The sequence below is a fragment of the Vombatus ursinus genome, unplaced genomic scaffold (assembly GCF_900497805.2).
Source record: "Vombatus ursinus unplaced genomic scaffold, bare-nosed wombat genome assembly UNPS02008961.1, whole genome shotgun sequence".
Classification (NCBI taxonomy): domain Eukaryota; kingdom Metazoa; phylum Chordata; class Mammalia; order Diprotodontia; family Vombatidae; genus Vombatus; species Vombatus ursinus.
In genome coordinates this window covers 3,508,628-3,577,147 of record NW_020948739.1, presented here as the reverse complement: position 1 = coordinate 3,577,147, position 68,520 = coordinate 3,508,628, and the positions used below count along the sequence as shown (strand labels likewise).

Below are 68,520 nucleotides of genomic sequence, written 5' to 3'. Positions count from 1 at the left end.
TGTGTGTGTGTGTGTGTGTGTGTGTGTGTGTGTGTGTGTGTGTGTGTAACTTTAGTCCAAGGTAGCCTTCCCAGGTAAACCTCATTTTCACACACTAGGACTCTACAACTTTTGGTACACTGCGAAACTAGGCCTCAGAGGTGGCGAAACAGATACAAGTTCAAGATGACTAGCATTACTATACTTTCTCTTCACTGGACTAGGACTCAGAATAGTCCTGAGTCTGCCACTAACTTGATATAAAACCTCAGACAGAGTTATTTAAACTCTCTGGGCCTTATTTCTTCATTTGAAGGAAGAGATTATGCCAAGCCGATGACCCTTAATGAGAATGGTATACCATGCCACAATTTTCATGCATGTAACACCAGAAAATAAGATATGTGATCTGTTCCAATGCCCTTACTCTGTAATGGGGCAGATGACATGCAGTGAGACCGACAAAGTGGAGTATAAAACATTCATACTCTTTCTCTGAATTTGGTGCAGTCCTCTAACTTGTGCTTACTTTAGCAGATCTAAGTTCCCAGAGAGAGACTACCAGCACCACAGTTACATTCAAATTCTTTCAGGATCCAAGAGGTGATTCTTGATGGAACACTTTACCTACAGACCACTCTAGCTTTCCCATTCATTGTGTTTTCTACCTATACAGCCAGCCAGCCACAGCAATAATACTTTTAAGTTTTAAACATAACTGTTTACTCAATAGGTAAAAGAAATACAATTTTGGATACTAATATTAAAGCAAATACACAAACAGTAAAATACATCATGATATACATATAGACCTAGACCACATTCTCTCACCAATGCACTTACTAACTCTGGGCACATACTTATGGGAACCTGGCATGGAAATACGTGAGGAAAGAAAACCCAGGTGTTTAGGGTAACTCTAGCCTGCAGGGCTTACATGATTTTTGTCCTTTCTGGAACATCTACACCACCCACCCAATGGTTTCTTCACTTGCTACTTAGCTGTTCATCTTCATCAGCTGAGCAAATACTCTTCTCTACTCAAACATAACCTTTATCAGCTCTTTCAATGAACCATCACCCTTTAAAGAGTATTTAAGTGTTAGTTCTTCATGAAAATGACTAGCAGTTCTGTCATAAGCCAAGCTTATAATACCGGACTATCTCAGGATTATATGGATCAGCCAGTTCAGTTATTTACTGACCAGGATACTGGGATTTCCAGTGAGATTAGAACTCACAGCATCATAGCTGAGCTTCATTCATTCTTTAAGCTAGCTCACCACCAGGAGGCTCACCACAGCCCCTAGAGAAACCCCTCTGCTTTTCCTTTGCAAGCCAGAGGTAAGCAGAGAGCAAGCTCTCATGAAAAGCTTTGCCTTTCCCAAACTCTAAGAGTGCTAAAGAGCAATCTTTGTCACCGGAACTCTGCTGATAAAATCCTTTCTTTCTATGACTAGTCGGGAATTTGTAGTGGGAATCCCAGCTGATTGCTCCTAGTTGCTGCCTCTCTGGTGCTTCAGTGGAACACCTCTTCAGCCCTCCTGCTCTTTCTTCAAGTTTTCTCCACTCCTGCTGCTGTCTTGAGCGATTCCTCTTGTCCTTCCCAACAGCTTGAATGAGAACTTCTTGACTCTCAGTTACTCACTTTATCATTAAAAGTCACAACCTCCCAAATTTCTGCTATCAAATAAACAGTTCTTTTTCAATTGAAGTTTATAGAATTTCTTATTTTCTTAGTTTTACCTTCCGTAGTTATAAAGCATTCACATGCAAATTGGCAGGCATACCATCATGCTTTGCAACTCCCTAACGTTCCCCACAACATAGTCTTTTTGGTACCCTTGAAACTTTTCTGCAAACTCACATTTTTCTAGTTTTAATAAATAGATTTTCTAACTTTAATAAATACAGGGTCTTTCCTTGCCTCTTTGTAACATTAAACTATTCCCACGTAAGTGAGAAATCATTCTACATTGGACAACTTCTGAGTCCTCACTTCTACACTGCTTTCCAAAACTGTCTAAATCTTGTATTAAAGCTGTGTTTCTTAAAAGAAATTTATTTTTCCGCTCTTAATAAGCATCAAAATGTTCATTGGCATATACCAGATGCTTTGCCTTCCTTTACTTTCATTTTTTTTAATGATTTTTTTTCTTTTGGCTAGACAATGGGGTTAAGTGACTTGCCCAAAGTCACACAGCTAGTAAGTGTCAAGTATCTGAGGCTGGATTTGAACTCAGGTCCTCCTAACTTGAGGGCCAGTGCTCCTTCCTTTACATAAAAACACTTTCTGCCCTTTTCATCATTAACTGCTCTTTAGGAAAAGGGTTGTAAATAGACATATGCTTTATACTAGACAGGCCTGGAAATTTCCCCAGGCCCTCCCCTGTGGGCAGCTGTTTGCTGCTTCATCTGTGTCTTCAGATGCTTTCTTCACTGCAAGTACTGGGGAAATAAAGAAAGAGGAAGGGTAAGGGGCAGAGGAAAGGAAGAGAGGACAGAAATTTTAAGGCCCAGATATAGGGCCCAATGTTGTTGCCAACTTAAAAATTCAATGCACCTCAGTTCCTGAAGGCAAAGGGTACTACGCCATGAGCAAATATATATATATATGTATGTGTGTATATATATATATATATATATATATATATTTGAAAGCCATTGGGTTAGATGATCTCTACAGTTTCTTCTGGTTCTCAAAGTCTATCATTCCATCAACGGGAAAGGACAGATGGTCCATTTTTGCTCTTCTAAAGGAGTTCACAAACTAGAGGAAATAGTTTCTATTTCATTCTTTTTTTTGTTTGGTTGTTTTTGTGGTTACCATTTGCAGTTGGTGGCAGAGAATAGTAGAAAGAGCCCAGAACTTAGAATCAGGCAAGACCTGGGTTCAGATCCTGGCTCTGATATGTGGAATTAGTATGACAAATTGCAAGTCACCTAACCTCTCCCACCTTGTTTCCTCATTTGTAAAATGGGGGAGGGGAGAGATAATGGCTGTTATATTTGCCTCACAGGGATTGTTGTAAGAATCAAATAATATAATGTATACAAAACTGCAATTCAGAAATGATATATAAATATTAGTTAACAGTGTTATTCTCATACTTGGCTTTTTTTCCCCTGTTCCCTGACAGAATTTTTATGCTATAATGTCTTCTTTATTCTTTTTTCCTTGGCTGTTCCTCTAGCATCTGGTTTTAGGTGGAATTTTACAATCCACTTTTCCCCCCTTTCTACAAAAATTTAGCTTCCACTGACTTCAGTTCATGACTACCCACTGCCAAGCATTTATTTATTACAGGTGGCATTGGGAGGGGAAGGAGGTTATTGTGGTGATTTAACTGGGGTATGAAATGTCCTAAGCAAACTTTAAAAAGGGCTGCTTTGCAATCCCACTGCTAGGTCTACATCCCAAAGACATCTAAAAAGGGCGGAGGGAAGACTTGTTTGTATAAAAATATTTATAGCAGCTCTGTTTGTAGTGGCAATGAATTTAAAATCAAAGGGATGCCCATCAATTGGGGAATGACTGAACAAGTTGTGGTACATGAACGTAATGGAATGTATATCTGATTGCTTACATCTCAGGGAGGGGGAGGGCAGTGAGGGAGGGAGGGAATTTGGAACTCAAAACTTTAAATAAAAATGTTTTTAAAAAAAGACCCACCAGAAAAGGGGGGGGGGGGCGGCTTTGGAAAAGACCAGCACATGGTACATTTTTGGGAGCTCTGAGATTGTTTTTATTTCTTATACAATCTGTTTGCTTATTTTCTCACAGGGAGCTCATATGGAAATTGAAGTGATAGCTGTGCAGGGACCACTCACTTGTGTCTGATTATGAAAAGAAGTCTCATCTGTGCTGACAATGTCATTTGGGCTAGGGCCAACATGGTTCTTCATCTTCTTTTAATTTTAGCAGTTTTTGTTGAAAATTCTCAGCTTTAACAAAATGGCATTTCAATGACTAACTTTAGAAGTTGTCCCAAGTTAGGGGTAAAAACAGAATGAAAGTTATCACAACTTTAAATTGGAAAACAGAGAGCCAAACAGAAATAAGAAATCAGCCAGACAGGGAGGAGATGGGGGTGGGGGAGGAGGGGAGGCTGGAACAGTATTTAAATAGCTTCACTCACATACCCTTCCACCTATCCTGAAGGATAAAGAGTTGTCATAGTACCACTCATACAAGGTTTCTTAGCTTTTTTGGGGTCATGGACCCTTTGGCACTCTGGTGATGCCCATGGACCCCTTCTTTGAGTAATGAGCATTGCTTACATTAATAATAAGGAAATACTAAATTAGACTTAGAGATTAGTGAAAATAGAGATATAATTTCTTTCCCTACTCCTTTGCACAGACTTCCTGAAACCTGTCCAGGAAGCCCTTAGGAGTCCATGGACCCCTGTTTAAGAACCACTGCACTAGGAGAACTATGGGATAGTGGAAGGAGCCCAGATTTGAACTGTGTTTGAAGACCAGTTCTGCCATTTACTGTCCATGGGACCTTGGACAAATAATAGTTTCCTCATCTCGAACTTACTGGCTCAGTTTCCTCTTCTGTAAAAGGGATTTAGATTATATGGCCTTTGAGATCCCTTTAAATTCTAAATCAATGAGCTGTAAAATGGGGATAATTCCTATCATTCTTCTATCATAGTGTAGTCATGGGGATCAAGTCATATCACATTTAAATTGCCTTGTGAACTATGACGCTCCTTGAGTCAGCTGTTAGCATTAGAAGCCAGGAAGGAAGTCAGTGCTTTCCTCTGGACAAAAATATAGAATGGTGGCCAAAGTGGAACTCCCAGAGAGGTATACCAAAAGTAGGAGATACTGTCCAAATATCCACTAACCAGTGCTCCCTGTATTCTGAGAGACTTTATTCTTTTTCAGCCTTGTTCATCAGAGAATTTATCTAATGATATTTACATTATGAAGTCTGGGTGTTTAGGGATCAAAATGTGAATTTCATCATATTATATGTCATTTATATCTTATCTTATCACTTATAATCACATCACTTATGGTACCTACCTCTAGTTTAATACAATGCTAAATAAAAAGCAAAGAAAAGTATGAAATGTGGACACATTTCTAAGGAAGTTGGACTTGTATGAATGTCCAACTTTTTTTTGGAACAAAAACTCGCATACATTGAATTGAATCCTATTGGGTTAGGTAATTAAAACTTTGAAGACTTTCTCATAATCATCCTTTTTGACTTCTCTGCAGCCTTTGACACTGTTGATCATCCTCTTCTCCATTAGGTTTTCATGGCCCTGCTGTCTCCTGGTTCTCTTCCTATCTGTCCATTCCTTCTCAGTATCCTTTGCTGGGTCTTCATCTACAAACCCATGTGTATCTCCCAAGGCACTGTCCTAGATACTCTTCTCTTTTCCCTTTATACTATTTTACTTGATCTTATCAGATCCCAGCAGTTTAACTATCCTTTCTATGTAAATGAGGCTCAGATTCCTAATCTCTCTCCCAATTTCTAGTTCTGCATCACCCACTGAATTTTGGACTTCTCAAATTAGATGTCTGTGTCCAAAACATAGTTCATTATCTTTCCTCCCAAACCGTCTCCTCTTTCCAACTTTCTTATTACTATGGAGAGCTCTCCCTACTAGGATGTCACCTTTGACTTCTTACCCCACATATCTAATCCCTGCCTTCACAATATCACGTGTACATATCTGTACATATATGTGTGTATATCTCCTCCTATTCACTCATATATCACCCACCCTAATTCATGCCCTCACTACCTCTTACCTGAATAATTGCAATAATCTTTTAAGTAGTCTTCCTGCCACAGGTCTTTCACACTCAGCTGCCAAAGTGATCTTCCTAAAGTGCAGGTCCTACCTTTCCAATGTTCTTCCACTTTACTCCCCTCCACATAATGTGTGACGCAACAACACTGGCCTCCGTGCTGCTTCTCAAACGTGATTTATCTCCTAGCTTCACGCCACCTACAGTGGGAAATTTTCTCCCTCTGCAGTTCTGCCTCCTTTTTTCTCTGCCTTCTTCAAAACTCAGCTCAAATCCCACTTTTTCTGCAGGAGGCCTTTCCCAGTTCTTCCCACTGCTAAAACTTTCCCTCTGATATTAACTTCCATTTATACTGTATATGTATTATATGTAAGAGAAGGAAACAAACATTTATTAAATGCTGACTGTGCGCCAGGCTCTGTACTAAACACTTCACTCATCTCATTTGATTCTCACAAAAACCCAGGAGGTAGGTGGTATTATTATTTTTCTGTTTTACGGTTGAGGGAACTACAGCAGACAGATGTTAAGTGACTTGCCCAGGGTCACACAGCTAGTAAGTGTCTGAAGCTGGATTTAAATTCAAGTATGTACCTAGTTATTGGCATGTTTTCTCCCCCATTTGTATGTGAGGTCCTTGAGGGGCAGGGACTATGATCTTGATTTTTTTCCCCTTATTTACATGAATGATTGTATGATAAAGTATTTATTAAGCACTTTCTACATGCCAGGCACTGTGTTAAGTACTAGGGATACAAATACAAGCAAATGATGCTGTCCCTACCCTTAAGGAGCTTACATTTTAATGGAGGAATAGGAGGCATAAAGAAGGGGGGTGGAGGTACCTGTGGGATGGTGTGGTTTTAAAATGGCTAGAAAGTGAAATGGAGACCCACTTCTAGACAAAAATAGGCAAAAGCTCACCTATCAAAACCCAGGCTGGTACCGGAGCAAAGTTCATGGTTCAAGTGGTTCAGGAAGACAATGGCTGGAGTACAGGTGGAATAATTTTAAATTTCATATCTAACATTAAAATGGCCACCCCGTAAAAGTCAAACCAGCCCAAAAGGCCAAAAAGTCAGTAAGACTTTTCCCTTCACCCTTCTGCCAACTATCCCCACTTTCCACCTGCTGCTGTCTAGAAGAATCCTGCTGTCCCATCCATCTACTGTCCTCGCCTCATCCCAGGGCTGGTCCATGGTGAAGTCCGATGGTAAAACTGGTGAAGGTGAGACAGGAGCAGAGGATAATGCCTTGTGGACAATTCCTGTCACCCCACTACTCCATCCCAACAACATTGCTCTGCTTCTCTATGACTACAGCTGTTGCTTCCCCAGCCCCCCTTTTCTTTTTGGCCATATTGGATCTTTCCAAAGTACCTTTTCTGCTCTTGGGGAGTTACCATCTGCAAAGGGTTATGTCAACAAGGATGCCTTCTCAAGTCTGTCCTTCAGGGTTAAAGGCAAGGGGCAATTGTGTCCTGAGGCCTTTCCCCATCTCCCATTGGGGGAGAGGTCCTAAACAGGCAGAGTAACAGATGACTGAGACCCCACTAGAACCTATGACTTGGTAAAAGCAAGAACGCTACACTTCTTTTTCCCTTGACCAGATACCAAGTTCATCCCTGGCAAGGGAATTTAAAGATTTCTCCCAACTACCTCTGAAGAGGTCTAGAGGTTTTGGGGTGCTCGAATGGACCCCCAAGATCGCGGCGCTGGACCCTGCCTGAAAGAATTCAACTCAAATCTTCCAGCCAGAGAAAAAGTTTATTAGAGATAAAACATATAGGCCATTCTCTTAAGGAACCTCAACATTAGTAACACCTGTAGGGATGAGCGGGCATAAGACAGTGTCAGCCTTTTGGGCATGAGAAAATCTCAGCCTCTCAATAGAGACAAGATGGACCCTATAGACAGAAAGACTGTGGGAGGGATCTAGGAGTGGCCAAGTAGTTTGGGGTGATGGGAGGAAAGACATGAGATCTGGATGGGAGTGGCAAGTAAGCTGGAGTGAACAGAACTCCTGGGACCTGAACTTCTGCAGCCTAGCTAGGATTAAGGGTGGGAAATGGCCAGGGGCCATAGGGAGGTAAAACAATGGAGGGGAGATTGGGTGTAGCCACAATGAAAGGCCAGTTGATGGGATTATAGCCTCAGGGGAATGCCAGAGATTTGGCCATGTGTGAAAGTCCAGGGTTTTTCCTTTCTGGGGCCCAGATTCCAACCCCATCATTCCCATCTTATATACATTAAAATAACTTTGGGTGGCCAGAAGAAGGTGGGGGGTGGTTGAAAAAAGGGTCTAGGTGAGAATTCCTTGGAAGGTCTGATATTAAATAAACAATGGGAATAGATAATGGAGGGAACTGGAAGGTAGAAGTTTGCTTTCAAAGGGAGATAAAGAGAATAGATAAGGAACCCAAAAGTTTAAGGGTGTTCTTCGTAGACAAAAGGGATCCAGATTCTTTTTAGGGCTAGGGAGGAAAGGTGCATCTGAATAAGATCAAAAGGCAAGGCTATGGCTTTGGAAGGGAGATAAGGGGAGTCTATAAGCAATCTAAAAGTTTAAGGGTTTTCAACAAATGGGAGCCAAATTCCTTTTGGCGAAAAGGGGCAAAGATCTTGGCTTCTGAAACTGAATGATGGGTGTATAACCCTGTCACCTCCCAGACTCAATTAATGTATAAGGCAGCCAAGATGTTGGTATCCTATAGGGAGAGATGCTTAGCTCCCACTTTGAGGAGACAGTAATTGAGGGGGAGTAGATGAACCAGAAGAGTTCCGAGTGTTGTGGTCCTCCTCCCCTTATTTCTCTTGTAGCCATTTCCAATGAGCCAGACCCTGGTTCAAGATCTGGGAAATGAGGATGTTAAACTGGAGAAGAGAAAACTGGCAGGGATCACGATAGCTGTGTTGAAAGATTCAAAGGATTATCTTACAAAAGAGGAATCGGACCTATTCTGCTTGGTCCCGGACAGCAGAATTAGACTAATGGGTGGTTACAAGTTACAGGGAAACAAAATTGCTAAATAAATTCTTTATTTAACCATAACCTCTGTGTAACATGACAGAGAGCAGACTGCCATGAATATAGATGTAAACGTCAGGGAAGAGAATTTATTCATCTAACAGGTAGTTATTAAGCACCTTTCCTGTATAAGGTACTTTGCCAGGTGCTGGGGGGAGGGATATGAAGATATATAGTCCCTGCCTCCAAAGGTTTCTAATCCATCGGTAAGTGAAGAAAATAGAAAACAAATGGTATTGAAAGATAGAAAGATTCTGTGCATAAAAAAAATTATTTAAAAAATATGCCCTACTTAAGCCATGTGGAACAAAACTTAACACTTTAGGCTTGGTTGCTGCCTTACACACACAACGATGTTTACACATAGATTGAGAATTGTTGGCACTTCCTCCATAATATAATATCCTTAAATTCTCCATGAAAAAATGAATTTCACAAATGAGTGGTTCTTAAATGAGTATGTTTAATGTTCAGAGGCTGTAGCCTAAAGTGTTCAACAAGACCAAACTGCTTTTTATCTTTTTAACTGCCTCAATTATATTTTATTGCAACATTTTTTAAAAGTAAGAAAACTCCCTTCTGCTTCATTTGTTACTATTGGAACCATTGTAAATAAACAACTACTCTGTGTATAACTACAGTGCAGAAAAAACCTATGCTTTTTGTTGCCAGGCCAGAAAACGAGGATCATGGATTTAAAGCAGAAAAAGTCCAAAGGGATCATCTAGTCCAATTCCCCTCATTTTACTAATGGGGAAAATCATGGCCCAGATTAAGTGACTGACTTACCGGAGATCACATAGGCATTAAGTGGTAGAGCAAGAATTAAAACCCAGGCCTTCTGGTTCCAAAGCCAGTCTACCACCAGGACACTATGTTATTTCCCAAGACTTCTCCCCAGAACCACTAAAAAATATAACTCAGAAATCCAGATTACCTAAGATTCTTTCCTACTGACCCCAAAGAAGGCAAAAATACACAAAACCTTAGCTTGTAAACCAAGGCTGCCTTCCAGTTTCCTTTCCCACCGCACGTCCCCTTAGTTCTTTGGTCAATGTTGCAGTAAGACATTTGGCCCTTGAGCTCAGTAAAGAGCACTGAGTGATGAGACCCAGTTGCTGTAGCAGCTCTGTTCTGTGACATTTGGATTCAGTCAAAGGGCTCCACTTGAGCACCTAGAGGGTCCTCATTAAGTCACTTAATGGAATGAGGGGTTAGATAGGATATTCTAAAGTCTTTTCTAGCCTTTATTCAGTACATCTTTGGTGGAGTGGTGGGGAGTGGAGGTGAAAGTCTCCAACCACCTCCCGACCTCGTACTACTTAAGAATTTCCTAAGGGAAGCTCATGAGAGACTCTTCCCTTTACCCTCTTTTAAATACTTTGAAGAAAACAGGGTTCTTTAGGGTCAATATATCTAAGAAAAAGCAATTTAATTTCCATTGTTTTTTCCCATATTGATAAAACAGTATATTGTACTTTTTTGGAGGCTACCATTATTTGCGCTTTATTCAAAAGAAAATTCTGAAATGTATCTACATTCTAAGATAAATGAAACAAATTTTTTCAATGCAAAAAATATTTCCCATAAAATGGATTTCTTTACTCATGATACTTTCTAATCTGTAGGCAGGGTCATGTACAGGGATGGCAGGCTTATGAATGTCAACAGCACACTGTGTATTTTACAGAGGGGGAAAAGGAGGGGAAAGGTTATTAGTAAGTTCACACTAATAAATGACTAGGTGCCTTTTACAAGGTATTTAAAAATGGCTTCATAACACCTGGGAACTTGGAGCATTTACAAGGCACAGGAGAAGCTCCCTAGTTGTTAGGTGTTAACAGCTTGTAAGAACTGATTCAAGTCCTTCCCAATAAAGTTAGTGGAGAGTGTTATACTTGGGGAAACTAGAGTTCCCCAATGATAAATCTAAAAGAAAAAAATCGCAGACATTCACAGAACCAAACACTTCCCTTTGACTGGATTAGTTCTGCCTTACAATCAAAGTCTTTTTTTTGCCTTGAGAATGTTAAAAACTAAACGTTCTAACTTTGTATAAACACAGAAAGGGAAGGGTAGGCTGCAAAGTGAGATTAAAGTAGACCTCATCAAGAAAAATGCTCTGGCAGCTTCAGCACAATGGTAGCCAATCTTCCCTTGTATCTAATTCTCAGTGTTTAATTAACTTGCAGTGGTATGCCAATAGAAATGAGTGCAGGGGTGGGGAACCTGTGGCCTCAAAGCCACACGTAGCCCTCTAGGTCCTCAAGTGTGGCCCTTTGAATCCAAACTTCATGAAACAAATCTCGAGGCCACATGTGGCCTTGAGGTTGAAGGTTCCCCACCCCGGTAGGGATTTATTTCCAAGCTGCTGCCTTTTATGAAAGGGAATCCAGAATCCATGTTTTGCCCATCAAACCAAACCACCTGATTATATTTGAGCAGAGCAGGATCCTTGCAATAATGGCTAAAACAGGTTCCTCCAAATGTTATTATTTTTCACAAACAGAAACCCTATCATTGCTACATGCTTCAAAATAAAGTTTAACTGACTGAATCTATGTAACTCCATTTTGGTTTTAACCAGACTGTTCATGGTTTATTTAACTTCCTTTTATTAGCACTAAGTTCTATAAAATACACTAAAAGAATCTTTAAAAGCAGTTTTTAAGTCAGTGCCAAGTACAGAACAGTGCTACAGGAATGTTAAGACTAGCATGACTGTTTTGACTCTTCTGAGATCATTAGCATTGTCCAGGGTATCTTTGCAGTAAAAAATTAATATCAAGTCAGAGTATTCAACTCCACCTCCCTTTCAACAGTTGCCTTCCAGAGCCAAATAGGAAGAAGAGGTTGAAATGCCTTTATTTTTCCCCCAAACTACCCATAGGGACACTGAGCCCAATGTGAGGAGCTACTGGCAGATCAAAGGGCTATTTGGGGCTAACGCTTCCGAGCAAACTGGGGTCTTGACCTAGATGCTTCCAGGTTTGCGTTCGACATCTTCTGCAGATATCTCTCCCTTAGGACATCATCTACTCATGATCCCCCATATAACCAGTTGCAGAGAATTTAATAATGTTATCATAATGGGCAGGCTACTATGAAAAAAAGGAGGTACACAAGGTCTGGAAAACTCAGTTCTAATCCCAGTTTTGCTAATAATTCTTTGGGAAACCTTGAATGAGAAAGACATTTAGAGACATTTAGACATTTGCTCAAGGTACATCTTTTGCAAAATGGAGATAAGAATACTAATGTCCCTTCACAGTATGGAGAACTCTGAAATATTCAGTGGTTCATAAGCCATAAGGAACAGAAATAATTCTGTTTGAGGAAATAATTGGTTGTTTTTTAAAATGCTTTTATGCAAGGCAAAGTGCGGCATGTGTTGAGTTTTGTTATTCACGTGACAATCCATTAAATAAAGGATAAATCTTTTGAAACTCTTAATGAAAAAATGACTTAGGAACTAGTCCTATGATTAAAGAGTAAATCCAGAAAATACCACAAATACCTATCAGCTTTTGGTGTATTTTACCTATAAATGATTGCAATCAACCTTTGTAAACAATGGAATCACCAATCAATTCAAAATATATTTTCAGCAACTGTATGCTTGTATAATGTAAATATATTCTCTGGAAAAGGAGCTCTATTTGTGTTTCAGCTGTGTAATACACATTTTTTAAAATAGATGGAATGGGCCCTACAAGGATCTCAAATATGAATGCTAATGCCTTTTTAAAATTTGTAAAATTTCACCATCACTTCCTGTATTGTTTCAAACTAGACTACTTTATTTCCAGTTTTTTTTAATTGATTGGACATTTGCTAAAGAAATTGTAGCATATGAAGATAACAGAATATTACTTCACTATAAGAAATGACAAATATGAGGAAATGAGAGAAACTTAGAAATACTGGTATGAACTGACTAATTGTGAAATAAACAGAACTATGAGAACAACATGCCCAATGACTAAAGTAATGTAAATGAAAAAAACACCAAAAGCCTGCAGGTATTCAGATTAACTGCAGAGACTAATCTTGGACCTGGAGAACAAATAATTAAAGGCACTTTCTCCTTCTTGGTAGAAAGGTGGAAGACTGTAAGCACAGAATGTTGTCAGGCTAGTTTTTCTTTTTCCATCTTTTTGCTTTTCTTTGTCATTGGCGGGATGGGAAGGGACAGTATTGGGAAATTCCTGTGTTATAAAAGACAAAAGGCATCCATAAAACTTTAAAACTCATTTCGCTGATAATTTTAATAAAGAAATACAGTCACTGGTTCCAAAATATTAAAATTTAAAGTTACAAAAATGCATTTTGTTAATAAGCTATGGCATAATTTCAGCAGTTTTGGCATTAAAAAAAGATTTTCTTAGATTTTACTGTTATTCTACGTAGTCATTTTTAAAAATTACATTTCTAAATAGGTTATTATGGATAGATTGGGATTCTATCATGATGTTGATTTTTTTTTTAATTTACTTTTAAAAGCTGCATAAAATATACAAGTTGAAAATCATATTCTATGTTTCCTTTTCTGGAAGGGTAACTATTCTGGTAACTTATCATCTACTTTAAAAATCAGCATTTTAAAATTTTGGTCATAAACTAGTATTAATCTGTTTAAATAAGAAAAAATAAGCCAATGTCTTTGATCATTTTGTATACCTGTGGATTAAATACTTAAACAGGAGGTTTCAGTAGTTATTGTTTAAATGTAAAAATGAATTTAGAAGAATCTAACTCAAATTTGAAAAGATACAAAATATATTTACATTCCAGACAAAAATGCTTCAAAAACATAATTCTAATTGAATATTAACATAACAAGGCACTCTATGGCAGATAAGTGAAAATGTACATATGCAACTACTTGTCAAAGTTTCTTGGCAACCTTTGAAGAATTTTTGAAAGGTGACTTGTTTGTGGCAAATTTTTTTTAACAATGACAAAAGTTTATAAATTCTTTGTAAAGTTCTGATATTATATTCCCTACCCTCACCCCCAAAAGTCAAAAGATTGTAAAATGACTTTCATTTAAACAGCTGAACAAGATGAAGAGTGTAGAATCTGCATAGACAGCATCTGGATCTTATTTCTTGCTATTTGTTAACTCTGAAATATATTTAAAACAAAATTAAAGATATAACAGAATTTTGGGACACAGGGTATGTCTTTAAAAAGATACAACCAAATGGAATTCCTCTGCTACAAACATGAAATCAGCTTAAAAATGGCACACTTGAAAAACATGAATAATTTGGGCATGGAAAGTTCTTAACCTTCCACAAGTAACATGCTTTGCAGTTATTGGCAATAACTTTTGCTGTTTTATTTTACATATAATGATAAATGAATAAATCATTACTAAAACTGAAATTTACTTTTAGGGTGATGTATGTATTTAAAACAAGGTAACAGGTTGGCCTTAATGATCTCTAGGGTTCTTTTTTGCAACAAATTCTAGGATTCTTTGAGTGATGGGACATTTGTGAACTGTGTGTGGCCATCACAGCTGTGTGATTCCATTAACAAATATGTGTATACATACACACATGTGTGTGTATGTGTATGTGCATGTGTGCATGGGTGTGTATATAGGAACATGTGTGTGCATGTGTATGTATGTACACTCAGGTCCATAGCATGCTACTCTTTCTTCTACTCCTTCTCTAATCACTTATAATTAAAGGTTTACATTTTCTTCTTTCAGTCTCTGTTTTTTTTTCCCTTTACATTTGGTGAATGAGCACTGATTACCAAGATTGGATAGATAAATTTGTGGAGAAAATAATAATAATAGCTAACATTTATATAGCCCTTTATAGTTTTCAAAGTGTTTTATGCATACACACATACACATAATATCTCATTTGATCCTCACAACACTCCTGTGAGGTAGGTGCTGCTGTTATTTCCATTTTACAGGTGAGGAAACCGAGGCTGGAAAGTTAAGTGACTTGCTCCCAGTGTCACACAGATAAATAGGCATGTCTGGGGCAGGAGATGAACTCAGGTCTTTCTAACTCCAAGTCCAGCACTCCCTTCACCATACCACCTAACTGCTTCAATAAATAATTAACAAGGATTCTTTCTTTAGGATTAAATCCTTGCTCTGCCACTCACTAACTATATGATCTCAAGTAAGTGCTAATTCTCTGAGTCTCAGAATCAGAGATCTCTCAGACTGCTTCTAGTGCTGAAGTTTTACGATCCTGTGGTCTACGTATGAATTTTTTGTTATTTTTAAATAATTTAAATTGCCTTGGCAGTTTTAGGAACAAGTCTAAACAAGACTGCATAAAAAAGGCGTGATAGCACCATTCTCACCGTTGTACAAACATTAACAAGGTGGAGGGACTAGACCGGGTAGGTCAAGAATTAGGACATCAATGACCGGGAGTTGGTTCTGCTATTACCTGCATGATTGTGGGCAAAGTCACTTCACCTCCCCAGGCCTCAGATTCCTTATCTATAAAATGAAGGGGCTGGACTCCAGCTTGAACAGAATATCAGATTTTATGGAACCTAAGGTTGTACAAAAATATGCAATAAAAGCAAAAGTTAGAAGGGTGATAAGAAATGTGCTAATAAGCCTCGCTAAGGTTCTCCTGTCTTCTCAGTGCAAGCGGGGTGTAGCCCTTCACCCTTCTGCCAACGTACCCATCTCTGTGGCTGCAGCAGTATCCACAGCTTCTCCCGTTTCTTCTTCCTTTGTTTCAGAGCCCTCACTCACTATCTCACTGTGCGTCTCAGTTTCCACCCTTTCTCCCGTCTCACCTGGAAACAGTAACCACAGAGATCATGATAGGATACCATTATCCAACATCAACTGATGACCAAGCAGCTTGGGCTCTGACAGAGCTTACACTTTCAGTCTCAAGAATAAGTATGAGATGGGGGGGGGGGGGGGGGGGAAAGTTAGCAGGGGGAGGGAAGAAAGGCAGTGACTGAAACCCAATCATTAGTCTTGTTCTGCCCTGAGGAAGTGTGTGCCCGGGGTAAATCACTTCCCTATAAATTCAGGATACAAAATTAAGGCTAAAACAATGACAGCAGAAAAATAAAATAAAATGAAAGCAGAGCATATGATAAAAAGGTAGAAAATCCCATGTAAATATTAATAAATAAGAAATAGTTCAAGTTTCAAATATTTATAAAAGAAGGTGATTCACTGTGAAACTGAAACATTGGCAAAATGGTAATGTGGCCCTCAACTTTTTGTTGCTGTCTGCGCAGAAAATTATTTTCTCCTTATTAAGCACACTAGGGTACCAGATATGCTATATACATAATCAAGTTAGACTCACTCCTTGAATAATGTCATACTACATTTTTTAAAAGACCCGAACACTTTAGATTTAAAATAAAATATCACTTGCATCCAGGTACAGGGGCTCTTCTCTATCCCTGTCCTAAAAGCAAAAAGAATTCTAGTGGGGCGGGGAGGCAGCCCTTGCTGTTGTTTGTCTTGAGAGGACCATGACATCAAGAAGTTGATGTCATGATTTGTAAGTGAATTGGATTTAAGTGAGGGAAGGCTGTGCAAAGTCATTAGCCTTATTTTCTCCTCCAGAGACATCTGGGTCCAGTGGCAAGATGTAGATCAGGCAACTGGAGGCAGTAGTAATGACTTTTCCAATGCCAAGTTGCTCCTCCATTTCTACACACACACACACACACACACACACACCATGACAATTTTTCCCCCTCAACTGTCTATTCTGATATTCTCCCATACCATATATAAGCTATGATCGAAGGTAAACCTGAAAAGCATCAGAATTCTAAACTTTATTTATTTGCTTCTCTGGTTTAAATATGGTGGATACAGATTGTGTTTTAGAAAAATTTCACCAAGGAACTAGATCTAATCATCGAACCAAGATGACAGAACAGAAGTTCTAATGAGGAAAAGTAGTTTTCCACTCCCAGCAACCTAAGATGTGGTTTTGGGTGACTATATTACAGCCTAGACACTTGGGTATGACTTTCCAGATGGCTGTCCTTATAGAATTCAGGGCTTAAATAGTTTGAATTTTGAACAACAGAACCATTACCTTCAATTGCTTGGTTCTCTTCATTCATGTTAATTTCCCTGGCTACTTCCATCCATGGCTTCATGTCTTCCTGTGTCCCTTCAGCTATTATGGGAGGTTTAGTGCCTCCAACTGTTTCTACCAACTGAGTCTTCTCCACTCTTTCAGGAGGTTCAGTGCCTCTAGCTGTTCTGGAGTAGTTGTTCTTTCCAGGAGCTCCAAGAGGCTGAACCTCCCCAAGTATTTCTGGAAATTCATTGTCTTCAACTGTTCCCTGAAAGTTGTTCTTTTCACCTGTTACCAGAGTCACCTTTTCCATTGTTCCTGAAGGTTTGGTCTCTCCAGCTGTTCCCTCATGCTCAGCCTCTTCCATCACTCCCGAAGGTTTGGTCTCTCCAGCTGTTTCCTCATGCTCAGCCTCTTCATGTGTTCCTGAAGGTTCAGTTTCTCCAGCTGTTTCCTCATGCTCAGTTTCTTCACATGTTCCTGCAGTTTTGGTCTTTCCAGCTATTCCCTCCTGTTCAGTCTCTTCCAGTGTTCCTGAAGTTTCAGTCTCACCAGCTGTTCCCACATAATCGTTCTCCTCTGACACTCCTGTCTTTCTATCAGTATCTACATGCTGAGTATCTTCCACTGTTTCTTGAGGTTCAGCCTCTTCAGATGTTATCAGGTGCTTATTCTCCTTCGTTGTTCTTTGGGGCTCAACTTCTTCAGCCACTCCTAGATGCTCATTATGTTCTCCTGTTTCCATAGGTTCTACTTCACTAGCTGTTATCAGTGGTTTAATCTCCTTTATAGTTCCAAATATTTCAGTCTCGACAAAATTTCCTACAGGCTGAGCGCCTTTCTCAATTTCCCTGTTATCCTTTTCATCTGTTCCTGGAAGTTCGTTTTTTCCAGCAGATATGGGTGGCACAGACTCCTCGGATGCTCCTGGATTCTTAGCTTTATCTGTTGATTTCAGATACTCTGCTTGAGCTTTTTCCTCAGAGCCTGGAGACTCTGCCTTCTCAGGATGTTCCTCTTCACAGGTGGAACTAGCACCATCAGTTGCTAATGGCTTCACAACTCTGGGCTCCCCAGCTAGAAGGTGGTTGATTGGTCCTGTTTTGTCACTAACATCAACTTTTGCTTCCACTGCACACTGTTTTGTCTTGTCGAGGCAAATTTCATTTTCATGTGGGATTGAAGAGTTTCCATCTTTGGATCATTCATTTTACATGAAAAAGAGAACAAATAATCATTATTAATATAATACTATAGAAAAGCAAATCAGGATTACAAGTACTTAATAGTTCAAACTAGTTTAGTTGTAGGTAGTATTTGGGACAACCAATTTATGTCCACTACTTCAAATATCCTCTACATCAAACTTAACTTTCTTATCCTAAATTTGGAGTTTCTTCATACCTACCTGTTAATCTTGTCTCTCTCCCTACTCCACACCCCCACCCCACATTCTTTCTTATGACTCTTCCCCTACTTTTGTCATTTGGCACATTTTTCTAACTCTTTCCTTCTGCAGGTTTTTTCTCCTGTCTCTTTAGGAATAGAATAGGATTTCACAAAGTCTGATCCTAGGAGGGATTCTTAGAAACTCCTTTATCTTTTGTGAGAAGTCCTCAGTGACAGAAGATGTCATCGAGCATGAAGATGGCATAGAAACTTTCAGGAGTAGAGACTAAATCAGGTAAACAATTCTGAAAGGAAGGGAAAAGAAGCTACCACCTTTACTGAACTTCACCATATTCTCACCAATCGATTTATCTCAGGTTATCAGAGATCATGCCCTCGAAGATTTAAATTTTCAACTTTGCAATTCCCAACCTGGAGCCCTTGCTGTCTTTACCGTATTGACAAGTGCTTCTGGTAGCCCACTCACTATAGCTAAGCAGCCTCAAGCCATACTTTACTGCCCCATCTTCATACCAGCCATGGTACTATTATTATTGTACTCTTCTCGAATCAATATTGCCATTGCTGTTGGAAACCGAGTGTCAATCTATTCTGTTACGGCTCCACTGTCATCTCATCTCTGTAACTTCCACATCAAAATACCTCTCCCTGGTCACCATTCTCCTATTATGTTACTTCCTCCATAAGAATGTAAACTTCTTGAGGGTAGAGATTGTCTTCACTTTTGTATTTGAATCCCCAGCCCTTAGCACAGTTTTTAACACATATTAAGAGCTTAAAAATGGGGTTTTTTTTGGTTGTTGTTCATTCATTCATACTTAGATTCCCATTTGGAGGACTGTATGATATGTGGTGTGATAGAAAAAGAACTGAATTAAGAATCAGGAATTATAGATTTTATTCCTGGCCATGTTACTAACTAGCTGTGTAACCTCGGGCAAGTCACTTAACCCTCACCAAATCTGTTTCCTTATCCGTAAAACAGGAATCATGATACCCCTCCACACACACACACCTCAAAGTTGTTTAATTAATATTATAAGAGGTAGAAGTTGAACTGTTTGGGAAAGAATAGAGTGAGATATACAATTCCTGGGGGAAATTATGGCTTCTTTCTTTTTTAGGCCCTTAACATCTCTCTCAGCTGTTTCTGACATTTTGCTTCTCTTATGGGAATCACAGACTACATCTCCATAATACCCATAATGCTTGGAACTTTTTGCCCACAATTACAAGTGAGCAATAACATTTTAGCACATTTCCAACTTACATTTTTTCATCAAAAGAATGCTTATTATGGCAGCAGCAATAGGGGAGGTACCGTGGAAGACCCAGAGATAAAGAAAATATGGTCTGTACTTTGGAGGAATTTACAGTATCTTAGGGGGAGGTAAGGCAAATCCACAAAAACTACAGGACAAGACAAAGTATATTAACTTCTATTAACAAATTGGTCTAATGGAATACTATTGTGCTATAAGAAATGACAAGCAGGATGAGTTCAGGAAAACCTGGAAAGACTTACATGAACTGATGCAGAGTGAAGTGAGCAGAACCAGGAGAACATTGTGCACAGGAACAGCAATATTGTATAATGAACAACTCTGAAAGACTTAGCTATTTTAAGCAATACAATGATCCAAGACAATCCCAAAGGAATCATGATGAAAAATGCTATCTGCCTCGAGAAAGAACTGATGGAGTCTGAATGCAGACCAAAGCATGCTTTCTCTCTCTCTCTCTTTCTCTCTCTCTCTCTGTGTTCAAGTTTTCTTTCACAAAATGACTAATATGGAAATATGTTTTACATGATTGCACACATATAACCTATATCAGATTGCTTGCTGTCTCAAAGAGGAGGGAGGGAGGAAGAGAGGGAGAAAATGTGGAGCTCAAAATTTAAAAAAAACACAAATGTTAAAAATTGTTTTTACATGTAATTAGGGAAAATATAAAATATTATTAAAAAACAAATTGGTCTAAAAAATAAAATCAAAGTATATAGGGACCATGGTCTCAATCAGGGGTTCTTAACCTGGGGTCTATGAACTTTTTTGGTTTGTTTTTTTTTTTGTTTTGTTTTGTTTTGGCAAGGCAATTGGGGTTAAGTGACTTGCCCAGGGTCACACAGCTAGTAATTGTTAATGTCAAGTGTCTGGTCTGAGACCGCATTTGAACTCAGGTCTTCCTGACTCCAGGGCTGGTGCTCTATCCACTTCACCAGCTAGCTGCCCCCTGAACTTTTAAAAAAATATTTGGATAACTGTATTTCAATATAATTGACTTCCTTTTTAATTATTTGTATTTTATTTTATGCATTTAAAAACATTTTTCTGAGGTGTCCCATAGGCTTCACCAGACAGACAAAAGAGTCCATGACACACAAAAAAAGGTGAAAAATTCCTGGTTTAGATGTTTACTATAGTATACACATAGAGCATGCTCAAAAATGATAGAAATTAGAGCCAAGGGCTTTCTTAAAAAAAAAAAAAATCAGGGCAGAGCCAAGATGGCAGAGGGAAAGCAGTAACTTGCTTGAACTCTCCCCCAAACCCCTCCAAATACCTATAAAAAAATGGTTCTAAACAAATTCTAAAGCAGCAGAACCCACAAAAAGACAGAGTGAAAAAAATTTCCAGCCCAAGACAACCTGGATGGTTGATCAGAAAGGTGTATTGCACCGTGCAGGGAGAGGAGCGCAGTGTGGTGTGGGCACGCAGGCCGCAGCAACCCTGGAGCAGGCTGAAGAGGACTGAATTGTGGGCAGCTGTGGTGGTTTCCAGACTTCTCAACCCACCAACACCGAAGACAACTTAGAAGGTCAGTGGGAAAAGTCTGTGATGCAGTGAGATAAGAAGCTAGGTCTCAGCCGTAAGTCCCGAGGTTGGACTGAAGCTGTTTTCTGAGCTTCTGGCCCACAGACTGAGGGGGACTCCAGTGGCAGATCAGAGGGGGATTGCAGGGATCTCTTTGCCAGGGCTGAGGTGGGAATCTCTTGCTTTGCCCATGCTTGGATCTGGGTCACAGTTCTGGGTGGCAGTCCTGGGGCAAGGAGGAGTGCTGGCATGGTGGAGCTTGTTGTGGTGGTGGGGAGGAAACATCTTGCGCCTTATCATACCACCTTGGAGGAACTGAAAATTTACAGGTCCCTAGAAGTAGCTCTAAAAACAGCTGTACAAACCCCTGAAGCTTGGGACAGTACATTCTTCACATTGGAAGCGGACTCTTACCTTAACAAAGAGTTTAAAACTCAAGTAATTGGCTGGGATCATGAGCAAACCTCACAAAAAGAGTCAGACTATATTATCTTACTTTGGTGACAAAGGAGATCAAAACATACAACTAGAAGAAGACAACAAAGTCAAAGCTCCTACATCCAAAGCCTCCAAGAAAAATATGAATCAGTCCCAGGCCTTGGAAGAGCTCAAAAGGGATTTTGAGAAGCAAATAAGGGAAGTAGAGGAAAAACTGGGAAGAGAAATGAAAGTGATGCAAGAAAATCATGAAAAACAAGTCAACAGTTTGCTAAAGGAGACCCAAAAAAATACTGAAGAAAATAACACCTTAAAAAATAGCCTAATCCAAATGGCAAAAGAGGTCCAAAAAGCCAATAAGGAGAAAAATGCCCTAAAAAGCAGAATTTGCCAAATGGAAAAGGAAGTCCAAAAGTTTACTGAAGAAACTACTTCCTTAAAAATTAGAATGGAGCAATTGAAAGCTAGTGACTTTATAAGAAATCAAGACACTGTAAAACAAATCCAAAAGAATGAAAAATTAGAAAACAATGTGAAATATCTCATTGGAAAAACAACTGACCTGGAAAATAGATCCAGGAGAGAGAATTTAAAAATTATTGGACTATCTGAAAACCATGATCAGAAAAAAGAACCTAGACATCATCTTTCAAGAAATTATCCAGGAAAACTGCCCTGATATTTTAGAACCAGAGGGCAAAATAGAAATTGAAAGAATCCACCAATCTCCTCCTGAAAGAGATCCCCAAAGGAAAATTCCTAGGAATATTGTAGCCAAATTCCAGAGTTCCCAGGTCAAGGAGAAAATATTATAAGCAGCCAGAAAGAAACAATTCAAGTATTATGGAAACACAATTAGGATAACACAAGATTTAGCTGCTTCTATATTAAGAGACTGCAGGGCATGGAATATAATATTCCAGAGAGCAAAGGAGATAGGATTACAACCAAGAATCACCTACCCAGCAAAACTGAGTATAATCCTTCAGGGTAAAAAATGGTCATTCAGTGAAATAGAGGACTTTCAAGGATTCTTGATGAAAAGACCAGAATTGAATAGAAAATTTGATTTTCAAATACAAGACTCAAGTGGAACATGAAGAGGTAAACAGGAAAGAGAAAATCATAAGAGACTTTTTAAGGTTGAACTGTTTACATTCCTGCATGGAAAGATGATATTTATAACTCATGAGACCTTTGTCAGTATTAAGGTAGTTGGGGGGAAAAAATTATATGTATGTATAGATAAATATAGATAGATAGAGGGCACAGGGTGAGTTGAAAATGAAGGGGTCATATCTGGAGAATAAAATTAAGGGGTGAGAGAGGAATATACTAGAAGGAGAAAGGGAGAGGTAGAATGGGGTAAATTATCCCACAAAAAAAAAACAAAAACAAAAGAAAAGGCTCTTACAGTGGAGGGGAAACAGGGGAAGGTGAGAGGGAATTGAGTGAATCTTATTCTCATAGGATTTGACTTAAGGAGGGAATAACATACACACTCAATTGGGTATGGAAATCTGTCTTACCCTACAGGAAAATAGGGGGGAGAGGGGACAAGAGAGTAGAAGATGATAGAGAGGAGGGCAGATTGGGAAAGGGAGTAATCAGAAGCAAATACTTCTGAGGAGGGACAGGGTCAAAAGAAAGAATAGAATAAATGGGTGGGTGGGATAGGATTAAGGGAAATAGAGTTAGTTTTTCACAGCTTGTCTACTATGGAAGTGTTTTGCATAACTGCACATGTATAACCTATATTGAGTTGCTTGCCTTTTCAATGAGTGTGAGTGGGGAGGGAGGAAGGGAGAAAATTTGGAACCCAAAGTTTTAAAAACACGTGTTAAAAAAAGATTTTTTCACATGCAACTGGGAAATAAGAAATACAGGAAATGAGGTACAGAAATTTATCCTGCCCTACAGGAAAATTGAAGGGGAAGGGGATAAGAGAAGGGGGGGGAGAAATAGAAGGGAAGACAGACTAGAGGAAGGAGTATTCAGAATGCGTGCCATCTTGGGGTGGGGGGAGGGGCAAGATGGGGTGAAAATTTGGAACTCAAAATCTTGTGGAAGTAAATGTTGAAAACAAAAAATAAATAAATTTATTAATTACAAAAATAAAAAAATTTTAAAAAAAAGAAAAAAAAATCAGACCAGTGTGCAAATTTAGGAACAAAAGATGGAGCAAAGATTTCTTTGAAATATCCCTTAGGCTTTTAACATAAAAGCTGAAAAACTATATGATCAAGCATCAAATTATCAGCAATGGAGGAAATGAATAAAATAGTTTCATGAATTTGTGAAGAAATTCATTCTGACAGGAAAATAAGTCTCAGATCTCTCACAAAGGATTTATAGGTTTGTTTGTTTTTTAAAGTGCCTTGGGGAATTAACAAGGAAATGAGTTTAAATGAGTCCTGTCAAATGATATTTTCTGGTCAAATGTTTACTACAATGATGAATACTGTCAGCAAAAAGAGACAATATTCATCGTCAACTTCAGAGCATATAAATTATTTAAAGCGACAGTTCCACAGTTGAAGAGTGGGTAGACATGTATTAATACTATCAAAATACAACTGTAAAATCATAATTTTGAAAAAAATATTTGTGGTACCACAGACCAGGGCATTAGGGAACAGGAGCACCCACTGCTGCCTGTCCCCCTCTGCGGTGCTCCTTCCCTTGGGGACCAGCCAGTTCACCCTAGTCCTCATTCATGGCATCTAGAAGTTACCATTTCCTCCTCTTTTCTACTATTTCTCTGTCTGGAGAAAACATGGGTTTCTTCTCTCCCCTGTTCCCCAAAAGCAGTACACCACAATCCAAGGTGTTTTAAAAGGGATTTACAGTACAGTCCTGTAGAGGGAAAGGAGATAATACTAGCTCACATACAGTATCTCTAATTTCTCTATTTCTGGCACCTTCCAGTGAGCAAGGCTTGTAATTTGGAATCATCTTTGGCTTTTCCCTCTCCCTCAATCCCTATATCCAAACAGTTGCCAAGTTCTGTTATTTCTAAATCCACAAGATCTTTCCCCTACCCAGCCCCTCCCTTATTGCTACTGGTTAGTTAACCCTCATCACTTACTGCCTGGACCTCTGATAAAGCCTAACTGGCCTCCCTGCCTCCATTCTGCCCATCCTCTGATCCTTCCCCCAGCTAGCCACATCACTCTGCTGCTCAAAAAACTTCAGTGGTTCCCTATAGAATAAAAATACACATTCCTTAACCTAGCTCTGAAGGCCTTACATAGTCTGGCTCCATCCTACATTTCTTGTCTGATTTCATTCTCCTATGCTGAGGTAGTTAGGTGGCACAGTGGGATAATGCTCTGGACCTGTAGTCAGGAAGCCCTGAGTTCAAATGCGGCCTCAGACACTTACTAGGTTTGAGACTCGGAGCAAATAATTTAGCCTCTTGTCTGCCTCAGTTTCCACAATTGTAAATGGGGATAATAACACCTATCTCGAAGGGCTGTTGTGATAATCAATTGAGATTATATGTGCCTAACACATAGCAGGAATGTAATAAATGCATATTCCCTTCCCCTTTACTTATTCTATGTTCCAGGCAAATATTTTTCAAAATATGTAATTTTACAGTTGTATTTTGATGGTATTAATCTATGTTCACATGTGTTGACTATCCCTCCTGACTAGGATGTACTTTCTTTTCACAAATACCTGTTCAAATTTATTCAAATCAGCCAACATTTATTAAGTGCAAGGCACTGTGCTAGATTCTGGGAATTAAAAAATGAAAAATGACATTGCCTTCGCCCTCAAGGAGCTTGTAAACCATTGGGTGGGGATGCAAGAAATAATGTCAGGTATGATGTGATTAAGGCAATGGAGAGATCCAGACAAAGGGTTTTAAGACAATTTGAAGAGATCCAGACAAAGTATTTTAAGACAATTTGAAGAGGCAGGGATCTTTTTTTAGCTTAAGGGAAGAAGATGTGGTAAGGAGAAGCTGATGCAACTCCCTTTGGAGAGCCTCCATTTTCTCAGTAAAACAGAAGATGAGGACATGGGCTGAAAGATTGGAGTAGGATACTCTGGGACAGTGAAGAGGTTTATGAAGGACACTGTAGGGACCATGATAGAAATTAAATTAAGAGAGGATAAAAAAACACAGCAGTGAGGCTCTACTTTAGAGGTAAGAACAAGAAATTGTACTGACAGTCATTAAGGTTGTGTATAGCAGCATGAGAGTAGGAGCAGAGAAAGCAGATGGTGGGGGTGACTCAGGATTGGACCTTATTTTTTTTTTTAAACAAACTCGCTTTATCCCTCCTCCCTTCCCCATCAATGAAAAATACTTCTTTAAATGGTTTCCCTAGATTTCAGGAATTATATGAATCTCGAGTTTGAAATCAAAAGACCCGGATTTGTGCACGAGGTAGCTGTGTGACTACAATTGTTACTTTAAAAACTTTAAAAAACAAACAATTAAGTCAAGTGACTTAATTTCTCTAAGCCTTGGTTTCCTCATCTGTAAAAAAAAAAAAGTGATGATACTACTTGTAGCATCTATCTCACCAATTTATGGACCTTTATAAACCCCAAAGTGCAACATAAATGGGTTGTTATGAAAGTCTTATGCAAACTATAACTACATAGATGTGTTGTTTTAATAGTAATATCCCCCAAAAAACTATATCAAGAACAATTTATGTAAAATATGGTATCTTCTTGGAAAACTGCTTAAGCTTGCTATGGTTCTGCCTACCTTTAAATTTATTATCATCACTCCTAAATAGAATTGAGTGTGGCTTTCAAGTTAAAGGGAAAGTCATACCAAAATATCATATCAATCACTGGATGACACCAAATTATATGGTCCCACTAAAAAACACATAGATATTTTCTTCAACTATATGAAAATATCGTTTGGACTGAATAAATGCAAAATTCTTAATGTGGGCCATGGAAGAATACAGACTGAAAGCTTTGAACGTACATCTGTAGATCAAATTGAACCAATGGGTGAAGGTAATATCTTAGTCTCTTCCAAGCAAGATACACCTAACATAAAGTTATCAAGAAGCTAGGACTTATAGGTTAAGAGAATTACTGGCATCCTAAAATCAAAGCTTAATGGGAAGAACATACTTACAGCAATCAACACCTATGTAATGCCAATCTTTTGGCATGGTAAAATGGACAATAATGGATTTAGAAGATATTCAAATCAAAATCCATGCACAGTTAATGAAACACAGGGCTCATTACCCCAAGGCAGGTATAGAAACATTTCCTCTCTAATAAAGAGGAATAGAATTGCTAGAGGTCCTCAGAGCACATAGTAAAGAGATTAAAAATTCATAGAAATACTTTTGGAACAAATACATCTCACATCACAAAGCAAAAACAAGTATGGGCCACTGGGTTTGTCAAAATAAATAGCTAAGATCCAAGAGTGGAATCCAAAGGCACTCTATAGGCAATATTCACATGAACTCTACCAAAAATATGTCAACCAAAAAGTGTCAAATATATGGCTGAGTCATGTAGATTTGTTTATAGAAAGAAAGATTATGATAATGATTCAGGATCAGGTCATTGCAACTAGAAAAATTAACTTTAAAAGATCCAGACTTATTAACCAATACAAATTATTCAGTAAAATGTTAGAAACTGTGCAACATGTCATTGAAGGTTGCAGAAATTTAGCAAATACCAGATTATCTAGGAAGTCATGATCTCTTATCTGGAATTATGTACCAGAAGCTTGCCTTCCCTTATAAACTAACAGATAACCCATCTCTGTACTGAAATTAAAATATCAAAATATTCTGAAAATTCAACAATCAAATTGTACTGGAACTAGAAGGAAAAGACTATCTTTTTATTATTCTCATCTGCAGCACTTAGCACAATGCATGGTATCTATTAGGCACTTAATAAATGTTTATTGGAGTGGATTGAATATGTCATTCAGATGCCTTCTTCCACTATCTCTTCTTTTACCCTTCTCTCATATGAAGAGGTGGCCCTTTTTCTTACCAAAGCAAACCCATGTACCTGCGCAAAATATCCTATTCCATCTCACTACCTCCAAAAGATTGCTCCCTCTGTCATCTCCTCTCTCACATGTCTTCAGTCTCTCCCTGACTGCTTCCCTACTGACTGCAAATATGCCTATGTCTCTCCCCTCTCATCCCCACTATCACCCCATATCTCTTCTGCTCTTTGTGGCTGAACTCCTTGAGAAGGCAGGATTCAACAGGTGCCTCCATTTCCACTTCTCTTGGTCTCTTCTTAACTCCGTAATCTGTCATCTTATCATTCAGCCAAAACTGTTCCTTCCTAAGTTACCAGTGATCTCTTGATTGCCAAATCCAATGGCCTTTTCTCAGTCCTTATCCTTCTTGACCTGTCTATAGCCTTTGACACTGTTGATTAGCCTCTTGTCCTTGGTACTCTCTTCCATCTAGGTTTTCACTACCTTACTCAAACTTCAGTGGTTCCCTCTCATCTCTAGGATCAAATACAAAATGCTCTGTTTGGCATTCAAATCCTTTCATAATCTAACCTTCCTCTACCTTTCCAGTCTTCTTCAACCTTACTCTCCTCCACTTTGATTCAGTAACACTGGCCTTCTTGCTATTCCTTACAGGAGACACTCCATCTCATTGCTCTGGGCATTTTCTCTGGTTGTCCCCCAGGTTTACAATGCTCTCAACTTCTCATCTCCATCTCCTGATTTTTGTCTTCCCTTCAAGTCCCAGCTAAAATCCTACCTTCTACAGGAAGCCTTTTCTAATCCCTCTTAATTCTAGTGCTTTGTCTTTGTTGATCATTTCCTATTTATCCTTTCTTTAGCCTGTTTGTGCATAGTTTTTTTTTTTTTTTTGCATGTTGTCTTTCCCATTAGATTGTGAGCTCCTTGAGGGCAGAGACTGTCTTTTGCTTTTCTTTGTATCCCCAGTGCTTTGCATATAGCAGGCACTCAATAAATGTTTATTGACTGGCCAACTCATTCCTTCTTTAAAATCCAAACCTGGCTCCTCATGCCAGTATTACAATACTACCACTTTGTATTTGTATACAACCTTTCTCTCAAGGATGTCCATTTGAAGGTTTAGAGTCAGCATAAATGTTGGAATTTCTGCCATCACCCTGCTTTGGGTTACAAAGGAAGGGTTCTCATATGGAAAGTGTTTTTTAAGTTTTGTTTTCAATCCCTTTTGTTATGTAATGTTTACTAAGTATATTATTTCCAAATCCAAACCTATTACTTAAAGAGTAGGGAAAGGGAGGGGGAGAAGGATTTTGTTTTATCTCCCCCCATGCCACATTCCACCTAAATTGTACAATTATCTGTGGGTAGCAGGCTTGTCCAATCCATTCTGGACTCTTTATCCCTCTAGATTGTAGAGTAAATCTATCCTACCATGCACACATTTGCTGTGACAGCTGAACTAACAAAACTGATGTTGTACACCCTGATGTGATAGACACACAAAGAAACAAAACACTAGGCAACACCACTTAGGGATTAAAATCATAAACAAACACACCTGGGAACACATTATGGTAAGAGGACAGGGAAACATGATTTATTGCCCAAAGTAGAAACAGCAAACTTCTACTAAGCACGGGGCTCATTCAAATCAATGTCTCCTAACCTGTGAGCCACTATACAATAAAGAGAGTGTGTGTGTGTGTGTGTGTGTGTGATATACATATTCCTAATAAAGTATAAGACAAGGGCATCAGCTGATAAAGAAGAGGAAGGGCTAGAGGAATGTGATTATAAAGTGACAAGATCAATTTTTTTCCCTAAACAAGCATACCAGAACTTACACATCCCAATGAGTGTCCATCACAAAGAGTCACCTGAAGAAGCCACACCCCTATTTCAACAATGCCGTCACTGATCAAATCATTTTTGGAACTCCTCTTGTGAATTTCCTTTAAGGCCAGTTTGTAAGGTGATAGTAGGTAAGAGTAGAGTCATGCAACAAAACCAGTTTCATTGCTTTGTAATTACTGCTGTCAAACTAGAACTCTGAGTCCAGAGAGAAGTCAGGGTCAGAGGCTTGAGACTTTCTGGGAACCAAATAGAAAGTAGCAACATTGAACAAAGAGTTGTAGAAAAGAAAGAGAGCAGATTTTTGCTTGAAAACCCTTTTCTTATCTCTGACATGGGAACATTCTGTCACTCAATGGGGCTGAACCATCCTGTGTAACTCTCCCATACAATCCCTTCTTCCTTTAAGGCAAAAAGAGGTTTCTGGGTCATGCAATGGGCAGGTTATTTTAGGTTGTTCTTTTGACCCATCAGGGAAGTTCAGGAACAGGACAGAAGGGAGACTAAAGGGACAGTTTCGAACATGACCTTAAGGCACAGTTCAACCTTTATGCTGGGAAACAGGGACCCAGCCAGCATGGCCACTCACATCTAAGTCACATCTATCAGCAACCTGAGAGTGTTTCAGTATCTGTGTGTAAACTCCAGTGACCAAGGGGTGAGGGAGGAAAGTGTCAACTCAGTAAACAAAAAGAAAATTAATCACCTTTTATTCCCTTATTCTTCATTTTTAGAAAAACAAAAATGGCATCACCCAGTTTGACTACCTACTTTATTGACCAGATTTGTCTCTAAGTGACTTTAGACTACTTCCCAAAATCAAATCTCTGATCTCTGGCTTCAAATAATGACTCTTCACCTTTAAGGATGATCAAAAGATGGATCATGTTCTGAAGACAATTCCAAAGGATCATAGATAGAAAGGCCTTCAGAGGTCAATCCTCTCCTTTAACAACTGAGAAAATTGAGTCCTGGGGAGGCTAAAGGTCACATAGGCCGTGTCAGGGGCATGATTTGAATCCAAATCCTCTGACTTCAAAGCCAGTACTCTTCTACTGTACACAGAATTCCACAAGTGTTTGAGCTTCAAATAAAATGAATAACTCCTTAAGGTGGCTACTTTGGAGGGAATAAAACTCATTTGGATGTACAAGTTCTGATACAGATATGTATAATATATATACACAGATACATACACACTAGAATATGTGTATATATACATAGATATGTGTATTTATACAATCATATATATGTGTGTATGTGTGATACACACACATACACCCCAGATGAGATAATATTTGTAAAGTACCTACCACAGTATCTGGCAAATAGTAGGTGCTTAATAAATGCTTGTTTACTTCCCAACTGGTGTGTATATATATACATATATATGTGTGTATGTATGTATGTATTTATAAGTACATTTTAAAAGTATATATTATACATGTATTTTAAAACTCACTACTTCAATAGTCATGCCTATACTCCTAAATCCCAAGATCTAAATTTTGATACACTTAATGCTGTATACTAATTTTGTAAATTTTAAATTCCTTTGTGGGAGGTAGAGGGAGAATGGCCTCAGGGGATCAAGTTCTAGGTTTTTGAACCTGAGGTTGTAAAACATTAACATGAAAGTCAAACTTAACATAGGAGCTGAAACTTTTGGCAACCTTACAGAACAATCATTTTCATTTGGTTACATGACAATGTTAGAACAAGGATTCTTTGTTCTACATTCCCCCTTCTCTACCCATTAGTAAGAGACATCTGGTGTCCCCTCTCTATCCAATCTAGCCCCGGGCAGACTCTGGCTTCTCCTTCTTGAGCCAGCATCCTCTCTTTAGTTCATTCTGATCTTTCCATCCTAATGCACTCCTACATTTCTACTATTCCAGATGTCCAAACTCATTTTCTTTCATGGTCTACAGGTGTAAGAGGGATAACTAGGTGGTGCAGTGTTTGGAGCATTAGGGCTGGAATTACGAATACTTGCGTTCCAATCTGACCTTAGACACTTGCTGGCTGTGTAACTCAGGGCAAGACACTTAACCTCTGTCTGACTCAGTTTCCTCAGTATCTTTCCATTCATATCTGAGTCAGTTTCCTCAACTATAAAATAGGGATCATAATAGCACCTATTTCCCAGGATTGTTGTGAAGATTTGTAAAGGACTTAGCACAATGCCTGGCAAATAGTAGGCACTTAATAAATGCTTGCTTATTTTCTTCCTTCCCAACTGGTTAATAGCAAGAATAAGTGCCATTTAGATAATTCTTTAAGATTTGAAAAGCAAAATTCAAAATATATTTATTATGTCCCCTGCAACATGTAAGATGCTTTATATCAATCAATCTGTTGATAATCAATCAATAAACATTTATTAAGTGCCTACTATGTGCTAGACATTGTCCTAAGACTTTACAAATAGTATTTCACTTTATATCCATTATCTCATTTGATCCTCACAATGACCTGGTACTATAGGCATTATGATCCTCATTTTACAGATGAGAAAATTACAAGAGTCAGAGAGATTAAGTTGCACAAGGATGGTCAGGGGATCTCAGGCTGGGATTTGAAACCAGAGCTTGCTTATATCCAAATCCAGGGCTATTCCCGCTATCCCATACTGCTGTGGTCCCCCAAAGTCTCATTTTTATCTTTCTATTCATGTAAAGTGCTTTGCAAATCTTAAAGCAATATATACAAGCTTGTTATTATTATTCACCTTTTGCTAGAAGCGATTGATATGTTTGCATTTTTAGTGGTCCATTCTGTTTTACATGTCATTTTGAGGTAGATCATCTGTAGAGAAAGAGAATCATGGGATCACAGTATCCTAAAGTTTAGAAGGAACTTCAGAGGCCACATCTAAGCTAATATCTTACTTTTACAGGTAAGAAAATGCCTTAGATACTTACTAGCTGTGTGACCCTGGGCAAGTCACTTAAGTTCTATCTGCCTCAGTTTTCTCATTTGTAAAATAGGGATAATAATAGCACCTATCTCCCAGGGTTGTTAGAAGGATAAACATAAAGTGCTATGCAAACCTTAAAATGCTATATAAATGCTAGCTGTCATAATTATTATTATTAGAAAAATTAAACTCCAGAGAGGTTCAGTGCTTTGCCCAAGGTTATAAAGTTGGTAAAAATCAGGGGTGGGGATTTGAACCCAGATCCTCTGACTCTAGAGCCAGTGTTATTTTCACTGCATGGTACCCAGAAATAGGTGGCCAGATGGTGATATATCCCAAGGAAGGAGAACTGAATCACACTCTTAATTGAAATACACTAAATATGAGAAAATTCCAATATGGAGAGAAAATAAAAGAATTTGAATTCTCTTTTAAAGCTCATTTTAAAGGAAACTTTCCAGATGTGCTATAGTGGAAAGAGCATTGGATTTGGAGTCAGAGGACATGGATTAGAATGGTGGCCCTGTTATTTATCATCCATGTCCATGATCAAGTCATTCTGGGCCTCAGTTTACCCATCTGTTAAATCAGGGGGGTTGCACCAGATGGCCTTCTGGAGTCCCTTCCAGCTCTCCATCTAGATCAAGAGTTCTTAACCTAGGAACCATGAACTCCTTCTTATTTTTAATCTTTCGACAACTCCATTTCATTATAAAGGGTTTCCTTTGCAATACTATGTATTTTATTTCATGCATTTAAAACCACTCTTCCAAGAAGGGGGTCTATAGACTTTAATAGACTGCCAAAGGGGTCCAGGACACACACAAAAAGGTTAGAGAATCCCTGATCTAGATCTTCTAATCCTTTAAGCTCATCTCAGTTTACTGTCTTACCTCTGCACTAAGAAAAAAACATAGAATCATAGACTTCCAGCTGGAAGGAACCTTAGAAGTCATCTACACCAACCCCGTCAGGGAACTAAGGCCCAAGTTAAACATCCAAAGTCACATGGCCGGGATGGGATTCCAACCCAAATCCTCTAAATGCATTCAGCATCATCTTGTTCATGGTGTGGGAGAAAAGTGCTGTATTTGAAGTTAATTATTATTACTTAGAATAAAGGATCAATCCTTTAGAACTGACCATGACTGAAAAATATGGTACATAATACAGAGTTTGGGGGAACCCCAAAGGATGTAAGAAATCCATTTAATGTCCATCTATCTTACTGGCAAGATTTATTATCAAAAACAATGCCAGAAGACAAACTTTGGCTTTATGTCAATATGAATAATAATTGCTCTCATTTATGTAGTGCTTTTTTTTGCTCTAGGGAGTAATTTCCTCATAACAGAATCAGAATAAGTATTACTATCACAGCGTTTGTTGGTTTCTTTGTTTGACTTCAACCCTTCCAAAAAAACTTGTGATTACAGTGGAATGGAACCTCTCTTCATAGATGTCGATCGAATCTCTTCCATGCCTTGGTAGATCAGTTGTTACAGCAAACGTAAAATCACCACCTCATGGCCAGCCTCTCAGGCAGGGATGAACTTCTCTGCATTTAACCAAGTCAGTCCTTGGACAGCAGCCATTTAGTCTATCATCCACAAGCTGTACGTGAAGGCTTTCTAGCTCGGTAAATCCAGCCAGAGCTTCTGCTCCATCGCCCATTTTAACAATGAGGAAATCAAAGTTCCAGAAAATAATTTACCAATGGTCTATTTTAAAGATGGGGAAATTGAATCTCAACAGAGACTAAGTGATTTACTATCTGATAATTATTGAATGTCAGATCTGGGTTTTAATAAGGACTTATGACTTCAACTCCAGAGCTCTTTCTTTTGTACCACACTTCCTCTCTATGAAGAAGGGTAATTATTTACAGGAAAAGTGAAAGAAATCTTGCAGGGTACGCTACTTCACAGGTAGAGTAAAAAGCATTGGGTGAATCCAATAAAATGTAAGCTCACTGAGAATAGTTACTCTATCACTTTTGTATTTGTATCCCTGGCACCTAGCAAAGTGCCTGGCACACAGTATATGCTTAATAAATGCCTGCTGATTGATGAGAGTCAGGGCACCAGGTTCTAATCCTGGTGCTGTCATTAACTAGTTGTGTGACCAGGGGTGAGCCCTTTGACCTTCCTAGACCTTAGTTTCTTCAACTTTAAAATTGAGGGAATTGAACTGTGATTGAGGGGATTGAATCTGTGATCTTATGACCAGATAATCCCTACCTAACTTTTCCAGCTGATTCTATTGTGCCCTCTGAAACATTGCAAGAAAAAAAAGTCCTTGATAGCTGCTCAATGTAAGTAAGAGAGACCGTGCAGATTTATAGGCATCTGAAGTGGGGTGTATAGTCTGAATGGGAATGCTAAACTAAATGCTATGGCTGAAACATAATGCAAGGAAAAGTCCTGCCTGTTGAAAACCGTTAAAGCAAGGGCAAAACATTCTAGAACACATGCAATTAATGCCTCAGGGATTTTAAGGCACACAGTAGCATTTTAACCAAATTTAAGCTTCATATATGTTATAACTATAAGCAAAAATATCCTGTATGAACATGGTAAAAATCTATTAGAAAATCACTTAGTGTCCTGGTAATAGTTCTATTGTAATAGTTGGAGAAAGAATAATTAAGTGAAGAATTGTCTTTCTGTGAAAATATTGAACAAGCATTGACTCTTGCAATTTACAAAACACAATTTATATACACTTATGGAATTCCAGCCCATTCAGGCAATGTTGCCGGAAAAGGCAAGGAAGACTGAAGGTTAAAATAAACATGTTATTCTTGCTGATTATCAAAATGTAAATATGAATGTACTTAAACTGGGTAAAAAAAAAAGTCCTTCCCTGTTTACAGACAGTTGCCCCAGTTCTTAAGCTGTAACATTTTCTTCTTTGTCTTTTTTTATTTAAATCCTATACTGAACAAACACCAAAAGAAAAAAATTAGCATTTTCGTATACAAAGAACAGAAAAATGGTGACTGCCTATGAATCCTCACAACTTAATTTTCATTACAGCCTCTTTTTTTAAAAAGGTTTATGATAAATCCAACATGCTACTTTCAAAGCTCTCCTGCTTATTTGTCATTCCTTCCTTTCTTTTCTGTTCATTTTCCTTTAATGAGCTGTGACATTTTATAAAGAAGGAAAGGTCTCTTGGAGAGGCAAGAGTGCTCATAGCAGGATAAGATGGGGTGAAGTATTGTTTTGCATTGCTTGATAAATGCTTGCAGGGTTGGATTGGCTTTTTTTGAATGCTAACCTTTTCTATCTCAAATGCAATGTAAATTGCCTTTGGCTAAATTAAGATATGTGAAGTCAATAGAAACTCTGCACAGTGCCTTGAGTACAATAAATGCTTGTTATTTTGTATTGTATTGATTATTTCAATAAATATTTATTAATGTAAAAATACTATGCTAGGCCTGGAGATACAAAGAAAAAAAATGATACATTCCCGGTACTCGAAGTGTTTACAATCCCATGATTTTTTTTTTTTGGTAGTAACTCTTTAATGTATCATGTATACATTAAGTATGTAATTTATACATTTTTGTGTTATAGTTACTGGGCTGGTCTTATTCCCTTACTATACTGTAAATTCTATGAAGGCACGGAATGTATATTATCTAAACTTTATATCTCCTCTTAGCATAATGCTTTGCATACAATGGGTGATTAATAAATTGTTGCATGGATAAACTAATATATACACACAAATAATTCTAATAATATATAGGAGACTCAGTCAATGGGGAAGGAAGGATCACTTCCAGCTTGGTGGGACAGGTGAAGAGCAAAAAGTGGGATAGGAAAAGAAGGGACTGGGCATCTGGGACAGCGACAGTGTTGTATGAAATCACAGGGTGTTAAGTAGTTCAATTTAACTTGAATTTTGCGTATGTAAAGGGCATCAGTGTGAGATGAAGCTAGATTACAGAGGGTCCTGAATGCCAGACTAAGAAATGTATATTTTATCCTGTAGGCAATGGGGAAACCACTAAAGATTTCTGAGCAGTGAGTGATGTGATCAGAATCACAGGGCATTGGCTACAAAACAGAGATTCTTAACCTTTTTTTGTATCATGGGCCCCTTGGCAGTCTGGTGAAGCCTATGGATCCGTTTTCAGAATATTTATAAATTAATAAAAGACATGAGATTCCAAAGGAAACTAATTATATTGAAATACAATTGTCAACATTTTTTTTTTAAATTCATGGACCCTCTGAAATCTATCCTTGGATCTGTTATTAAGAATTCCTTCTGTAAAATGACTTTACATTTGCAATTTGTATCTGCAGCAAGAAATTAAGTTGTGCCTGTACCTATAAATATAAAAAAGTAAAGATTCAGCCTGGATAATTCTTCATCCAATTAGAAAGTGTGCAATATCCTGTAGGGTTCCTATGGGGAGGAAACTGCATTTCCATGTCCCATTCTAACCCTCCTCTTGAACTGTTGCTAATGGCTCCTGTGGCTGATCTGAAAAGAATATAAAGAAGTGACAGCATCTACAACTGATCACATTCATTTAATAAGGCAATCCTCAAATGAAAGAAGGATAATACTTATAGAATAACCCTTCTCCTGGAGGAGGAGAGGAAAAGAGAGAAAGTATAGTAGGCATTTCATTAACATACATTAACATGGTTGCCAAGTGGATAGAGCACTGGCCCTGGAGTCAGGAGGACCTCAGTTCAAAACCAACCTCAGACACATAATACTTCCTAGCTGTGTGACTCTGGGCAAGTCACTTAACCCCAAGTGCCTCACTTAAACAAACAAACAAACAAAAAAAAAAACATACATTAACCTGCAGGTCTAAGCCACCTAAATTTCCACAAGAAAATAAGGTTCACTGTATCTCAAAATAAAGATTAGCATCTATTCGATAAGAATTCCCAAGAATGAAAAAATTTCTACAATATTATTAACAAGTATTTACAAACCAGAAGGTAATAAATACATCATGAATTATTATTCAAAATGTTAGTCAAATTTACTCTTGTAAAATATTCATGAAAATAACTAATGTACAAATTGAGGACACTTTCAATGAAAACAAGTCAAACCAATAAGCATTTGTAAAGCATCTAATATGTGCCCAAAACATGAGAAAAATGACAAATGATGATACTTACATAACACTTTATAGTTTGAAAAAACCTTTTATGTACACCATCTCATTTGAGCCATGGAGCCCCCATGTGGCAGCCACCGTATTGTGACTTCCATTTTACAGATGAGGAAACTGAGGCCTATAGTGGTTAAGTGAATGTCCAAGGGTCACACAGAGGTAGAATTTGAATCCAGATCTACCTGACTCCAAATCCAGTACTTTTTACATTGAACTACTCAGACTTTCAGTGCAGAACAAGGAGCGCCCAAAACTAAGAATTTGGTTTTCACTATAGTCTCTTGAATATAACACTGAATCTCTTGCCTCTGTGCCTTTCCCCCTACCTAGAATGCTCTTCTTCTTCATCCTGGCTTTTCAGTTTGCCTGGTTTCCTTTAAGGCTCATATCACATTCTACCTACTTAGGAAGACACCCTGTCACCCCATCTGCTAGTATCTTCCCTTCTGAGATTACCTTCCATTTATCTATCTGGTTTGTACCTAGTTATTTACATGTTGTTTCCCCCACTAGAATGTGATATTCTAGAGGGCAGGGACTGTTTCTACTTTTCTGTGTATCCCTAATGCTCAGCATAGTGCCTAGCACATAGTAAGTGCTTAATAAATGCTTGTTGACTGATTAACTAACTAGGGCTACCTCTTTTTATGACCAGAAGAAAGGAGTGAATAGGTGACAATGAAGTCAAGTTTTGAATAAAGTTGACAAAGTTCCCATCAAATGGTCTCAATCTCAGTAAAGTAGGAATTTAAGTCATCTGTTATATGGGAAATATGAAAAATGGGATGAGGCTGAGGGCTTCAGAAAAGAGGACAGTGAAAGAGCTACTGAATGAATAAGAGAATGTATAACAAGAATTACCCAGCAGAAGTGAGGGCTCAGGTATTCTCCACCTGAAAAATGGGGGGAAAAAAAGGAAGCAATACAAAATTTTTTGTCTTTTATATCTCCAGGTCCAATACAGTGTCTTGCACTTGGTAGGACTTAAGATATTTATTGAAGTGAAATCATCTGAATGCAATTCAACCTAGCATACGTTTATTAAATGCCTACTATGTGAAGCGTCTGAAGATTCTACACATCTGAGCTCAGCCAAAGGGGTGATTGCTCTGCATTTGGGACAGAAAGGGCTGATTTTTTACCAAATCCAATCCAATCCAATAGTTCTACTGCTTGCTAAGTTCAATAATAAGTTCAATGAGGACAGGGACTATGTTGTATCTAATCTTTGTATCTTGTACCTTCCCCAGTATCTAAATAGTGTTCTGAAAAGACAAAATAAGTATTTATAAATGCTTGTTGATTAATTGGAAAAAAATAGTTATTTAATAAATATTTGTGGAATTTGAAGGATTTTTGCCATCCCAAGCTAGAACTCTAAATGGAGTTTCCAGTATAACTATGATTAGTAGTGGGTAGATTCTAAAATACTCTCAGTACAATACTTCAAATGCATTACATACTGTGTTCTCCAAAGTATGTAACCTCCTTGGAAGAAAGCTCTATTTCATTTGCTTTATCTTTGCATTCCCAAAGCTTGGATAAATTTAAATGTTTCTTGAACTGAATGTATGCCATTGTTTCAGTGGTAAAATGTGTTCCAAATTCTAAACTACTGATATAAAAACTTTAGATTATAACCTTTCAAAATCAAGGGGCAGCTTGTATAGTATGTTTTGTTCTACAGCAAAAGGGTAGAGAGTCATATGAAATGTGATGGATGAAAAAAATTAAAAATTAAATATTACTAAACAGAGTTTCAGTATTCTTTGTTTAAAATGTTTTCTTTTTTTTGCTTTTTGGTGAGGCAATCAGGGTTAAGTGACTTGCCCAGGGTCACACAGCTAGTAAGTGTCATGTGTCTGAGGTCGCATTTGAACTTAGGTCCTCTTGACGCCAAGGCTGGAGCTCTATCTACTGCACCACCTAGCTGCCCCTGTTTAAATTTTAATGCCTGTTTCCCTTGCTTAAATTATTTATCAGGCCTCCAAAGATCATGAAATTGAAAAGTTGATGAATATACAGTAGTGTCAAATGTCTAACCACTGCCTGCCTGGTGGATCAAAAGCAAAATGCACAGAACAACCATCTATTGACTGATTCGATTCACGCATTAGGGAATGGGCATATTATATAAACTAATCTGAAATAATTTACCTACTTAGCTATATTGGTTTTCCCAAATTGTCTTATTGATTTCAGAGCATATCTTCCAATGCAAACTATGTGAAAGCAGAATAGCAAAGGAAGCACACCCTAAATGCCAAATTATGATTACACAATTTTACTAATAGGTATTGAGAAAAAGATGCTAAATGTAGTTGAGTCAAAAATTGTACCAACTACAGATAATTTTGCCTTATTTACCCCAACAGTAACAGCTCCCAGGAGACAATAGTTCTATCATTTATATTTTACAAATTACATGCAGCCTAATCTTTACCACCACCCTATGAAGTGGGTAGTGCAAAAATTATGATCTCCATTTTATAGACTCCAAGAGCATTTGAACTTGAATATTTTATGTTCAACAAGCTAGACCCAACAATGGTCATAGGGTTAGGAAGAGACTGAGTAAAGATCCAAAGCCAGAATTCTTTTTCATCCAAATACAGGACTTTCCACTATATCAAACTCCTTTTCATAGTAACAAAAGTATTGAAACCATTTCTTGGATACGTTTTTAAAAAATTATTTCAAAATCTCCTTATGTTTTATTATATCTATTCCAGAAACAAAACAAAGAAACAAAGAATCTTGTGATATGGAGCTTTATACAAATTATGTTCATTTCCTTAAGTAGGGAAAACAATCTCCAACTAATACGAGTCTTCTAGCCTAAGCAAAGAAGTAAAGGACTGAATTATTCATTAATAATTATTAAATCAGTATTAGTGAGATATTTATTGTTCTCTCTTCTGATAGCTCAAAAGGAGAAATTTGTCCATTTTTTTGCAGAAAGAAACTATAACTACATAAAGATTTTAAACTAAATCTAGCTTTGAAGAAGGTATTAGGGAAGATTGAAAGAATTCTGACTACAATTACCTTGTTCTTTCCATTGTACTCTACTAGGTATATCAGAAAATACTTTAAAAACGAAAATATTGGTTGTGTATTTGTATTATTTAAAAACATTGGTTGTCAAGTTAATGGCTTGCTTGCCATAACAGTGATGGCGTCAAGTTTTTATGCAAAAACTTCTCAAATAAGATTTAACTTGGAAACTAAAAGAGTTGAGAGAAGGGAAGAAAAATTTTTTTGGAATAATATAATCAGTCTTTCCTTAAAGAAAAATTTAGAGAGAACACAAGATATAACTAATTATATGTAAGTTTTTAATCTTAATCTGATCTTCCAAATATTTTGAAATTAAAATAATCATGGGGCTTAGCTTCTGTTTACAACTTGTGGTCTCAGAGGGTTGGATGGGAGGTTCTCAGAAGTTGTGACTTGCCTAGGTTCACACCTCTAGTATATGTCAGAGGCAGAGCTTGAAACCCTGTCAAGCTTCCTGGCTCAAGACCAGACCCACTCTCTACCCACTAACCTTGGCTGGCTCTTGGAAAAATACATATGCTAAGTACAATTTATGATATGACTCCCCCCTGCCACGCTTTTAAGGAAAAAAGAGGGAGGTTCTTAGCTAACCCTATTTCACAACTGAGACAAATTTCCACTACTTATTATTATATGTGATTATTTTAAAATACGGTAAAAATGAACGAACATAAATTGTTTCCTTACACAGAAACCCAGAGAAACCTGGTCCAGAGGACTACAAGGTGGGTGGGGGAGAGAGGAAGATATAGGCTAGGAAGGAAGGAAAGATGGAAGGAAGGAAGAAAAACATCTGGCAGATCTCTCTCTCTCTCTTTCAACAGGTCACCAGGTTTCAGGTGAAAAAAAAATCTTTTAGGGGCCAGATCTTTTTCTTCATTTTTCCAGGTTTGGAAATAGATGTCAGAATTCCTTTCAGCCAACCATCTGGACAGAGCAACTCTTTCATTACTAAGTTTCCCTCGGGGCATCCCTACAGGATGGTAAGAAGTTTTACTGCCCAAGCTCCCTAGGTTCTGCGTCCTGGTAGGAAATGGGAGATAGAGACTCCAGGTAAGCTGGGGGAACGGAGGAGAGGGAGGGGGTCTTGGCTACTCACCGCTTTGCTTCAGTCCGTTGGTAACACCGGTCTTGGTCACTGGCCTGCTGCTCTCCTGGGACTGCGTTTGGGTGCTGCTGGAACACCCCATTGCTGTGACGATTGCTGTCAATGCCGGCTGCTGGGACTCTGAGGAAGGAGCAGAAGTCTCCCGAGAGATTCCACCTCCAGCCCTTCTCCTGGGCACGTGACCCACCCCCTACCAAGCTCCAGCTGGGATTACAAGAGCCCTTTAGAAAATGACCAGCGCGGTGGCTCCGGCAGATGCAGCCCTGGACAGTAAGGTAGAGAAACCTGCTGAGAAGGCGCTGCACTCTTTGACTGCAGGCTGCAGTGGCCGGGACGAGAGAGGCGGAGCGTTGTCATGTATGTATCAATAGCATTGAGCAGATTTCTCCTCCACTCTCTATTGGCCGGAGGAAGTGAACTGATGGGCGGGAGTGGTGGACCACATGGCAGGGACACACAGAAGGGGCAGGCAGGCGGGCAGGAGAGTGAAAGAGCTGAACTTACTTGTAGATTAGGCTGAAAAGCAAAGAGAAGTAAAGGGAGAAAAAGGACACGCAGGGGAACGGGGTAGCAAGAGAGCGAAGGAAAACAAGGATTAGGAATGAAGGCTGGAAAGACAAAAGGAAGTAGGAGAAAGACCATAGAAGACAGCGGTGATGCCGTCTGGAAAGGGCTAAGCAAACAGAAGACCTGGGTTCAAATCTCTCCCCGATGATCACTACCTGTGTGAGTGATCACGGGCAAGTCATTTAAACATTTCTGGGCTTCATCTTCATTTGCGAAATGATGAGGTCCGACAAGATGACATCTAAGATCCTTTCCAGCTATAGATCTATGGCCTATGACTCTAATAACTCACAAAACTCTTTATATTTTCCTGTTGGAAAATGGTCATTATCATTCAAGAGTATTAAGTAGTATTAGCATAGCCCAGGCATTGTGTTAGGTGCTGGGAATACAAAGAAAGAACTGCCCCTTTGCTTAAGGTGTTTACATTCTTTATCAGGGTATACAGCACACATACTACTATATACACACATATGCATTTATAATATAATGTAATATAATACAACATAATGTAACATAACATAATATATATGTAATACATACATACCAAATAAATACAACATGATTTTATTGCGAGGAAGCACTAGCAGCAGCTGAGGGGACAGTAATGAGGAAACTGAGACCCAGAGAGAGCCATCACACATCTAGTAAGTGAAGGTGATCAAACCCAGCCAGGACTCCAGACAGTCAAATCCACTGGTCTTGGCAACATAGAAGACTCAGAAAGAGTGAAGACAGAGATGCCTGGGAGGTAAGGGAAATTACAAGAAAGTAGGTAGCCAAAGTTGCCTGAAACATAATCTAGATATCAGAGGAGAGATGGATGTTAGCAAATGGATAAAAAGAGTAAATGAAGTTTGGAGAGTTCAGAGATCATTGTGAAGGGTAAGGATGGCAGAAGTAGAAAAGATCAATGCATAGTTCAGACCTGTTCATGACCTTCTTTATGTAACTAACACGCAGGTTCTGATTGCAAAGAGAGTCTTCATAGACACTGGTTTCAAGTATCTGTAATTCTCCAAACAAATCGAAAGCTAATATAGTTTGGCTAGTTTATTGCTGTGGAAAGGATGAAGACTGGGTGATTAAAAAGGTAAGTAGGAGAGGGGAGTCTTTTTTGAGGTGGGAATATGTGTGCTTTCAAAATAAGCAGCTTGCATTTTAAATATATTATAAAATGCCAGTTCATTATTGTTTGTATTCTAAAATCACTTCATGAGTAAATTAAGGATTGTAAATTAAGGATAAGCAAATTAAACTTGCTTTACATTTTTCTTTTTCATTATGAACTTAAAAGTGAATATTTTAATATACAAAAAATAGAAAAGAAAAAACATGGAACTATAGGTTTTTGTAACATAGTTTTGTAAAAGGCATAGGTCCTGATTAGTGTGAACAATTAATTCTATGAAGTGGTCACGTGTATTCCAATTCTCACTATTTGAAGTTATAATTGTATAAAATATGGTAACTAGTTCCAACTCAATGGAAATATGCAGTACAAATTCAAATAATGAAACCACAGGATTCATTATTTCCATTAACCAGAACCTAGTATATTAAACTCAATAGGACAATAACAAACTTCTCAGGTTACCTTTGTCCCCTTCTGAACTTCCTTCTGCTCTCATCTCTGTATTTTAAAAATGTTTCATTGATGCTCTTTTCTCCTTTTTTTTTTTTGCATCACCATCACTTCTCAATTCTCTCACCCCTTCCAAAACAGAAGTCCTCTTTTGTATAGACACTGACTATGTTTATGTGGGCCATCTCTAGTGGTCCTGATCTATATCTTGCCACTGGGCCCAAATGGCTCTGGAGGAGAAAGTGAGAGTGGTGACCTTGCACAGCCCTCCCTCACTTAAATCCAATTCACTTGCAAGTCATGGCATCATCTTCCTAATGTCATGGTCCTCTTGGAGAACGAAGGACAAACAACAATGACAACGACTGTGTCTGTAAATGCACACTTCATTCTATACCTCCAGTCTATTACCTCTCTTTGCCAAGAGGTAGGAAGCATGATTTATCTTCAGTCTTCTGGAGTTGTGTTTGGCCACAACCAACACCAGCTGCTGATCAACTACTACCCAATGGGTGGGCAAGCCCAAGAATCTTGGAAATGGCAATACCTTGCAGCCCACCAGTGCTGCTTTTAGCCAAACCAGGAAAGCTATCATCCAGGGGAATGATACAGGGGAATAAACCTTGTATATAGTCAGTTAGTCAGTCAACTAGTTATTAAGTACCTACTAGTGCTAGGCACTGTGCTAAATACTTAGGAATACAGTCATCCCTTCCATATGGTGGGGGTTAGGGGCACAGCACCACCTTGATTTGGAAAATCTTCATAAAAAGTTTTGGTCCTCCCTCCCTTCCTACCAGAGAAGAAGTCTGGTTTTTTTTTCTTTTTCCTTTATGGGGTTCTTACAGTACCTTATTATAAAATTTGGGTTGATATTATACAACACTATACATATATTTTGTGCATTTCTGAGTTTCTAAACTTTTTCTGTGTCATCTACTGGCTTTTGCATATTGTCTGCGGCTTCCTCAAAACTCCCCCCAAATTCCCATGTAATTTCTTATGCTGACCTGTGATATATGGAAACCACTATGTGAAAGAGAGAACTGTACAAAGAAAGGCAAAAAACTATCCTCGCTTTTAAGGAGCTCAGTCTAATGGGGGATTTAAGTCATCAAATGCCTCTTCAAACAGTGTTCACAACCACTGAAGACCCAGAAAAGAAAGTTCTCACCACCAAAGACTTTTTGTTTTCACAATCACCTAGATTTCCCTCTATAACCCTCTCCTACCTCCTCAAAAAGAACTGTATCTTATTTTTTAAAAATAAAGAAAAAGGAGAAGAAAAAAAAACATTAAAACTGATCAGCACATGGATAAAACCTGAAGTCATACATAATGTTTCATATCCATGAACATCCATCCTCTGAAAAGGAGGAGGGGAAGATAACTTCTCATATCTTTGCTTTGAGGTCAAGTTTGTTCTTTATAATTGCTCAACATTCAGTTCTGATACTTTTGTGGTGGTTGTTCTCTCCATTTATATCGTTATAGTCTGTATATTGTTTTCTTGACCCTGCTTACTTCACTTTGTATCAGTTCATGTAAATTTTTCCATGTTTCCAAGTTTTACATCATGCTGTTCCTTAGAGCACAATAATATTCCATTATATTCATATATCACAATTTGTTTGACCATTCCACAGTCGGTGGTCATTTATTTTGTTTCCAGATCTTTGCTACCACAAAAAAATGCTGAGAATGTTGGTAATTATTCCCTGAATACCATTTGGGGTGACTAATTTCCCACATTACACTTAAGAACCAAAAAAACCCTGAAATTTTAGACCTGGAATACACTTTAGAGTTCATCCAATAGAACTCCCTCATTTTATAGATGAGGAAACTGAGGTCCAGCAAAGTTGCATGATTTGCCTAAGTTCTCATTCCTACATAGTGGCCAAATGACAATCAGAACCTCCCTGACTCACAGTTCAAAGCTATACAGATGAATTGCTGAGGTGTATATTTATACAAATAAAATTTTATATTTTGGACACCAGCCTTAACTTTTTGTGTTCTTTCCTACTCTTTTATCATCAATATGCCCTTCTCCAAGCTCAGAATTATAGTTTCTCCAATAAAGGGAGAAAGCAATCTAATGAACTCATTCATTCATGGTCAACTTAAGAGACCTAATCTGTTAGAAGTACCAATGGCTAATAACTACCATTTATATAGTGATGTTGCTTTCCTTACCCTATGAAGGCATGATTCTCTTCATTTTAGAGATGAGAAAACTGAAGCTTAGAAACCTTAAATGACTTATTTATAATCACATAACACAGCTATTAAAGGTCATATCTAGGATTCTAACTAAGATCACCTGACTCCAAGTCCAGAACTCTTTCTGCTTCATAATTCTGGAAGAATTGCTTATGGTAAAGTTTCCTCATTAGTTGGTGAAATGTTTTTTATTTAGACTGTGATAGTAGTAATAAAAGAGGCACTGTATTTTCCCTTTCTTGATTTGAGAAATGTCATTTTAGAATAAGCCTCCATTTCAGTGTAAATGGCACTCTGCTTTTTAATGCCTATGTTTTACCTTCCTTTGCTAGATCTTGGTCAAGGTCAACTAAAAGACAAACAGAGTCCACCTATATCTGACCCTTGAGGCCAACAATAGACAAGCAGATTAGGGGAAAAAAATCTTATCTCCCTGAAACACAACAAATTACTCCCAAGGCCAGGGGCTGACCAGCTATGAACCTAGCTGAGTATGCTTTTTGTATATTATAAGTATCTGTGGGTGCTGTAACTTTGTTCTAATTCTTACCATCTCATGGGGTAACTTGAGTTCTGTTTGCTCTCTTTTGTTTTCCAGAGTTCCCTACTTGGTTAAGTTGTTCAACCAACCATAGAAGTTAGGCAGGATGTTGGTAACTATTGTGTTTTAAGTTGCTTTATTTGTATTATCACATGTAACTTTGGTGTGCAACAATAGTTGCAAAATTGTCAAGAAAAATTTCTGTTCTGTGTCTCTTCTCATTCCTTTTCTATTTCCCTCTCCCTCTTTATCTGTGTTCTTACTCCTAAGGCTTACAAGCCTTATTCTGCCTGACCCCAGGATGTGTTGGATGCATTCCACTGTACGTCTTATCTGGGCTTGACATCCCCTCCCCATTAAGTCAAGGACATAGCAGTCCTCTCTCAACTAAACTTACTGGTCCTATTTCTCAATTTCTCAGAACTCTGCTAAGTGTCTGGCTTACTAAAGTCTGATAAACCAATTCATGTTGTACTGATAATGGCTGATAATGGCTCAGCATATTTAAGGGATATTTGCTATGTCTGAAACTAAAGAACACATCTTTCCTCATTTGATATAACAATTTTAAAGATGTCAAAATGCACAAAAATCTACAGTGAAATGAAATCAGTGGGCTTCATTCCATACTTGATATCCAAACAGATAAATAAAAATCTGCCTATCTAGGTACAGCATGAGGGACAATGAGTTTCCCTAAAACCCCTGTTTATGTTGTGGTGCAGAAAGTCCAAATATGAGTTTGTGCTATTACAGAAAAGAGAAAGAAGAAAAGAATAAATGACTTCTCACAACATAAGATCCTCTAAGGGCAAACAGTTTTGAAGATGCAGGTATATATAACTGTTCGGAAATATACCAACATATAGTTAGAATTCTCAGAGTTCTTTTGTCCTGATTTACTCTTACCAACACCCATGATCATATGTTCATGACCAGAATGATTGCAGGGTATGTGAAGGCTGAGTCAGCTCACTCAGTTTCCAGATTCCTAATGTTCGGCTGCTTAATCTGGTAGCTGAATTAATGTGGTTTGATGATGATGAATGTAATAGATTTGTCTTCTTGACAATAAAGGGATAGACCAGTGCACAACCCAATGAAAATTGGATGAACATGTTTGTATTTGCTCAAAACTAGTTCTTTATCAGGAAACACAGCCTGTCACTTTTAATTCTCATAGAAAGTATAAATGGGAAGCATAATAAATGAAAGTGACTGTACAGAGCTCCCAGAAAATAGCTAAGCTGATTTGGGTTAAGAAAAACCTGGCAGAAGGAATTGAGCAAGGCTATCCTATAGCAATTGCTTAACTGCTACCCTTTCAAAATCATTGATGACCTTATAAGAAATAATACTTCCACTATCTTCCTCATAGCACTGTAAGGTTTGTAAACCTTGAGTGCTATAGAAAAGTGACTTAATGGTAATAATAATGCTATGGGTTGACATTATATAAAATCTAAGTAATGGCTGGATAATAGTGAAGCATTTTGGCTTATTGAAATTAGAAGACTAGCCTTGGAAGCAGGAAGACCTGAGTTCAAGTTCTGACTGACTCTGACAACATGTGCTCTGGGCAATTCTGTAGAATTTTAAATTATAAGCAAATTGCCTATCTTCAGAAATGGAAGAACTTTCTTCACTGATGAAATCACAGGTTTGGACCCAAAATAAAAGGATGAATGGCAAAGTGATTTGTCAAAGTAAGTTTTTCAAATTTCTTGTCACTTCTAGTCAAGTAGACTTCAATACTTTAAAGATTTGTGATTTTATCACGGTGGGCAGTTAGTACTTCCATTGAAGCAGGTCCCAATTACCCTGCAACTTAGTAATTGGTCTTTGAGAATTGGCTGAAATATTAATCACTATGCAGTCAACCTGACGATGAATCTCTCCAAATTTTGTTCTCACAGTCCTCAAATGGCAAACATTCAGTCTGCCCAAATTTAAGTCTTTCTAGCTTCATAGGACTTATGTTCTGCTTGGCATGCCTTTTGGAAATTCACGGTCACCTCCACATCATGAGGAAGCAAAAGAGCATGACTTTTGTGAAGATTAGTTAAGTATGTAGGTCTGGAGAAATGTATCAGATCCCTGTCACCGAAAGTATTGTTGATCAGCCTTTGAAGTTAGGAAAAATGAGAACAAACTTGCCCCAGCACAGTAAAAAACCAGCAAAATATGGCCAGTATGTATTCACATTGGAGGATAGTGTATTTTGAATACTGTGAATAACTACAATGCATGTTGAATTTTAGATACTAAGCTAAGTATGAAGGAATGAAATATAGAAAGAAGCAATGGAAAGTGTGCTCACTTGGAATTCCCTAGAGTCCTGTGTACATGATTTCGTGCTTAACAAGCGTAAGACTTTTTCTCTGCACATGAAATGTGTAATGGCTGTGTGTGTGAGTGATTTCTTTTGCTGATCATTGCACAATCATTTGTTCCTCCAATATTCAGTATCATGTTTGGCATATAGTAGGTACTTAACAAATACTTTTGGACAAGGTTCCCAGAGAAAGGCTACTTATTACCCTCTTTAGAGCCTAGCACACATGAGGAAATTGCATTCATTTTTAATTCCAAAGAGACCACAAGAGTATATTTAATCTATTCCACGCTTCATCAGTTTTCCCTCAAAACCAACTGAGAAGTCTTCAGATTGCATAGCTTATTTTAATGTTTTAATAGTTATTATTGATGACTTATATCTAACATTTTTCAGGGATAATTTAATCCTATTTTCCTTTATTCTCTTCATTTGGGTGATGGAAATGGCTGGTCTATATCTCACTTCAAACAATCTAGTACATATCATAGATTGTAAGAAAGAAAAGGCACATGAATCTCTGCAAAGTGTTATGGTTCAGGATAGCATGTCCTGAATTGTGACCCTGGGACACTTCTAAACTAGGCAAAGAATCTTCATGGAACAGAAGATTCCCATTTAGGACTGAAGGTAGCAGCTAAAGACACACTAAGGATTCCAGAGTACAGTAATCCCTTTTCTCTAGTTTTGTCATTCCATGCTCAAAATTAGCCAAAGAAACTCTCCATAATTAACATAGACAGTTCCAGTCATCTTCCTCCCCTCCATAGTTATATATATACTTGGCATAACATGAATTCATACTTATTTGTATATAGTAGAAACTCATGATGTGATGACATTATAAGGATATACTGTGAGGATTTTTGTTTCCTAAAAAATAATTAAATTCAGTAAGTCTGATTAGCCTATAATATGTTAGTCTATCCTCAATATCCATCAACATGAGAGGATTTCTTTGTACATATGCGTTTTTGCTTGCCTCTGTTTTACATTTAGATTGTAAAGCTAAATATCCCCTGTAACTGTCTTCATAGCACAAAAACAAATTCTGGCTCAATTTCTATTCAAATTATTATATATTATGAGTTAATGAGGCTTGAATTTTATTGTATTTAGTTAGTATATCAGGACTCTTAAGATTATACTTGCAGAGTGTAATCCAGGTAAGAGGGTCTTTTTGAAAATATAAAAATTTTATTTGCCTGATGATCTCATAGGAATAAATTCAGGAATTATAGAATAGTACTCAGCAGATATTTGAAGGCAGGTAGCTTCTTTAAAAAAAATTTTTTTTTGCCCATCCCTAGTGCTTAGCACAGTGATATCTGCATAGTAAATACTTAATAATTTTTTTTTCAATTATACATCTGTCATACAATGCAGTGGCAATCTCCAGATTCAATTAGCATGGTGCTCTATGCTGTGCTAATGCATTTTTAGGGCAGGATGAAAAGACGAGCAAGTGTTGTGCTTTACTCTGTCTCATGCTGGAAATCAGAATTCCATAAGAATAGAAAATGCACAGAATTTCAAAATGACATACATGCTTACTACTATCATAATCTTTTCATGTGCTTTATCAGAGGGCTGGAAACCTTTGAAAATTCTTTTTTTTCACAAGAGGGCGCTCTTTCCTACTACTTGCAAAAGCAGCTTATAAAAATGGTCACAAGGGGGCAAGATTTGTACTCGTTAACAATTGCCTCATTTTAGTAACTGGGAAAACATGTATACTGCATTATTTCTTATGGAAAGTACTTTTTTGTGTCTAGACCTATGATTTTAATCAGTGTGGGGAGTTGCCGATGACACTATTCCTTCCACAAATGCAGATCAGCAACTGTTTTTTGTTTCATATTTGTGTGGGAAAAGAGAAATTAAGTAACTTGACCGGAGTCAGTCAATATCCAGGTAGTTTGGATTCTGAGGTCTGCTCACCACACCAGGATGCCTAAGAATTATTCTTCTTAAAGATATCTTAGGAAAGGCTTACTTTTATGAAACATTTTACTTGCACTGTTCTAATTAAAAAAAAATACTTTACATTTAGACAGGGCTTTTAGTACACAAAACACATTCCTCCTAGCCCTTCAATATGGAAGCCCGAGTTATCATCTCCACTTTACAGACAAGGAAACTAAGGTGTGAAGTATCTTGCCCAACTGAATGGCAGAGCAACAAATCAAACCCTGATCTTCTGACTTCAAGTGCTTTTTCTACTACATCATGTTGTGGCTAAAAAGAGCATTGTGTGAAACTTGTGCCATCTGGGCCAAAGCAAGATTCCAGCTCCTGGGCAGCTCTCAAGACCATCTCATAGCATTGTAAAGCAAACACAACGTAAACTTCAAAGTGCTAAACAAATGTGAGCTATTATCACATGCTTTTTGGGCATCAACTCACAGGTCTGGGCATTAATTTGTCACACAGAGACAGCACAGGACCCTGCTATATTTTGATAGATTTGTTGTTCAGTCATATCCAACTCTTCGAGACCCCATGGACCAGATACAATTCTGATAACTAGAATTTCTCCTAAGATCATTTCTGAAGTGAATATTCTACTTGGCAAGATGATAATATGTGTTCAAATTCTACCACCCCTTTCTTCCAGTATACAGAATTATGGGAATTGTGTAACTATCCGAATTCATATACTGCATACATAAACTTTCATTAAGCTGTCTGAGACTCTTAAAGAACAGTGACATAATTTTATATTAGTTTGTAACAAAATTAACTGGAATTCATTCATTTATTCATCCATTACATAAACATCTATTTAACTCCTACCATGTGCAATAAATTGTGCTGGGTGCTGTCAGATATTCAAAGAACATGTGATTGCTGGAATTTTCAGTCTCATAAAGGTGACAAAGTATAGACAATTAGCTCAGAAGACAAAATGTGAAGTTTTTTTTGGCTTTTTTTTTTTAGTCTGGATCTATGAAGAAACTCCTATGTAGGTTGGCACTTTCTTTGGAACTTAGAGTCTTAGAGAGTTGTCTACAGCACTTGAGACTGAGAATTATTATTATAAAGTTCATTTCAACAAAGAATATGATGCTGTGAGAGAAGGCAGATGTGATCCATTATTTGCATGAGAACTTAGGCAGGGGGAACAGTGAAGACCTCTCTCTCATCCTGCCATAGGGAGTATATCAGCTCCCAATTCTGCCTCCATCCATGTTAGACACCCCCAGGGAGATTCACCAAGCTAAGTGCAGCAACAGCAGTAGCTGGGAGGGCAAACTGAAAATTCAATAATTCAATTCAATAAAATTTATTATGCATTTATTACATGCCAGGCACTGTGCTAAGTGCTGGGGATACAAAAAGAGGCAAAAGATAGTCCCTGCCCTCAAAGAGCTTACAATCTAATGGGGACACAACATGCAAACAAAGCAAGCTACATACAGAATAAAAAATCAAGAGGGAAAGGGGTTGGAGAAGCCTTCCTGTAGGAGGTGGGATTTTGGTTGGGACTTAAAGGAAGCCTGGGAGTTCAGTAGTTGGAGTGGAGGGAGAGCATTCCAGGCATGGGGGGTCAGCCAGAGACAATGCCCAGAACTGAGAGATGGAGTGTCTTGTTTATGGAACAGCCAGGAGGCCAATGTCCCTGGGAAGAAGATAGAAGAGCATGTGTTGGGGATTTAAAGTATAAAAAAGTTAGGTTAAGAAGGACTTTGAATACCAAACAGAGCATTTTATATGCTTCTGGAGGCAACAGGAAGCCATGGAAGTTTATCAAGTAGGCGGTGACATAATCAGAACTGTCCGTTAGAAAAAACAAAAATCCCTTTAGTGGTTGAATGAAGAATGGATTGAAGTAAGGAGAGACTTGAGGCAGGATGATCTTCCTATTGTAGCAATCCCAGGTGTGAAGTGATGAGGACTTGTACTAGAATGGTGGCAATATCAGAGGAGAGAAGCTGGTTTGAGAGATGCTGCAAAGATGAACTCAATAGTCCTGGGCAATAGCTTGGGTATGGGAAGATGAGAGACAGTGAGGAATCCAAGATGACTTCACGTTGTGAGCCTGAGGGACTGGGAGGATGGTGTTGCCCTCTACAGTAAAAGGGAAGGTGACTTTAGGGGGAAAGATAAGGAGTTGTTTTGGATATGCTGAGTTTAAGATGTCAACTGGACATTCAGCTGGAGATGTCTGAAAGGCAGTTGGAGATATGAGACTGGACATCAGAAGAGATATTGGGGCAGAAAAGGGAGATGTAAGAATCACCAGCATAAAGAAGGTAGTTAAATCCAGGAGAGCTGATAAGATTACCAAGTGAAGTAGTATAGAGTGTGAAGAGGACCTGGGACAGAACCCAGGGAAGGGGCAGAAGGCACAATATTCATCAGCTGCTGCTCCCAAGGAAATGTGGTGGCTCCTTTTACCCCCTCTCCTCCCTAAAGAGGGGACTACTCCCTCATGGGGGGTAGTCAGGCTTTGCCACCCATTGGCCATTTCCCTTCCCAGACCCACTTTGTGGCATGCCAGATTGAAAGCAGGAAAGGACCTCTATCAAGTCCTAGGGTTCCTCATCTTCGATCTGTGAATTAAAAAAAAGATAAAACAAACAAAACCCCTGCATTTCAACATAATAGTTTTCCTTTATGATCCTATGTATTCTTTTTATATTTTTAAAAATTAATTAATTTTTAGCTTTCAACAATCACTTCCATAAGCTTATGAGTTTTAAATTTTCTCCTCCCTTTCCAAGACTACGTGCAATCAGATAGATCCCATGTATTCTGAGCTGCCTTTTTTTGTGTCACTTTTGTCAGCCTGGTGAAAAGTCTGTGGGCTCCTCAGAATGAACAGAATTACAAAGGAAAACAATTATGTTGGCATACAGTTAGGTGAGGCATAAAAATGCGCTGGGCCTGCAGTCATGAAGACCCGACTGTAAGCCTTAAAACACGATATAAATGCCAACTGCGATTTTTTAAAAAAGGTCCAACCTTATTATGGAAGTATTTTGCATGACTACATGTGTATAACCTAGATCGAGTTGCCTGCCTTCTCAATTGGGGGTGGGGAGGGAGAGATCGGGAATTCAAAGCGTTAAAAATTGTTTTCACATGCAACTGAGGAAAAATAAAATACTAAATTAAAAAAAGGCCCAACCCCTCTCGTTTTACAGAAGATTTAGAAATTGAATCCCAAGTTTCGAACCCGCATCCTCCAAGTCCAAATTCAGCTCTTGGTCTTTCCCTCACCTACAGAACGAGGGGCTTGGCCTGGATCTCCTGGGAGGACCTTTCCCGGGGTCCACGCCAGAAACCCCCGTCACGCCCCTCTCCGATCCTCGCCGCTCCAGACACCTCCGGCCGGCCTGCTTTCCCTATTCCCGGGCTCAGCCTCGGAGGGAGAACACAGAGCGACGGCGTCTCCTGACACATAACCGCCGCCATTGGCAACACCCACTACCTACTTCCTCCTGGCCCCGGCTCGGCTCGCACGCTCTTCCGCTTCCTGTCCCGCCCCTGAAGAGCGCTTCATTGTGGGAGCTTCTTCCTTTCTCGCTTCCCGGCCATCTTGGCGGTAGGTCTCTGGTGAGTGGGCCTCTGTGGGCTCGGGGATGGCGTGGCCCTGGGGGTCCTGCCGGGTCGTGGGTGGGGGGCTTCCAGATGCTAAGTGTCCCCCCGTGTCTCTCTGTGCTCTAGGCTGAGGGTCCTCCCGCACCGCAGGCAGGAAGATGGTGGCCGCAAAGAAGACGGTGAGTGGGGCGGGCCCGAGCCGCCAGTGGCCTCCACACGTGGAGCGAGCCGGGCTCCAGGGGCCGCCGCCGGGGACCCGCGGACTGGCGGGCGGGCGGGATCAGAAGGGGTGAAATCACCCCCATTACCTCCACTCTCACTCTACCCTCGTAGGCGAGATTTCCGGGGTCCAGAAGAGCGAAGGGCGGGTCCGGATATGGAAAGCCCGGGCTGGGAGGGAGGCTTGCGTGCTGTGGCCCCAGGACCTTCCAGGCCCCGTCGCGGGTTTGAGGTGGGGGTGGGGGTGAGGGTGGGGGGGTGCGCTGACTGCGTGGAGCCCTGGACTTAGAACAGTCTGAAATGTCTCCTGCAGAAAAAGTCGCTGGAGTCCATCAACTCGAGGCTCCAGCTGGTCATGAAAAGCGGCAAATACGTGCTAGGCTACAAACAGACCCTGAAAATGATCAGACAAGGCAAAGCCAAATTGGTCATCTTAGCCAACAACTGCCCAGCCTTGAGGTAAGTGGTCCTTGTGCCTGGCTGTGCGCTCCGGGGCACCCCCCACAGAATCTTCTCTGGGGTATCTTCTCGAGAGCGATATCATTTGTTGGTTTTTTGAAGGGGAGGGGGGTTTGGATAGAAACCTGCCTGTTACTTGAGAGTCAGGGAGACCCAAACTCAAGCCTAACTTCAAACACCCTTAATTGCTGTAGGATCCTGGGCTAGGCAGAATCTCTCTGAGCCTTCATTTACCCAGCTGTAAAATAGGAATCATACACCTTTTTCACATTTTTATGAGAATCAAAAGAGATGAAATATGTAAAAGGTTTTGCAGAGTTTTAGGTAGATATGGGGCTATTGGCAAAATGACTTGTGAAAATCTGGTTTCATATCCTGCCCTTGAAGCATACTGTCCATGTGACCAGGAACTGAGCCTCACTTGCTGTATGTATGTATGTGTGTGTGTGTGTGTGTGTGTAAACACATACATATATATATATACACACACACAAATGAGAATAAAATTTGCACCACTTACCTCAGAGAGTTGTTTTGAGAAAACTCCAGACCTAAGAAATTGGGCTTATTAAAATTAGGGTCTGACAACATAAGCTAGTCTTAATTTGCATGTGTTTACCATTGTTGCTGTGAGATGGTGATTTTAAGCTAGAGTCAGGGCATTTTGGAAGCTGGAAGGAATTCCTTACAGTGTTCCTTTTAAAGATAACCATTTTACTAGGGCATGCACTTAATATGTATGTAGCAGGTTGATATGTTTCTGATTTGTAGATTGGAAACTGGTATACACAAAGTGTGCCATTGGCTGTCTGGACCATGAATCTGTTTGTAATCCTTTAAAGACTTGGAATATTGGAGCTGTAAGGGATCTTGTTTGTTTTGTATATTAGACACTTAATATATGATGAAATGAGTTTGGTTTCTTTATCTGTAAAATGAGGGAGTTAGACCAAAAATAAGGTTTGTAAAACACTACAAATATTAGCTCATTTTATGCTGACAACAATACTGGGGCTAGCTATTCTCATCCTCATTTACAGATAAAATGAGGCAGATAGAGGTAAAGCGATGCAACACTTGTAGTAAGGGTCTGAGGCAGGATTTGAACTGCTGGTCTTCTGGTTTCTAAGTTCAGTGCTCTACCTACTGTGCCACTTAACTGCCTCAAATGATTTCTGAGGCTTAGAGAGGGGTAAAATGTACTATAAAGCAGTAGTGTTGAGCATAAAAAATAGAGGTCATTACATGTTGCAGACCACATAGAAAACACATATTGACATCTGTTTTATTGTATTTTTTGTTTTGCTAAATGTTTCCTAGTTATATTTTAAGCTGGTTCAAGCAGAGTGTTTGACACCTGTACTAGAGCAATATTGCATGTAGATTTAAACGGTGAGGTCTGTAGAAATTTAACTGGTCCTAGAAAACTGCTCAGCCATGGACAGCATTTCTCAAAATGTTTTTTGGGAATTTTAGACTTGAAGAAACTTTTTAAAAATAGGTTGGGGTTTGTTTTTTTTTTCCCAATTTTTTACATGCCCATAGTATTTCTGTTTTAGCCAGTGGCCTGTGTGCAAATTAGCATGACCAGGAGTTTTGTGCGTTCCCAGTTGACTGGCTTATCCTTTCAGGTCCCTTCAAAGACTGTCTTTGGAACCTCCTTTGGCCAGTCATACAAAGTGATAGCTTTACTTCCTCTGGGAAACTAGCACTTTTTGCCTATACTATTCAGTTGTCCCGCATAATGGTTTGTGATACTAAGCATATGCTTTTGTGTATGTATTGTGTCATTATCTAGATTGTAAGTTCTCTGAGAACAGCCAGTCAGAAAACATTAAGTACTTACTAAGTGCCTTCCCAGCCCTGTACTAAGCATGAGAACAGGCAGCCTCAGCCTATTTTAGTCCTTTTTTGTAACGCTTTCCATGTTTGGCACATATTTAGCACTCATAAATTGCTTTCTAAAATTGTTTGCATCCTTATCTGTACCTCCTGGCTTTCCTGACTTCCTTCAAGTTCCAGCTAAAATTTCACTTTCTTTTATTTCCAGTTCATGTTGTATATGTCTTGTTTGTACAATTACTTGCCTGTTGTCTTCCATGTTGAGCTTGAGACAAGGGAACTGTCTTGTTTTTCTGTCTACCCACCTCTTAGCACAGTGGTGTTGTTCAGTGGGTTTAGTCGTATCTGATTCTTCATGACATCATTTGGGGTTTTCTTGGCAAAGATGTTGAAGTGGTTTGCCATTTCCTTCTCCAGCTCATTTTATAGATGAGGAAATTAAGGCAAACAGAGCTAAGTGACTTGCTCAGGGACACACAGCTCGTAAGTGTCTGAGACTGAATTTGAACTCAGGAAGATGAGTATTCCTGACTCCAGGCAATGGCACTCTATCCATAGTGCCACCTCCCTGCCCCCTTAGTACAATGCCTTGCATGTAATAGTTACTCAACAAATGTCCATTGACTGCTACGTGCTACTATAATTTGAGTAATGTACCCTCTCGTACTAAACCCAATAAAATTTAGCATGTTCATTGAGATTAATAGACTGGCTGAAAGTAGTGTGTTTTTTAGTTAGAATTAATAGTGAAATTTAACTTTTTGTTTTACTCAAAATCAAAACAAAAAATGCAGTAAGATTATTGAATTTTTACTCTTTTCAACAAACATTAATTACTACATATTTACAACAAACATTAATTACTACATGTATAAAACTGTTAACATACTGAGGGCAAAGAATAAATGATGTATGGGCCTTTCCGGGAGGAATAAATCTTGAACAAATAAAAGATGCCATGAGGATGTTGAAAGGAGGAGGCAATTTTCAAAGGAATCAGGGAAGTCTATGGGTTGTGACCCTGAAAGATAGGTTAGCAGGAAAAACTAACTTCTAGACAGAGGGAATGGTGTAGGAAAAGGAACAGGCAGGTAAGTGTAGGACTTGCTTTGCATTGTTAATTTTTATTTTACTGGATTACACTGTGTATGAGGGTTTGAAGGAGGGAGTATAAGAGTTAACTTTGGAAAAGGTAAGTTGAAGTATGACAGTTTGAGTTTGACCTTTATCCAGTAGGCAGTAGCAAAGCTTCAAGTACTTAAGTGGGCTGATATGTCATTAATTTTATTTATCTTCAGGAAATCAGAGATTGAATATTACGCTATGTTGGCCAAAACTGGCGTCCATCACTACAGTGGCAATAACATTGAATTGGGTACAGCATGTGGGAAGTACTACAGAGTATGTACACTGGCTATCATTGATCCAGGTATGTTTATTTAAGGAGTCCAGCTTAATTACACAGTGCACTCCATAGTATCTGTTTTCTAAACTTGGTAGTTTATTTCATGGGATAATGTCTAAGAACTTAGTGGACGATTAATTAACAAGCACTGTGCTGAACCTCAGTTACTATGAATTAGGGTTGTAGATGTTTAAAAACAAACTACACACCTTTAACAACTTATTTTATGTGACTAAGAAGCCTCAGGAATAGCCACTTGCCTAAGCAGGCAGTGCTGTGCTGGACAAGGGAAAATTAATTAAAATGGCAAGTTTTTTGGGGGAGGGTGGAAGGATTTGTGAGTATACAAAAATTCTGGGTTGCTGAAGTTTTTGTAGTTAATTATTTTAGAACAATAGGGCTCTTTCAAGAGACTTTAGCTTTTATGTAGGATACAGTTTTAAGGAATTGGTAGTTAGGAAGGGGAATTTAAGTATCACTAATGCCTTGAGAAGGTAAGGAAATCATTAGCTCCAGAATAAAATTGACAGCATAGGTAGCCTAATGATCAGTGGAGTTTGGTTTAGTGTATTGCGAATATTCTCGCTGGCCTGATATTATTGTGATCTGGTCAGGCTAGACATTCGCTAAATTAAGACCATGCATTGTGTCTCCAGAACTAGTTCTCTTCCCTAGTTTTGGTTTTATAAATACTGGTAACAAACGAAAGGTAAGTTGTATTTATTTGTCTTTGGTTTGACTTACTGTTGGCTTCTGGGAATAGAAACTGGGGCATTAGTTTTTTAGTGGTCTTTTTTTCAATGCTGAGAGAAATGAAGATTGCTGTTGGGGAGATAACTGTGTTCCCTTAAAAGGGAAGGTAAGCAAGCCTAATAGTTGGTGACAATTCAGACAGCAGTTTAAAAAATTGTTGTAATTTTCAGGGAGAATAACCCAAGAAGAGAATTTGTTTACTTTTGACTGCCAGTGATGATAAGTTTAATAGTTTCATCAGTTGTCTTTATGTAAAATTGTAACATTACTTTGTTGTTTTTTTTTTAATTTTCTAGGTGATTCTGATATCATTAGAAGTATGCCAGAACAGACCAGTGAAAAGTAAACTGTACAAAAGTATTCTTTAATAAACAGGCCATAACTTGTTTTAAAAAGTTGTATGCATCACTGTTTATTTTCCCTTGTTGAAATGGGAGTCCATTTGCTCTATCTTTTCGTTCTTGTTTACAGACTTTATTTTTTTACAGCATTCTTTACCCCATACTAGTCTTTCTTTGTCAGTAAATAGATGTCTTAAAGTGGAGGAAGATTCCGTGCTACATGTACAAACCCCTGAAACTTAACCAAAATTTAATCTTCAACAAAATATATCATAGCTTTTAATGAGCAGAAACGTGTTTAAAATCTATATCCCTGGCTCTTGTCCCACTTTAGTCAAAGTTCATTCAGAAGTTGAAGTTCTAGTGTACAAAAAAAAATAACATCAATATGATACTTTTTTTTACTGGGTGCTAATAGCCAAGTTTTTACAAAGTTCAACTAAACTGAACATAAGTTGAAATTTTATACAGTGCTCCAAACCCAGAGCTCCTCCACTTTTGCAAAGATGAGAGAGGTTGCATTTTATAGCTCTTTGGGGTCCAAGATTGGTCATTATAATTTCACAGTATTAAACTGTTTTGTTTACAGAGCACTTTAAAGTGTAGAACAGCAACAGGAGGAGAAAGGAAGAAACAGTAATGGACAAATTCATATCCTCAATGCAGTTTGTACTAGCTCCCATTCCTAGAATGATGCTCTTCCTTACGTCTTAAATCCTAGTTTTCCTGTATCTTTTAAGCCTCAGGTTGAAAGATGACATGCAGGAGACCTTTCCCAGTCATCATCACACCCTTCCCCTTGAGTTTATCATCTATTTTATAATGAATGTATTTGTATGTACATAATTACCTCTCCTCCTACCTTCCATATTCGTGTAGAAGGCAACAACATTTGAGATTCTAGTAGGTATGTATGGAGATAGAAAATAAAAGTCCTGTTCCTCAAGGCTTGCGATTTAGTAGGGAAGTTAAGACACAGCTGTAATATAAAGTGGAATATAGCAAGTTCCTTAGGAAAAGTGTAGATAAAGTTCTGTTTAATTTAGCAGTGGGTTCAGGAGAAGTCATGGCAGAGGTGGGCATATAAACAGTCTTGGAGCATAGGTAGGATTTTGACAAGTAGGAATAGGGTGGGAGAAGAAAAAGTAGTAGGTTGAGTTTGGGGGAGACTGAGTGGTCCTTTTTGCCTGGAACGTAAATTACACAAAAGACTGGGGCCAGCTTGGAGGACATAGAATTTTGAGTAGGGTAATGGCTATTAGTCCAATTTGTCTGGAGTGTGAAAAGGGTATAGACTTGATTTGTTTCCAGCAAAAGCTAGATGATTGTCACATTGTAGAAGGGATTCTTGTTTAGATGTGGGTTAAATTACAATGACTTCTGGATGATTCCAACTCAAGATTGTTTCAAGAGGTAATAGGGAATCAACCACTGAAGGTTTTTGAGCAGGAGAGAATGATTGGTAGTCAGATCTGTATTTTAGGAAAATCCACCATTAGTAAACTGTCCTCTGCCAAAAATGTACAAATAGAAAAAGGGAAAGAATTGAGATGGATTATGAGAAAGGAGGAAGGATGATATGGCAAGTTAAACTTTGGCTTGGTCTCAATTTGAAGTATTCTGGATTTTCCTCTATAACCCCCTTTTACCCTTTAATCTTGAGTGAAAAAGGAGAATGTTTTTCATTCTCATGCTTGTTCCCCTCAACCAGTTAGTTGTTCAAAGGTCCCAAGTCATAGCTCTAGAAGCAGAGGTGGCAGATAGCTTGGTAGGCATCTATCACCTGAAACTTAACTCCCTACATTCCCCCCTATCCCCCCAGAGTGGAAGCATCATGTCAGACAAAAAAGAAAATTAGGAAGTCATCTCCAGAGCTGCATCACTGTCACCTCACTTTAGGTAAAGTGACATAAGTTCTCATTAGGAGATAATTTTGCTGCTAACCATGATAAATAATAAAGAGAGCCCTTAGCTGCATTATGGCCCTAATTTACCTTCCTTTGGGAGACTGAGTATGGGACAATAAATTCATTTATTAAATTTCATTTGTTTTTGTATCTACAGTGCCTAACCCAGCGTAGATATTTAACAAATGCTTGTTGATTGGTTCATCTACTGTCAGGTGGGTTGTTGTATTAATTAGTTTTGCTCAACTGCCTCCCACCCCCAATCCCCACCATTTTTAGTCTTTCTTACTAGGGATTGGAAGGATGTATTTGGAAATGAAGGTTATACACGTATAACTGATATATTGCTTGCCTTCTCAATGGATGGTGGAGTGGTGGAGGAAGAATTTGGAATTCAAGATTATAAAAAAATTAAACAGCAAAATAAATGAATCTGGCTTCAAAAAAAAAAAGCAAAAACTTAAAAATAGGTAAAAGCATAAAAACTAGGTTTTTTTTATTCAGGGAGTTTTGTCAGCTTTTTCTGGACCTGATTAGGGGCCACTTTTGTATATTGAAGTGTAACTTAGATGTGGAAGGCCTGAGCTATAGCTCTAGCTTTACTTTGTTAACTACTATTTATCAACTATTCAACTTTGGGCCATTCCATTTCACCTCATTTTCTTCATCTATTAAATGAGAATAATTAATGTCAGCCCTATTTCATACAATTGTGAGAATCAAGTGAAATTATGTGACAATGGCCTTAGGATATAAGGTCATATTTTTCCTTTATTCAACTGGAAACCATTCTTGAGGTTTTTTGAAAAACCACATGGCATACAGTGTATAGTATAGTAGAGAGTGCTGGACATACCCTCTTGTTTTAGGAGCTCCTCATGGCATCTAAAATAAAATTCCCCTTTGGTATTTAAAGCACGTCACAATTTGTCCCCAGCCTAGCTTTGCATACTTATTGCATGTTAATTTCGTTTATGAACTCTCTCCAGCCAGGCTGGGTTACTCTCTCTTCCCGTATACAACTTTCCATGTCCCATTCCTGCTTTTCCCTGGGCCATCCTTGTTCCTGGAATGCACTCCCTTCTCACTGGAAGAGTGAGAAGAGAATAATTAGATGCCTTCAAGAATCGACTCAAGTGTCAAACTACATGAGGCCTATCCTGATCACTGCTGCCAAATTAATTTGTAATTCTTATATTAAAAGGAGTATGACATAGTGAACAGAGATCTTGCCTTGGATAGGAAGATCTGGATTCAGGTCTTGGCTCTAACACCTACAGGTTATGTGATCCTGGGCAGACCACAGCCTCTTTAAGACTGTAAGTTGCAGAAAAGGTGGCAGTTGGCATTGGTAGAAGGCATTTCCTCACTTGGGAGTTCCCTGTTATCAGTGAAATCACAAGTCCTTCCCCTATCTCTATTCTAATTGTGTATAAGTTCCTCTTTCCTCTAATAGAATACAATAGTCCCTGTATTTGTTTTTTTCTGTATCTCTGTCACCTAGATCTATAGATACCTGGCTTCTTTTAGTAGGCACTAAATAAATATTTAGTGAATGACTGAGTCAGAAGAACTGGGTTCAAAGCCTGTCCTTAGCACATAACCAGCTTTGTGAGTACTCAGGGGCAAGGCATTTAATCTCTTAGCTTTGTTTCTTCATCCATAAAATGGAGATAATATCTCTGTTTTACAGGGTTGATGTGAGAATCATTGGATGTAAGCACTTTGTAAATCTCAAAGCATAGTATGTGTTTGCTATTGTTATTGGTAATAATGTTCTCTGAAATGTGGTGACTGAACTGCATCACCCTTAAGTCTAAATCTGATTGTGAAATAGATGTATTCTTTATAGCCACCAGAGGGAGCCTGGTTACAACAAAATCTAGAAGCAGAGACTTATTTATGACAACTGAGAATGGAGCCATCTGGAAACAATTCCAGTATATCTTACTGAATACTTTGCTGTTTTTATGGCTCTCTGATCTCATTGATGCAGCTATTCTGTCCATCCACGTAGACTACATACAGTGTATCCCACCATATCCTCTCATAAATCCTCCATGTGTGGCCTGCGCAACTGGAGAGACCCCTTCCTTTGCTTCTTTTAAAGTCTTGTAGATACCAGTATAGCACCTGGGCTGTGTAGTTCTCTTGTCATGTGACTGACCCACCTCCTTTTCCAGTGATATATCCTTGATACCTTCTATAATACTTCTTGAATATGTTCTACAAACGTCCACATTATGTTTTTCTATTGCCCTAAGGATCACCTGCAATTTTGAGGCTTTAGAGATGGTTGTGTTCTGTAATTCTCATCTATATAGCATCATTGGGTCTTCTTGATTACTTTGTGGTATGTGATGCTGTTGACCATCTTCTCCACTGTATCCATTTGTGTTTGTAGCCACAGTACTTGGCATTAAGTAATAATAACAATAGCTAATGTTTATATAGCTTTAAGATTTGTAAAGCATTTTACTTATATTAGCTCTCCTGAATGTCACAATAATATGTAAAGTAGGTGCTGTTATTATCTCCATCTTGCAGATGAGGAAACAGTCTAAGAAAGGTTAAAAGTCAGTCAATAAACATTTATTTAACTTGCCCCAAGCCACAGATGTTGGAGGTAGGACTCAAACCTGGATTTCTCCTCACTCCAAGTTTATCTCTCTTAGCCCTTGTCCTTATTTCCTCATACCATCTATAATCTTTCCCATTCTTTTGGAATCCTTTCTTCTTCGAAATCCTCTGTAAATTGTAAGTGCTGTTAAATTGTCTCATCCAACATACATTTCTTCTGCATGTATTTTGTCAAATCCACACACTCTTCCTTCCATCTTCTAAAGAGGCTAATTGTGCTGGTTCCAATATCCATGATGAGAATATATTGCTATAGAAATAATGACAGACTTGTTCTACTTCATGTCTATTTGTCCTTAAACTACATGTATATCCTTAAGCTCTCTGGATGATCTGGGTTAGCTGAGCATCACACAAAAGTTTCTGCAGTCTGTTTTTTTCCCTCTTTTGTAAGGTGACACAGGATATAATCTGTTGTCCTTTCCTATTGTTATTCAGTCATGTCCCACTTTTCATGACCTCATTTGGGGTTTTCTTGGCAAAAATACTGGATTTGTCATTTCCTTCTCCAACTCATTTTACAGATGAGGAAACCAAGGCAGACAGAGCTAAGTGACTTGCCCAGGATCACACAGCTATTAAGTGTCTGAGGCCAGATTCGAACAAGTGGAGATGAGTCCAGGCCCAGCACTCTATGCACTATGGTGCCCCTTAGCTGCCCTGTTTTTTCCTATAATGTTTCACTCGTACTCTAAATTGGTGTCACTTTTATTTGTCATGATTCTACTCGTGCTGGTTGAGGTGGTTTCTAGGCTCCTTATTGTGGTGACTGTCTTAAGTCAGAGCTCTGGACAGTGGTAGAACTTTCCTCAATTTTATTTGAATATAAAATTCCTAATTTATAATACAATGCATATGTCTTATGATTCAGCAAAGAGACCTGCATATATCCACATATATATATCAAGTTAGAGTCCAATACAAAAAAAAAATACCATACTGTTTAGATTTTTCTAACGGCAATGTCCAATCATAGTAAAAAAGACTGAGTTAACAAATGGTTTATTTTGTAGTCAAATGAAACATTGGCAACACTCACTTTATAAGGGAGGAACAAGTAGCGAAATGAATGATGTGCACCATATATGACAAAAATACCATTTAAAATGCCCACAAATATATTTTCCAAGACAACAGTATTTGCTGGGTAGCTTATTCTCTCTTGGTTGAATTCTAGTATGGTTGGAATTCGGTATGGTTGTTTTCTAAATGTATTTTTACAAGTTAGTGTGCTTTTGTCTTGGTTCCACATGGAATCTAACACTGAATCTCTACCCCAGAAATGTTTGGGGATCCGATAATGGTACAGATTTAGCACCTGGAGTCCCATGACTCTGACCTGCTTTCACCATAATTCTGTCTGGAATGATAATTCTGCATATAAACACATAGATAAGTTCAGATCCTCATCTGTATCTCAGGCGATTTTCCAGTACCTCCATTCTCCTTGTCATTTCTTCCAGTAAACCATCAGTTAAGGAAAGAAAGAAGCATCCAAAATGCATTTTTTTTTTTTGGTTCACTCTGAATTCACAAGCAGGTATAGTTAGCCACAAAATTTGGAGTGCCTTCCCCTGGGGGGGGGGGGCAACAATCCTTGCCTTTTCCCATTTCTGGCATGTGTTTTGAAAATGGGCTGTACATAGCATTTAAATTTAAGCAACTCATAATCCACACCTTATATGCTTTCATTGTTTAAAAACACACATTTTAATCCTAACCTAGGCCAGTTAGCTCAGTTGGTCAAAGTATGACTTTAGAATTTTTTTTAAAATCCCATGGTACAATGACTGTAATGCTGTAAAGCATCTTTTGAGGGGGAGGGGATCAAGCTTACACCAACCGCGCAGTCAGATAGTGAGGGTCAGATATATGCATTCACTAGAAGAGTAGAGGACAAAGAGGTGAATCTCTGAGAAACTATAGAAATTAAACTGGAAAATGGAAGAAAGAGAGGTAGGAGACAAAGGGAGAAAAGAGAGAATGAAGCAGGCTAAGCAAGAGAAAAGAACTCTGCCATTATGCTATGGCTGTCAAATGGCCAAGTAGCTGTAGAATCCTGACCCATGGTATACCCTGTACCTTTCTGCATTCACTAGCCATCCACAGGCCTGGGCTATTATATTTACCGTTCTGGCTGGGAGCCAGAGGATTGCCTCTTTGCTAACCTTGGTTTGCCTCTAGTTATGAAGTGGAGATGAGCATTTAGAATTGAGCAAGAGCATAGCAGAGGTGATAGCTGAGGTGCAGAAGAGCGATCGCAGGGAGGCTAGAGCTTCTTGTACACCTGTCACACCGGTCCTAACATCTCATCCCCCAGGAGGGAACCTTGGGTCTTCCCAGAAAACTCTGCCCTTGCTTTCAGAATCTCAGCCCTGCTACATCCCTGGCTATCTTCCACACCACCAGTTCTAAACATGATTCTACCAATTTTATAGCTTTGGGAAGGCATACGGAGGGGGCCCCTGTGAGGTTTTAGTTGTTGCCTTCCTTCTCCCTATAATGTAGCTGGGTTTCATTCTCCTTGATTAAGCTAAGACATGAGTAGGGGTTGGGAGGAGCTGTCTGTGGCATAGGGGGCTTACCTGTCTCCCCCACCCTTGCATCTACCCTCAGGCCTAGACGATGGTGGCAGAATTCTAGCTAGGGAAATTCTTGCCAGTTCAGCACTCTCAAGCACTAAGAGCCCAGACTCATCCATTACAATAACCACATGCACAAGGTTATTTCATTTACTGGGAAAACATATTGTGGGCTTTCAAAAAGGTAATTGCTACATCCTATTCCTTATTGCAGGAGCCTGCCGGCGCAGAGGTGGCTCAGAATTAAATAGTTTTCCCACAGTCTAGTTAGTGCATAGTAAAGATCTTTGAAACCAGAACTCCAGTATCGGGCTCTGTATATCATGCAGGCACACTCTTGCTTTAAGTTGAAAACAGCAGGAAGGGTATTTAGTGTGTGAAATTGCTGAGCCCCTCTTCTGTTATCCCAAAGCATTCCTTTGTTAGTAATATTGTTTTAATGACTCATTGGATCTGGCTGTTCCCTCGGCAGAGTGTTTTATCTTTAAAGTGCTGATGTAAAGGTTCCGTGCTTCTTCTCCAGAAACTTATGTGCAGAGAATCAAAAACTAGGAGTCGTTATCCTTCAGAGGTAAGGAAATGGGTCAAGGTGTCAGATACAGTTTGATGCTTCCTAATTCTCAAACATGATTTGCTTTAACATACTGTACCTTGGAGGTGATCCACATCTGGTACATGTCCTCTCACCAGGAGGGAAGAGGAGGAGAAGGAGGAGGGAACAGTGGTCAAGAGTCAAGGTCATGGTCTGTGCTCCTCTAGCAAGGCCTGGGTTGGCTGCTGTCAGGATGGCCCCTGATTTGTCCCTCTAGACCAGCAGGTGGTATGTAAATACATGACCTCCTGGCATTAAAGCAGCGCTCTTGGCTTTTAGTTAGCTGCCTCGTCAAAACAATTAGAGAATTTGTTCCTATTAAACTGCCTTGTTCTGGTAGCAAATGGTTTAGTGGGCTTCATGGGGAATGAGTGCATAGGACGTTTCCCAGGTATCATCTGTCCTCTTTCATACCCGTTAAAAAAATCCACATACCTTGAACCCCATACACAATTATGAACAAAGGATATATCTCTCTGTGAGTTTTCTCACCTCTTGGTTTGCAAAATTCTGGAATGTAAGGAGGTTTTCACATTTGCACTGATCGTGCTTTTCTTCTGAAGGGCTTCCTGGGAAAACAGATGGAAAGTGTTCACCTCTGTAACCCACTAAATGTCCCAGACACATAATAACAGAACTGAATCAGCATATGGGGGAAACCATAATGAACAGATATGCTCAACTTTTTCCATGTAGCAATATCCAATAAAGCAAATACCAGGAAATGCCATATACTCTTCTAGAACTGGCAGAATCTAGTCCTCTCTAATGAGCAGTCTTAAGGATATCTTGAGGCAGTTAAGTAGTGCAGTGGATAGAGTGCTGTACTTTGAGTCAGGAAGACCTGAGTTCAAATCTGGTCTCAGACACTTACTGACTGTGTGACCCTAGGCAAGTCACTTAATCTATATCTGCAAGTTGTTTCATTTGTAGAATGGGGATTAAAAATAGCACTCTCAGGGTTGGTGTGTGGGGATCAAATGAGATTATATTTATAAAGCACTTTGTAGATATTAAAGTATTATATAAATGCCGGTTATTATTGTTAACTTCTATCATTTATCCTAGGTTTCTTCTAGGCTGTCCATTTACTTTTCATGTTATTTAGGCTTTCCCCCCTTTTCCTTTTCCAATAGTGATAATGATGATGATGATAACGATAGTAATAGTTGTAGTAGGAGATAGCATTTATAAAGCACTTTAAAGTCTGCAAAGAGTTGTACCTCTATCTCATACGATTTTCACAACAACTCTGTAAAAGGTGAATGCTGTCATTATCCTCATTTTATGATGGGGAAACTGAGGCCGAGAGAAGTTAGTGCCTTGCCCAGGTTCCCACAGCCAGTAAGTGTCTGAGACAGGATTTGAACTCAGTTCTTCTTGATTCCACGTTCAGCTCACCCACT

At 38.7% G+C, this 68,520-nt stretch overlaps 4 protein-coding genes and 1 non-coding gene across 10 annotated transcripts in view; 3 read left to right on the top strand and 2 right to left on the bottom strand.

Moving 5' to 3' along the window:
* Positions 1–5,061, top strand: part of LOC114034333 (2-iminobutanoate/2-iminopropanoate deaminase-like) — a 17,511-nt gene extending 12,450 nt beyond the window's left edge. For both annotated transcript variants that reach the window (XM_027849983.1, XM_027849982.1), the window contains one exon: positions 3,764–5,061. In XM_027849983.1, the coding sequence (XP_027705784.1) occupies positions 3,764–3,820 (57 nt within the window). In that variant the 3' untranslated portion in view covers positions 3,821–5,061. The remainder of the gene's footprint in view (positions 1–3,763) is intronic.
* Positions 5,062–12,668: 7,607 nt separating this feature from the next.
* On the bottom strand, positions 12,669–41,907 carry ERICH5 (glutamate rich 5). Of its 2 annotated transcripts, none has more exons than XM_027849990.1 (4): positions 41,565–41,907; positions 16,860–18,038; positions 15,463–15,579; positions 12,669–12,995 (listed from the first exon to the last, which is right to left on the bottom strand). In XM_027849990.1, exons 1-4 carry the CDS (start codon positions 41,653–41,655, stop codon positions 12,958–12,960), a joined length of 1,425 nt encoding a protein of 474 aa, XP_027705791.1. In that variant the 5' UTR covers positions 41,656–41,907; the 3' UTR covers positions 12,669–12,957. The 2 variants fall into 2 exon arrangements, with proteins under 2 accessions (XP_027705791.1, XP_027705792.1); XM_027849991.1 differs by lacking the exon at positions 12,669–12,995 and adding an exon at positions 13,635–13,914.
* A 12,424-nt stretch (positions 41,908–54,331) lies between these two features.
* RPL30 (ribosomal protein L30) lies at positions 54,332–59,449 on the top strand. Of its 2 annotated transcripts, none has more exons than XM_027850033.1 (5): positions 54,332–54,378; positions 54,501–54,553; positions 54,907–55,052; positions 58,193–58,323; positions 59,349–59,449. In XM_027850033.1, exons 2-5 carry the CDS (start codon positions 54,533–54,535, stop codon positions 59,396–59,398), a joined length of 348 nt encoding a protein of 115 aa, XP_027705834.1. In that variant the 5' UTR covers positions 54,332–54,378; positions 54,501–54,532; the 3' UTR covers positions 59,399–59,449. The 2 variants fall into 2 exon arrangements, with proteins under 2 accessions (XP_027705834.1, XP_027705833.1); XM_027850032.1 differs by having other exon boundaries at positions 54,341–54,389.
* LOC114034370 lies at positions 58,870–59,003 on the top strand. The gene has a single exon (XR_003568092.1). It is a non-coding gene; the product is annotated as a small nucleolar RNA SNORA72 (small nucleolar RNA).
* A 5,419-nt stretch (positions 59,450–64,868) lies between the features above and the next one.
* Positions 64,869–68,520, bottom strand: part of MATN2 (matrilin 2) — a 206,736-nt gene continuing 203,084 nt past the window's right edge. For all 3 annotated transcript variants that reach the window (XM_027849872.1, XM_027849873.1, XM_027849874.1), the window contains 2 exons: positions 67,585–67,683; positions 64,869–65,402 (listed from right to left, as the gene is read on the bottom strand). In XM_027849872.1, the coding sequence (XP_027705673.1) occupies positions 65,347–65,402; positions 67,585–67,683 (155 nt within the window). In that variant the 3' untranslated portion in view covers positions 64,869–65,346. The remainder of the gene's footprint in view (positions 65,403–67,584; positions 67,684–68,520) is intronic.

What these genes read in the sequence shown, in the direction of transcription:
- ERICH5 (XM_027849990.1), bottom strand. Translation starts at nt 41,655, where the DNA reads ATGGGGTGTTCCAGCAGCACCCAAACGCAGTCCCAGGAGAGCAGCAGG. An exon ending in AGAGAACCAAGCAATTGAAG is followed by an intron (nt 15,580 to 16,859) that starts GTAATGGTTCTG and finishes TACTGTTTCCAG; the next exon opens with GTGAGACGGGAGAAAGGGTG. An exon ending in TGCTGCAGCCACAGAGATGG is followed by an intron (nt 12,996 to 15,462) that starts GTACGTTGGCAG and finishes TTTATAACACAG; the next exon opens with GAATTTCCCAATACTGTCCC.
- RPL30 (XM_027850033.1), top strand. Translation starts at nt 54,533, where the DNA reads ATGGTGGCCGCAAAGAAGACG. An exon ending in TGGTGGCCGCAAAGAAGACG is followed by an intron (nt 54,554 to 54,906) that starts GTGAGTGGGGCG and finishes TGTCTCCTGCAG; the next exon opens with AAAAAGTCGCTGGAGTCCAT. An exon ending in AACAACTGCCCAGCCTTGAG is followed by an intron (nt 55,053 to 58,192) that starts GTAAGTGGTCCT and finishes ATTTATCTTCAG; the next exon opens with GAAATCAGAGATTGAATATT.